Raw genomic sequence first — 71,019 nt, forward strand, 5'->3', positions numbered from 1 at the left:
AATTCTAACATAGTTTAGTTCGAAACATAAGATGCTCTTTTGGAAGAAGATGCATCCACTTTTCCATCATTTCCACCATCATCACCTTTCAAATCTTCATCACATTAGGACCGATAATATGGGTTGGCAGGGCGGAACGAACATACCCGCCATTAATCTGCTAAAATGCGGGGCGGGTTAAGCTAACCTTATAATATTGATATTTGGGTTGAAAGTCTCAACCCAACCCGCCGAAAAAGACTGGCCAAACGGGCTAACCCAACAGGTCAAACCTATTTTACCACCACTATTAGAGATCATGATGGGAAGTTAATTTTGAGTTTCTATATTAATTGAGGCCCATGCGCTATCTTGAAAGCATAACTAGAACTATGGGGGATCATTCATGGGCTAAGAATTGCTATCTCCAAGGATTCTCTAAAATATGTATTGAATTTGATTCTCAATTAACTATTGGTCTCTTAAACAAAGGTTATCCATATCCTATTTGATTAGGGAAATTAAGAGGCTAGTGAATCAATGCTTCCATGACCATGGAAGCATGTATACAAGGAGGTAAAGTCGCTTGCAGACTCTTTTGCAAAAAATGACTTGACTTTACCTTTGTTTATATGTATCTACGATGTGCTTCCTTTTAGTTTTAACAATTTATGTTTGATTATTGTAATACTTTCTATGTAAGGGACTATTTCTCTTCTCTTGGGTGTTTAGTCCAAAATTTAATAAAAAATAGTATTAACTAGTTTTTTTTTGGGGCTTAGCCCTTCAATGGAACATTTTTTTGAAATATTGTATATGTTAATACTGATATTTAATTATTTATGCACAATTTTTTTTTTCATTTTAAAAAATTAAAAATCACAAATATTGTATTGTATTGAAAAATAAAACAACTATTATTTTCTGCATTTGAGGAAGAAAAAAAAAAGACTTTTTCTGTTTAAAAAAAATTGTGGGTAATCTGTTATTGCATTTTTACTCTTCTCGTGTGCATGTTTACTGTGTGGAAACATTGCAGTCAAACTACAAAGCATTACATATTCTGAGACTGAGCATTATGCAGCAGATACACAAACCCTAATTAGCTACGATTGAAGAACAAGGTCCAGAAAATCCCCAAATCGAAACTCACTTGAATTGAAGGCTGAAACCCTAATTGGAGTGATTGTGAACTCTAAACTCTGAATTGTCACCGTCCAATGTCCATGGATGCGAAGGAAATCCTGGGATTGCCCAATAGTTCCTTCCTTCAAGCTCAGGAGGAGAAGAACTCTCAACCTCAGAGAAAACCAGATGGCATGTCGAGGGAGGTACTTTCTCTCACACACTTTCCCTCTCCTTCTGTTTTCCCTCCAATTTGCCCAATTGAACAGTTTTGGTTGCTGTTGAATTCATTGTAGGTTTATGCGCTTACTGGTGGTTTGACACCTCTTATGCCTACCATTGATCCCTCTCAATTGAAGAAAAGGCCACCCTCAGATGAAAAGGTTACTGAGTTTGATTGAACTTGTACACTGTTAATGATGCTAAGTTTAGTTCATTTCTTATACACTGTAAATTGCATTAGGTAACGAAGCATGCGAAGCTAATCGTAGTATTACGTGTATACTTTATTTGCTCTTTTTGCCCCCTAGGATAAGGAAAGATTCCATAGAAGAAGAAAAAGTGTAATAAGATGTCCTCTCATTTTTTGGCTACCCATTTAAATAATTTCTTTAGATTATTCATTTTTTTTTGCAAATTATACTTCCCGAACAGGTGGGGACATTCGGGTCGAAGACAATATATATATTATTTTTACTCTATTCACTTGGGTGAAAATTCCGGGTTAGTTTAAATTGATTGGTGCCTGTTGCAATGTAGGTTGAGGATAGCAATTGCTTAAATTCTTTTTCAAGGTTTTATTTTATGCATTTTTGACTGACAATGTTGTCTTATTTTGAGCTGGTCCCTCCTTTAGGTCAGTTGGCAATGGCTTCCGTTCACGAATTCTGCCCGTAAAGATGATCTTCACCTTTACCATTGGGTGAGTTAATATGTTTTTCGCTGCGAAACTAAATAGTATCTCTTCATGCATGGAAATGTGGTAGTCATAATTGCAATTCGATGTGAGTCCTCACTCGACTGATACATATTGGGTGAAGTTACATTTTGTTGCCGGTATCCAATGAATGTCGATTCTGCTTTTTTCCAAGGATACAGATTTTTCCGGGACTTGTGGGAGGTAAAAAGTCACTGGGATGATGATTTTGTGGCAAGAATTTATTGACAGAGAGGTATATGAAGAGGACTTGTGAAAAAATGCTTGGGTGCACTGTCACGGGCTGCTGAGATGGATGGACTCAGCAGAACAGTGAACAGGGTGTGGGGGCATGTCAATTCTTTTGCAATGATTAGCCACCAGTGTAGGGTGGTCTGGCACCAGTGGCGAGGGTGGGGTGGTAAATAGGGGGTGAAACACCTCAGATCTGACTCGGACACTGCTAAGGACAAAGAAACCAAAGGGGCATTTGAAAAAAAAAAATTGGGTTCTTTTTTTTTTATTTTAGTAATTAAGGTTGAGAGAGAAAATTATGAAATACATTAAAAAGGAAATGGAGAAATTACTGCATTTCTATGCTTAGTTTGACCTAATAATTTTTTTTAATTATTGTTCATAAATCTTAGGGTTCACACCAGGGTTGTCAATAGCGCGCTATAGCGTTGTAGTGGCCCTTGGCCGCTCCTAGTTATTGCGTGCGGTGAAGTACAGTGTAGTGGCTGTTGTGATCACTAAAGAAGAGGAAATAGCAGCCATAACGGCGCTATTTGGCAGAACTGATAAAACCCAAAAACAACCCACAAAAAGTTCATGTTAGAGCATTTTGGGGAGATATTTCAAGGTTGTTGCTTCGGAACCATACTGAATATGGTCTAGTTTGAGGAAGATGAGGAGGAAGTGATATAGAACTTTCATGTTTTTTAGGCAGTTTGGTTTAGGATTCAGAGACTTAAACTTCTTGTTACCTTGTCTTTTGTTGGTACTAGTATGTTTTACCTATGACTTTTAATGTTAATTATGAGTGCCATATATTGAGTATTTTTTATCATTTATATGTATATAGTTATACTATATAAACAATATAAAATTCAGCATAGCCGCCATCCCGCTCTGCGCTATGCTGGAATAGCATTTTTGTGGTCGGCCACTATGCCCCGCTATCCAAGATTGACAACACTTTGTTCACACTTCACATTACATTTCAATTCATGATTTAGAAAATAGGTTTCATATTTGCGATAGGACACACAATTTGATAATCGTGGTCCATTTCTATTGCAGGTTCGAGTTGCAAATGGTGCTCCACCAGCAGGGGAATATTCTTTTGCCAAGTATAACAAGGTAAATGCAGGTTCAATCTTCGATGCATCTGTCCATTTTTCTCATGTTTCTTTCTCGACTCAAGTCAATATGTTCTATTTACAAATGTCGGTTCACACGCTGTGATGCAGTCTGTTGACATTACAAGATACACTGATGAGGAGTATGAAAAGCATTTGGCAGATCCTGTAGGTATCATGTCTGGACTTACAATTTCATGGAACTTCTTTCACCCGAGTTTGCTTAAATGACACCTGATGGAATTTTCAATCTATACAGAGCTAAATTTCTTTTGATGTATTGTGTTGAGGTTGCAAATTCTTCAATGATTTGTATTTTGTATTGCTAGGATTTACATTGAAAGGTCTTTGTTTGTGTATGCAACTTTAAAATTGTTTAATTGCTGGTTAGTAAATCATTTATTTTTCCCTGAAGATCAAGGAAGCTGTAAATAAAGGAGAATTTATTATCAATTTGGACGGATTTGTACATATACTCACATTTAAGCGTAACTGTGCAAACCTGTGTTATTTTAAGAGTTCGTTAGGATCCAAATACAAGGTATGGGACTTGAGTCCCACATTAGAAGTATGGAATTTTGATACGGGGTTTATAAAGCCTTGGACTCTCCAAGTACAACGGCTAGCCTTCCACCTTGTCTCTCAGCTGTAAATGAGCAATGCATGTGGTGACGCTGACATTGCAGTATTCGCCCCAGACTAGTCAAAGGGCTAGTGCATAGCCAGCCCGCTTGAGTGTGGGGGCTGTGTAGCGTGACGAGATGTTAGGGTTAATAAGGCCTTTGGCTATCCAACTACAACAGTTAGCTTTTGTGGTTGGTTCTCCCCAATGGTTCTTATTAGAGTTGAAACTTGAAAAATTGACATTCTACCAGCATATTTACGTCTATTTCTGTTATGAAGTGTTAAATGTATTTCTCTTACGTTATGTTCATTTTATTTAGAAATGGACCAAGGAGGAGACAGATCAGCTATTTGAGTTGTGTGAGAGATTCAATCTCCGATTTATTGTAATAGCTGATAGGTTCCCGTCATCTAGAACTGTAGAAGAATTAAAGGAGCGATATTATAGTGGTATGTAATTTTCTTCTGCATTCTATAATTCGTTTTATATTATTACATACTTTGAGTTTGATTGTTTATAGACTGTAAGAGAAAATGACATATTTAAACGCATTATTTATTGATTATATTGTCCTTGCTATATAGTATCTCGAGCTATATTAATTGCTAGGAATCCATCTTCTGGGGACGTTGCAGTGGATCCTCTCGTTAAGGTGTGATAAACTTTTTGAACAAAAATAACTTTAAATGTGTTGTTAACTATCCACTCTCTTTCATTTTTTATTATACTGTTTTTAGTAAAAATAAACTTGTACCTGCATTAGTGCGTTACCATGTAGATTGTAGATTTAGTTATGTGCTATTCCTCATCAATATAGGAACCATATAATGTTTCACAAGAGTTGGAGCGGAAACAAGCTTTGTCTCTGGTCCTCTCTCAGACAAGGCGGCAAGAACAAAGAGATGACGAGGTTTTGACTTTTCCCCCTTTTAATTAGTAAGGTTTATACATCTAGTATCAATTCATTCAGAGCAAATAAAGTTAATATAAGTATTGGCTACTGTATTTTATGCAGGTGCTTGCTGAAGCAAAAAGAATATCCGAGTTGCGGATGGCAGATAAGGTAATTTGCTAAGATCACATTTCTATGACCCTAATATATGGGTGGAGAGGAGGGCTTGTTATCAAGTTAAAAATTATTTTTCAGATTATCTGTTTCGGATTTCTTGATAAATTTCTCCTAAATTCCTGTTTATAAACCTGAATTGCTGGGGCATGTTTAATATTACTATGCTTTATAGATAATACCGAATTTTGCTTGGTAAACTTACTTTTATTTTTTTGAGAGTGGAGTTTGAACTTTTTACTCCTGTTTCTGCCAACAGTAAATTATATGATAGTGTCAATGAATCAATTTGGACAGCAAAATTCGTGGAATAGATGATTTTTTTTATATAAGCTGTGCATGCATCTGTACCTATGATTAGTGATATAAGGTGTTTGATTTTCTGTTTTTTAGGTCGCCAAAGAATCTGAGTTGGTTACTGCTTCAAATGCTGGTGCAGACACTACAGAGAGGGGTACTACCGGTGAAACTGCATCTCCACCAAATATCCAACCTCCACCAACTGGTGTGCCTTCCACAGTAACAATAGATAATGCATCTACACTAGCTTCTCTTCGCATTGTAAGTTAAACATAAGGTTACTAATTATGCTTGCTATATCTTGTTTCTCATCTGTTGACACTTTTATTGCCTTCCCCTGCTCATTGTCTCCCAACACGAAAATGGGAAAAAAAATGCAAGAAATATAGAATAACATGGATTCTCATCTCTACCTTACATTGATCCAAATCTGTGAAATAGCTTATTTTTCCCCTGACAATGGTGTTTTTAAATTATTTGTTTATGTCTATATTTTAGAGCATAAACTGATAGTGGGATATATTTCAGCTTCGCGTGTATCTGAGAACCTATGCACTTGAGCAAATGGTGCAATCTGCTAGCTCATCAGCTGGACTTCGGACTATCAAACGAGTTGAGCAAACTTTGCAGGAACTTGGGGTTCGTCTATTCTCCTTGAGCTTTAATGCACTTCAGATATTTCTTTTTGTCTCCTTGATGTTTGTCCTGTAATAGTCACTGATAATATTTGTGACACTATATGAAACCCATGCATTATTCATTTTAGGAAGGCTGAAGAATTTTCAATGACCTTTTAACTAGTAAATTGGTGCTTGTTTGAGAGTACGGTGTAGAGATTTAGAGGAACTTCAAAAAGCATTCCAGGTTCAGCTCACTTAGAACTTGACTTGGCTTGACTGGCGTCCCTAACACTTCAATTAAGAATAAAATTATTAATGTGCTTTGTCCTGACAACATAAGCTTTTGGGATAGCTTGTAGATAACATTATCAAAGCCTCTATTTGACCAAGTGGTCATCTAATCCTTGTTTTACCCATAATAATTTAAACATAAGATAAGTGGGCTTATGCATTGCTTACACCTTAGGCCCAAAGGACTCTTGTATGAAGGCTGGTTTGTTAGATATAATAAAATCATGCATGTGCTTTAACCCTGTTAGACATGAAGATATCTCATTACATCTAAATTGCTTTAACCCTTTAGGATTTGTTTCCATATTGACTTGCATATTGTGATTTGTTTCCTTATTTTCTTAGGATTGGGTGTATAGTATTAATATTAAATAAGGATTTGTACTTTGTGATATATAATTAGACGAAAACATATGATTCACAACACTTCAATATCAATATATTGTGTATTCTTTCTCCTCCCTCTACCGTATAGACTATATCCTAAAATTTCCACACCGAACATTTTTTTTTGTATTTTACGTAGTTAATATGTAATAGAGTAAGTAAATATGTAATTTATACTAACATGAAATTAAATCAAACTTATTTAAGCTTGAACTTGGGTCACTTAGGCTTCTCAAAGCTGGAATTTATAAACACAATGTACATGTTCAAATTGAGCTGGTATGTTTATTAAGCAAGTTGAGCTTAAGCTACCTTATCATCATGATTATTATTAGTATTATTATTATTATGATTATTATTACTGTTATTGAGCGAAGCTCAATCACACTTGAAAGACACTCTTCCTGATTAAGCCTTTAATTTGTTTTGACTCTGATTGCAGGTCAATTTGAAACCAAGGGTTCCCACGAAAGGTGTTTGTGCAGAGCATCTTGAACTAAGAAAAGAAATACTAACACTGCTGAATCTTCAGAAACAGGTATATAGTATATGTGAAATAAATTTGCTTGTTTCTGTATTATGAGTTGTTTTACTAGTTGGGTTAGCTTGAAATATATACCACTATAATGCCATATTTGCGTATAGGATTGACAGAGTCTACATTGGCTTGCTAACTCACTTCCAATTTCTGTCTTAATTTGTGTCAGCTGCAATATAAGGAGGCTGAGGGTTCGTCTTTTCGTGATGGGTCATACAATGAAACACCAGGAACACCAAAGGTTAGAAATTAAGTTTTTATTTTGGTACTTTCTCCTCTTGTTTTTATGTTTTAGACTTGTGATTGTTTAAGCATGCTATTATTTTTCTCAAACCATTAGTTTGTGATTCTGAAACTTATGACAGCGTTTGCCTCGTGCTGGGGATCAGGATCGGACATTTGTTCCTGACAGTACAAGTTTTGGAGGTAGTGAATTTTGTTTGCACTTCCTGTCTAATTTTCTGTGACAGGATTTTAATCTACATTTTATTAAAAACTAAACATTTATATTACTGGTTTCAGGGGAAAGGATTGGCAAAAGGGATCAAAAGCGCAAGGTATGGTATACACATTATTTTCTGGTTCAATTATTTTGTTGTTTCTTCCGACATGCATTTGGACCATTGCCATAGTGCATTGTGTTAAACTTGGAAATTTTATTTGTAAAGGCGCCTGGACGGCTTTCAGAAGCTCCATCACCAGTCCAATCTAAAAGACCTAGAAAACAGAAGGCCTCAGATCTTTAGTTCCTCTAGTAAGTGCTTAAAATTACTGTTGATATTTTGTTTAGGTTTGTACAATCTAATGTGCTTCAACGTTCTTCTACTGCCTTTTTTTCAGTCCTATGTAATTACTAAATGACTTTTCTGTTTTGCATATTTATCCATTAGGTGGCGAAAGTGGATGTTTTAATTCGAAGGTTCCTTTAATAGGAATTATTGTTAATATTGTTGTAAGCAGCAGTGAACTCTAAGCACCTGCAAATTCTGATTGTTGTTAGTTTCAACTAATTGCTAAACGGAGCGATGAGGTTGGCATCTTCATGATGTATGGCCCCATTGAGAAGCTGAACTTTATTTTTTGTGATGGTAAAGCTTTGTAACAGTATTAGGCATATGTAAATTTTAGGATTTGTGAATATTCCAGATGTCTGCAGGAGCTTAAATTTTCTGTCAGAACAGATTTAGCTCAAAACAATTATTTCGGGATGTAGAAATTGGTTTGTCTTGGGAAGCTGATGGGAAAACCCCATGCCTTAGGGATGAGCAAATTGGAGAGTGAATATAGAACCAAAACATGCAAATAATCTTTCATTTTCTCCCTCATACCATGATCAACAGTTTTTTTTTTTTTTTTTCAATATCCATTGCAACATTGAAAATTTTCTTAACTATCCAAGATAATTGAAGGGTTTTATCTAAATTGTCACGGAAGTTATGTTAAATTATGGGAGCAGAGAACAAACGAAGTTTGGAATAACTAATTGATGGTCTTATTTGATCAGAGCATATCTCTCCCCATCATTTATTTTGAGCAATGCTCATGGTATAGCATTACGCATTTGCCTGTAGAGACATGCTAACGATGCTGTTGTTTTTTATGGTTTCCAATCCAAGAGTATCCTCTCATGTGATTGGTGCGAGATTAATCTTTTAAGGTACCGTCAAGCACTAAAGTGAGAACCTCTACCAACTGTATTTTTTTCATGCACATTGATTCGGGGTCGAATAGATAGCTACATGCTTAAAAGACCTGAGCCTCTTTCACTCGGACCACACATTATTGGTCTAACAAAGCCGTTGAAATGTAGAGAATACAGGATGGTAAAAGAAATAGACATCACCGAATCATTGGTTTCGAGAATAACAATTTTTCGCACAATTGTACCTATGTATTGTAAAATTCTACATTCATATTACAGGATTGTTGGTCAGTACTCCACCTCAAGATGGTGGTATAATGAAAGAAACAAGGAAAGTAAGAAAGATTTTGACCTTTGGTATCTCAAGGACTTCACACTTTGTGGTCACTATTAAATAGGCATTTGATATGTGGAAAATAACTAGCAAAAAGGCAGAGCAGCAGCAGTAGTAGAAGACAACATTCTTCTCTTTTCCTATCCCAAAGACCATTCAATTGCTTTCTTTCTCTGAATGCTCACATAACAGCAATAATATGCAATACCTTCTTACACCTTGTTCCTCTTCTTTTCTTCAGCCTTATGCTCTCCATCATCACCCTCATCTTCTCCATAAAGTTCGCAGACCGGGTCTACTTAAGCCTCACTGTTCTCAGGGACAGCAGAGCCTCAGAACTACTTCATGGAGTCAGGTGTCACTTTCACTATTTGGCACAGGCTTCTTGTTTGGTCCCCTTATTGATGGACTCCATTCCAGAGTCAATCTGGTGGTGTACAAGTCAGGATCAATTGACATAGGTCCACTCCACACAAACATCTGGGTAGGTTTCAACTTGAACTCCCTGCACAATTTCATGTGCCCTTCTGTCTGCAGTTTTCATATTTACCATATTATTGATTTATCTGTGTTTGATATTGATAGGTTCCTTTCTTGCTGGGGTTGTTTTACTGTTCGGTTGGTTTGCTTCAACTCTACCTAGATGAGAGGGTCTTAAACAAGGTTCAAGAGGGAAGTTTTGCAAAAACAATTGTCTCGCTGATGTAAGTACCTCTTCTGCAATATTATAAGATAAAAATCCTTGTACAATTAATTCTAAAGTCATAATTAATTATAGGGAGAAACTTATGTGAGTAGCTTCTGAGTGTTAGAATTGATTTTAAGAAAAATTGAACTGATCCAAAGGTGCTATATATAAATATGGTTTTATCTTCTTAGATTGCTGGTGCTGTTCATAGCATTGAGTGCTGAACTCTACAAAGCCGGAATTGCAAAGAACACTGAGGCCTACATATTATTTGCTGCAGCTGAGTTCATGTGGTTTTTATTGGATAGGACATGGCCAGGCTTCACCCTGGCATGTCTCGTTGGGCTTGCATGCCCGCTCGCTGAGATACCCATTATGAAGTAAGTGCATGTTCGAAAATCCTTCTACAAATTATCCTACAGTCAGAATCAATTATGAGCGAGAAGCTTCTGAGAGTAATTTCTGAGTTACAAAATTGATTTTGTGCAAAGAGATGCTAATTGAAAAAATGCTATAAAGCTTCAATGTTTCCTGCCATGGTACATGATGTGACCAAGTGACAATATGCTTGGCTGTTGATCTCTTTTGCTTATTTCAGGTTCTTCCACCTTTGGTACTATCCTCAAGCGAATATTGAACTCTTTGGTCAGGTAGTTCATGTTTCAACCAGTATCCGCTAAAAGTGATTTGTGAATTTGTTGATAATTTCTGGTACCATCTCTCAGTGCCATCTTTTATGATCAAGAGTCCTATCCTAATACACAATTATAATAAACTCTGCATGCAGGGGCTAGTTACTTGGACTCTCACTTGCTACTTCGTATATACGCCTTTCTTGATCAATTTGTCCCGGTGGTTGAGAACAGTTTTTACTGCTAAAATAGAGGACTCTGCCTAAAAAGAAGAAAAAAATAGATAAGCTTAAATACATTTGATTTTCATCCAAACGGGTTCTAAATTGCAACCAAATCACAGCCTTTAGCAAACGCATACAGCGTAGAGAGTTAAAGGTATTCTAGTCTAATCAAAGGCAATAAATTCATATGATGCTAAAGCATATGCAAATTTTCCTAGCTTAGGTTAAGAATTGCAGTTTAGAAAATAAAATATAAGATTATGTCATTTGGTTTGATTTAAACATTAACAAATTTGTCATTTCTTATGCATATTGATGCTCTTGATCACAATTTTAGTAACCAATATTCAAATCAAAATTTATTTGTAACCATGAGGTGTGGCGTAGTGGTTGCTCACATCATCCCTTAATCATGAGGATGGTGCTTCATCCTCGCTCATGGAAATAAAGCACACGTTGTGGTCAATGATTTACCACTTAATATAAACATCCATGACAAATAAATTATTCACTGCTTAGTAATAGTTGGGCAACAACAACTGATTAATCATCAAATACATTGTGATATGGAAGGAGAAACTAAGATGAGGTCCTTTGTGAAGAACTTATTGAGTCATCATTCAAGACACTTTTGGCATTTATGGTTACATTTTTGGGCTGTTGCGAAAAAGCAATAATTGTTGTAGTGACACTGCATCCATTTAATTTTAGCTTGTATTGATAGTCTTGTATTTGCTTCATTACTTGTATTTTCTTTTATTTCCTTTTCTTTTGCTATTTTTTTTTTGCTTGTATAATAGTCTACTTAGAATTTAGAATTGAGCTATGGGACTTGATGGTATTTTTAGGGCTTTGTGTTTCTAGACCATGTAAGATAGGTCATTGGGCTTTACTTGGGCCTAATTAAGTTTGGTTGGACTTACACTAATTGCATTAAAGAGCAAGACATCTTGCTGAGCCTTAGGTTTAGGCCCAATAAGCAGTTCCTCTTTTTTTTTTTTTCATTTAATGATTACTTATTTAGAAGTCACAATAGGATCAAGCACTTGTCATTGTGACTTTTCAATCCTATGATTTTACCAAACTCCCAAGTTTGTTGCGATCACTCACATGACTTATCATTCTCTCCAAGGAGTTTGAGGCGCCTAACCATACTTTTTCCCTCCATATTTTTGAATTCTTCTTCCTTTTGGTGACTTTTTGATGCAACCAAGTTGGATCCACACTAGTAGAAGTTGTTCCATGGCATGAATCTTCAATCTTACATCACATTGCCACACACTATTAGTTAAAATAAATCTTTTACTGAAATTGAAATTATTGCCATTAAATTTTTATAATCGAAATAATTTTTAAATTAAAAAAACACATGACATAAACTTTATTACATTTTCATGTATATTTTCTTATGTCTTTTAGTAAGTTTTTTTTTTTCCAAAAATGATTTTATTTCCTATTCTATTAATCAAATAACATTTATTTGATTAAACTTACTTCACTTGTTCCTCTCAAGTACAAAATATATTTTAAACTTAATTTAGCAAATTTAATGTTTTAAACTTGATTTTATTAAAATTTAAAACCAACGGGAAGCAGATTTAACCAACTCCAACACACTCATCTACACCCACAAACAAGCTAAAAGGATTTTACCGATTGTTAGTTTACTAGTGTTTTTTACCCGCGCGTTGCACGGGGAATACATCTATTATATTTGATAGGTCAATTAATACCTTGATCATTAAAAATATAATAAACAACGGATGAAATAGAAGAGTATGAAATGATAAGCAAAGTGGACAAAAAGTCTTAAATTAAAACCCTTGTTACATAGATTGAACTTCGTACAATTGAATAACTAATAAAAAAATTGGTTAACCAAATCTCAAATTATGCAAAACATATTAGGGGATGTGGTTTAATGATGGCTAATAAACAATAGCTGATTTAATCTACAATGAAAAAAAGAGAAAAGATTCTTTATGTACGTGATTATGCGAGTTCATTTTTTACACAATAAAATAAACTAAGTTTGACCCATATCAACATGAAGTCGTTTCACATTCTTCATGAGCCTAAAGACAATAACACAAATTATAGATATGAAGAATCACCAATAAAGCATTCAGAACACATTTTAATCTTAGAAAAAAAAGAATGTACCGCGAAATTTGTTATTGTATTTGATACATTAATTAATACTTAATGAAGGTACTTTCTTGTTAAAATATATTTCTTCCCGTAGGAGAATTTAACTCCTATAATAATTTGTACAAAAAAATTAAAGTGGACTATATTATTATGTAGTAAAAAATTAACATTAAACTATATTATATTATGTTTTTCTTGTAACAAAAAAAATTCCGATGAAATCTTATTAACATTTATTTTTATGTAGAAGTATTTTCATGTAAAATATTCTTCCTATATATAAAAGCTTTGATGCTCTTTCTTATACATTTAGATCCAGCTTCTCCTTACTCTCAGGATGCCTGAAAGTCTTTTCTCAAGTCTATCTGGTGGGTAATATCGATGAAGATGATGACATCCACCATACCTTGCTTGCTTCAAGGTCGATCTCTTGTATCCTCCTCCTGCCGAAGTCTTTAAGAGTAAACCTTGCCATTCCAACTTTCATCGATCGAGTTTCAGTGGTTTTTTTGTTGATCCAGGTGAGAAAGCTTACTAAGGCAACCTCTGCTTTTGTCTATCTCCCAATATAAGAAGCATGTTGCTTTGCTCTTATAGTAGTACTAATGGGCGTACTTTAGAACAAATTTCTAGCGAAGGTCTTGATAGTTTGGAACTGAAAGGTTTGGTTCATTAATAATATCTAGTAGTTTTATCATGCTATTCTGCTTTTGAGCTTGTTGTACTTACCGGAGCATTTCTGCGAAAAAAAAATTCAGAATAGTAAAGCAGTTGTAGTATGCTCCCTTTACTTGCTCTAGTGCTAAAGTGATAGCTGAGTGCATACTGTTTGCATCTGAATTATATATAAAAGACTTTTAAAAACAACTACTTAATTCTCCATTACAAAGAATATACATTACATCAGAACCTAATTATTATTTGTCAATGACATAAGTGTCGAAAATAATAGTATTAATAATGGAAATTTCGAATGGTGTGGATAAGGATTAAAAGTCCAATCTCATAAGAAAGAAAAATCCTCATTTACATCAAAATCTCTCTCAAATTTCTCTACCTCACTATCACCACCGCTTTTCTTATAAATTATCCACAAACACACTCACAAGTTCCACACAGTACCTAACATCATATGCAAATTTTGTTTTCACTGCAACCAGAGTCTGTTCTTTGGCATAAAAAAACACTTCATAAAGTAAGAAGGTATCACATTTTGAATTTAAATCATTAAAATATTTATTTCTAATTAAAAAATCAAATGAAACTTGCTTCCAAATCAGCAGCAATCCTAGGTGCTATTCATGATTGTTGTCCAACTTTAACATGAATTAATATGAACTCATGCTAATTCAAATGAAACTTGCTTCCAAATCAGCAGCTTCCAGCCGTATCTGCATTCTAAGTAACAGAAAATCAAGAGCTCATGAAGTGAGATTGATAGACATGTTAGAGTAGGATAGACTAAAGACCACCAAACATAATAGCAATATGTGCAACATCAATCTAGCTATGATAGTGCAAAGATAGCAATCAAATTTGCAGACAGATATGAAAGCCAAAGAATGAATTGAAGCCACTTTTTGGCTATGGCCTTCTAGTGGTTTCCATAACCAATCAGATCTATTTGTAAGAGGAAAGTAATCACATGCTACTAAAGAAGATGAATGGAAGAAAATCCCTCTAGAAATTTTAGACCCATTATATTTGTTGAACGGCTAAAACAACTCTTTGCTTTATGTAGCACTGTTGTTGAAAGTACAATAACCAAATCAAAAACATATGCTGATACTAAATCGTAATGTGATAATTACACACTCATGCAAGCAAGACTTCTAATCACACTAAAGTTTGATTAATTGAACCATAGTAGAACAATGATTAATTATAAAATCTAATATTGCCTTCGAAAAGTGACTTTTAATATATGTAATGATGATAGATAAATGTAGAATTGATGAACTAAGTCAGTAAAACTATATATGCATCACATTAGTGCAACACCAAACACACATCTCTATCTCTTATCTGGTGAATATATACATATGCATCACAGTAGTGCAACACCAAACACACATCTCTATCTCTTATCTGGTGAATATATACATATAATGGACTGAGAAAAACCTCCATGAGTACTGGTGGTCTCACATGTTTCGTGGCTTACTTGAAATGAGAGCAAGATAAGATCTTGAAAAATCCGGAATTAATTAAAAATCCGAAAATTCAATAAAAATACCATAAAAATTAATTAATACTCTAAAAATAAATAATAATATAAATTAAGATAAAATCCAGAAATAAACAACATAAATCCTAATCAAATCTAAAATTTAAAAATGTACTAAATAAATATAGATAAAAACTATCAAAATCTAGCAAATCACAATAAAAACTCATAAAATCCGGAATTAATTAAAAATCTGAAAATTCAATAAAAATACCATAAAAATTAATTAATACTCTAAAAATAAATCAAAAATAAATTAAGATAAAATCAAGAAATAAAAAACCTAAATCCTAATCAAATCTAAAATTTAAAAATGTATTTTTTTTATTAAGGAGAAATAAGGTAAGGAAAAATCAGGGCACATGTGGCAAGTGGGGCCAAGGAGAAAGAGCTTACACGTAAAATATTATGTGAGAATTAATCTGGGAGCGACACGTCACTAACTTGGCCTGTGAGAGCGACACGTCATGCTAGAAGTTGTTTTTTTCTAATATATATTGATGATATTGATTTACCTACATACTCTTCAAAAAAAATTACCTACATTTTGTCACTGAGTTTCTAGAATAGTCAGTCATAGCTCATGATATAAGATGTGCGCATGTTTGGCCCACCTTCAATTTTGGGTTGCTCCCGTTAGACTTAGTATAAATTGTATATTTCTTTTGAGAATGAAAGTAATCAGGAAACTGCTCGTAGGCCGTAGCCATATTTTGTTTTGTTTTCTTAATTTCTCTTTTGTATCTCTTACCCTTTGTTTGGTTGAACCAATTAAGAAGAGAGAGATCCAGGAGAGAGGGACCCCAACCGCTCTTGTTTGGTTGCTTTTTGTAAATTCACTTTTTTTTAGTCTTCGCAGATCGCAAAAAACTTTGCAGTGTCTTTTTTTCCTGTTTAGCATAGTGGCGGTGCTAAACCGCAACAATTTTACCTCCAAACCGCCACAATTATGTAAGTTGTATTTAAAAATAATTTTTATTACAAAAATTAATTATTTTTTCTCTATCTTCTATCTCACTCTTTCTTCTCTATCGCTCTTCTTTTTCTATCGTATCAAACCACATATAAATCTACTTTATTTCTCATAATTTTTTTTTTACTCATCTTATCTCTTATCTTTTCTCTAACAAACAAATGTTTTTTTTTTTTGATAAACATGTTAGACCCTGCTTGTTTAAAGAGAGTTTGAAAAGAGAGAGTTAGAAGGGACATGACATGAGGTTGGTAACTTTGGATAATGAGAGAGAGAGAGAGAGAGAGAGAGAGAGAGAGAGAGAGAGAGAGAGAGAGAGAGAGAGAGAGAGAGAGAGAGAGAGATGGAGAAGACAGATATCAACTTTTTAGAATCTCTTCAAATTTGTCAAATAATCAAATTATCTCAAAAAGTTTAAACTGTTGATTAAGAATTACATGTCATATTATTATTTCTAAAAAAATTGAAGAGAGAGAGGTGAGAAGTTGTACATCAACTCTCATTTTACTATTTTATCCATATATTATACTACTAATTTATATATATATATAAATAATTTATGTAAAAATATAATTTCCTATATAAGTAATTACAAAATCAACCGAGAGGAGAGAGTGATAATGTCGTTCTTTCTCTCTTATCTTTCTATCATAACAAAAGATTCAAAATTTACTTTATTTTTTACATATTTCTCTCTTCTCTCCATCATTAACTTATTTCTTTCTTAGTTACCCAAGGTATCCTTAAAACCGTCACTTGTGAGACTAGTTCTCCTGAGATTCAAATATCATATTAATTAAGTGAGTATGTTTTTCTTAATAAATTATTCAATATACAATGTAAGTCACACATTGCTAATGAAGGAGAAAAAAGATCAAGTTATGCATCTTAGAGAAGTCCCACATCGCTTAGATTAGTGAGGGGTGGGAGGGTTCAAGACTATATATAGGGATCTCAGACTCCTTGTTTCAACACACCAAAACACCAAAGGTGTAGCACCTGAAAACACTTTAAGTTTATATTTGTGTTTTCTTTTTCTCTTATGCTCTTGTTTTAGAGTATTGTGAGATGTAGTTCAAATATTTACTTTGGAGAGTGTGGGTGTACTGGGGTCATGGGGTGGTTGAGAGTGAAGTCTATGTGTTGTAACAATTTTCACATAGTGTTTATTCTCTGGTTGTCGGTTTTGACAACGGCCGTGGTTTTTTCTCCGGTTTTGGAGTTTCCACGTTATATTCTTGTGTTGTTGACTGCGCTCCTGGTTTATTTTACTTCTTCAGCTGTGTTATTTCCTAACAGTGGTATCAGAGCTTCCGGTTCGATGGATATCACTTTATGTGGTATTGCGAAGGTGCTGAAGAAGTGTGACATTGTGAAGTGCTGTTTTGGGAGGTTCTGGAAAGACACCTCTCTTTTCTGGGAACCAACCTGGTGCACGGTTTATAGTCGGTTTGTAGCTGCGATGAAGCTATGATGGAGGAGTTGATGCAATCATGGTTACACAAGGCGTTCTGGGCATGAAATTGTCCAGGTGGCACACGGGCATTGGTTGATATAGATGCAAGGTGTGTGGTGATAGCGTTCGGGCATTGCTTGGCATTGATGCAAGGTACGTGGTTATGTCGATGGCTGATGAACTTCCGGAGAAAGCCAACATGGAAGTTGCACCATAAATTTTTTCAGCAAGGTTTCGGCATGTTGAAATTCTTGGAATGGTTTAGTTCCAAGTGAAGGAAATTCTTGGAATGGTTTAATTCCAAGTGAAGAAAATTCTTGAGATGGTTTAGTTCCAAGTGTAGTGTACTCTTTATGGTGGAGTATGATAATTTAATTTGTCGGTATATAGACAATGCGAATTATGTTTGTCGGTGAAGACAATGAAGATTGAAGACCATTACAATCAAGGAGGAGATTGTTGGGGTTGATTGCAATGTAAGTCCCACATTGCTAATGAAGGAGAAAAAAGATCAAGTTATGCATCTTGGAGAAGTCCCACATCGTTTAGATTAGTGAGGGGTGGGAGGGTTCAAGACTATATATAGGGATCTCAGGCTCCTTGTTTCAACACACCAAAACACCAAAGGTGTAACACCTGAAAACACTTTAAGTTTATATTTGTGTTTTGTTTTTCTCTTATGCTCTTGTTTTAGAGTATTGTGAGATGTAGTTCAAATATTTACTTTGGAGAGTGTGGGTGTACTGGGGTCATGAGGTGGTTGAGAGTGAAGTCTATGTGTTGTAACAATTTTCACATAGTGTTTATTCTCTGGTTGTCGGTTTTGACAACGGCTGTGGTTTTTTCTCCGGTTTTGGAGTTTCCACGTTATATTCTTGTGTTGTTGACTACGCTCCTGGTTTATTTTACTTCTTCAGCTGTGTTATTTCCTAACAAAATATATATATATATATATATATATATATATATATATCACTCGGAGAGCAAACCATGCACTAAACATTTAAGAACTATTGATCTATCAATTGAGCTAAAACTTGTTGGTTAAATCTAACTTAGTGTGAGTTTGGTTCAGCTTCTGAAATGTCGGACCTATGTCTCAAAAATGAATCCAAGTCCCGAACGTGGATCTTTCATGCTTTGAAGATGTTTGAATCTTCAATTTGAGAATTGATTCAAAAGTAAAATGTGGATCCAACTGAAGCAAGCAAGAGTAGCTTCTCCATCAAATACAATCGATTTTCCATTATCACGTGAAGGTGGGCAGGGAAGAATTCCAGTTTTTCCTATTTGCCCCTTACGAAGTCTGGTTGTTCATGGATATTTTGGAAAACACAGAGAAAAAACAAACAGGGAGAGAAAAAGTGGTTGTCACCGTTCAACCCAGCAAAGAAGAGATGAGGTGGCACTAAAATTGTGGACCCTAATTATGTTTTCATTTTTCACATAATAAACTTGAATTAATTTATTTCAACAAAATGAAATTTCACTTAAAAAAAAGACTAATAGCCGGTGATCAGAAACTTAAAATTATATTACTTATTTATGTGAACTTTTTTTCTGAAAGTATTTCGTGAACTTTTTAATAAGTTCAAATATCTCTTTCATTAAAATCACATAAATATTACTTTAAAAAAATCACTTTTTTTTGGGTAAAATCACATAAATATTAATTGTCTTTAAACTTTAATTATTCGATTAAAATTAATTTACATTTTTTAATTTCTTCTACTAAAGGTTCAAATACTATTATTAATTTAATTAAATTCATTTATTTTAATATATACTTAAATAAAAATTGGTACGCTGGTTGGGTTGTTGCTGGCCGGTTTTGTTGCTTTTTTGATCCCTATTGAGGAGGGTTGTACATCTCTATCATTTCCTCTTTAATCAATTTATTTTTACTTTCGAAAAAAAAATTGATACTAAGCATGTGTGTATTTATTATATGTACCAATTTTGGTCATTACATATACAAAAACAATTCTAATCAAAGTTACCCAAACAAAATTCTAGTACAAAATCACATCTTTACTAAACGTATTCATACATAAATCACATCACTCAAACTCATATTTACCGGATTCAATTCTGTGAGGTCCAATTCTCTCAGACTCAATTCTACAAGCGTTGATCCAAACACACTTATCTTATACAGGATCCACGTTTGGCCCTGATCCACGTTTTCAGAAGCAAGAAATAGTTGCTTTTGAATTTATGGATCCACGTTTGGCCTCTCCAGATTTGAAACCAAACACACACTTATGTCTTCCTTGTGGAATAGATGCCATTGGCATTAATATTGCCCAACTGGCAGAGATGCAATCCGAGAGGGTTGGGCTGCAGCGTTGTAAAGTACTTCCTCCGTTCCTGATCTTTTGTTGTTTTAACATTTGGTCAAAATTCTAAAACTTTTGTTGTTTTACAAATCCAATGCATTTTTTCTCAATTTATTCCATGAATACCCTCATTTAATATTATATCTCTCACCTACCACCTTTTATTTTCACCAATCAAAATCATAACAAGTTTCTTAACCAATAACTATCATTTTTTTTCTTCACTTTAACGCAACATTAAATAAAGGTGTTTATGTTAAAAAATATATCAATAATTACACTCTTAAATAATGAGCATAACTTTAAATAACAAAATATGAGGAATGGAGGGAGTAACACCCAACTTCAGCCACAAGTAATTGCAGCAACAAGATTCAGATGACATTTAATGATTATTGATGTGACTGTGACTGTACGTGAATGAAATGAATATGATATAAGTAACTATGAATAACAAGGTTACTCTGACACACCATACATGATTCACGTGCTAAACTCAGTGAAAAATACGTCCAGACGGTCTAGTCGATTGCACCATCACGTGCAATATAGCATGTTTAAGTTGGACAAACTTTTATTTTTTTACATCAAAATCAATTCAAAAATAAAAATTAATACAATTGGCCCCAGCTCGATACGTGTTGGTTCGTATTGATTAATACTTAATACTGAATACTGATCAATAAAGTTTGAACGCTCAAAATTAATTGCGATATTATATCAACAAAAAAAAAAGAATTGCGATAATTTATTATTTTTTGGTTTTTTTTTTTAATTTACGGTTATAGGATGGTACTTTAGTCAAATGCAGGAAAATCAGCTAGACTCAAATAATATTAGTTGTAGAAAATTCACATTTACCTCAGTTCAAGTGAATTAGCGGAGTTTGAACTTGTGACTTATCAAGGATAAGACCATGTCATACTTTACTAAATTAACTCGAGATTATTATAATTATTCTTGAAACTATGAATTTGGGGAAAATGAATTCTCACTTGTATTCCTTAATCAATTGGTTGAACCTTAAAAAAAAAGTACTAATTAAAATTGTCATAAAATAAAAACTTTAAAAATTATTTTGCAGCAGTTTAAAATTGCAACAAATGCATAGTGTGGTCCACAGATTTTATTGTTAAACAAAATTAACAATCCAACTAACTAATTACTCACAAAACTAACTATACTAAACAAAGAAGTTGCCACTGGATTTGCACAATTTCTATGTATTAACTTCTATCTATTTATAATCATATTTTAGATAAGTGCTTATAAAAAAAAGTTTAGATAAGTAAAGATTGTTCTTAATTTTAATAGAAATTAAATTAGTTTATCACAAACTCAATAAGTAAATTATTGAAATAAATCTAATATTTATATATTCTACTTGAGTAAATAAACAAAGTAACATATACAAATCAGATTAATAATTTTTAAACTCAATTGTACTTGAACTATACTTATACTATTCAGCATTAGTTTGAAACAAAACGAGAAAGAATAAAATAAAATAAAAAATGTCATCCACACTTCGTCCTCACAAGACAAAGAGTTTTTGCTAAATAATGAGCGATATAATTGATCTCCCTATGAATATGAAAATTGTATAGATTATTTGATGGGAAAAGAAGGTCGTGGAAGCTATTGCAAGAACTCAACTTTATAGATTACTTAATTATTAATAACTATTGTAAATTGTATTGGGTTGGTACATGTGTTGAGAGGGTAATATTCTTGAACATTATTTAGCAAATCAAAATTATGATAGGGAAGACCTTATTTGGGTTTTATGTGAGTCCATGTAAATACTAAATGAGAAATTGTTCTCATTTTATTTTCAATTATTCACTAAAGTTATGCTTTAAAAAAATGAACATGACAAAAATAAATTGAAATGAAATTATTTGCTAAATTAGTAATTCTATACTATATAATATTTCTTATACCAAAAAGTGACAATTTCGACAAGTGTTACCCCATGATTCTATGTTTTTCTTTATAAGTTTTTTCTCTCATACTATAATTAGTAGGTAGATGATGTCATATTTATATTTTATGATTTTAGTAATTTAAATATTAAATAAATTCATATTTTTCAAAATAATTAATGTATTAATATTGTATTTTGATATTTATTAATGACATTAGAATAAGATTTTTTTTTTGAAAATAACTACTGTATTAATTTGACATTTGATAGTTTTTAATGACATTATAATAAATAATAAAAGTCAATTGTAATTTTTCTACTATAAAGATGTATGCTGACAAAATTATTTTTTTAATGATTATCGTTATTTTTTACATAACAAAGTAAAAAAATTGAATGTAATATCTTACGCTCAAAATGATATCAAATATGACATAAAAAAATTGATATCAAATAGTTTTAAAGGATTAATTTGGAAATTAACTCAAATTTTTTGTAGCTATCCTAGATTTTATGTTGTTAACAAGCACTACCATAGATTTTATGCTTTCGTATATACATCAAGAAGATTAAAATGATTTGGTATATTGATCCAAAGCATAATAAATTAGAAAAAAGGGAAGTAGAATTTAACTATGATTAAAAAAACTTAAATATGTAATATACATATTTAAAAAAGAAAAATGAGAAAAAATTTGAAAATGTCTGATGCATGCCGACAAAGTACTCTTATTCCATCCGTGCATGGTGTGTGAACAATACTAGTACTACCTAAAACAAGACCCAAATAAAAGTTGTGCAACTCCTTGGCAATAGCCCTCACCACAATCTCACAATCCGACTTCACCTTTACATTTATTTATCCAGTTCTTAATTAAATTTGTTATTATTATATTTTTTTGTCTTTTGATCCTTATTTTTTAATTTTTAATAAATTAGAAATTGGGATGCCTATACTCAATCTAAAAGCTAGCTCAAAAGTTGAGGTTTGCACTACCCTTTTAAAGGTTATCTATCATCTATCTCTAGCTCATGTAGGACTTCTAACATAATCCATGGTTTATTTTCTATAATCGTTATTATCACATCTATGGTAACATTCAATTTTTAGTTCTGATCTTAGCGTCTCTCAATAATGCTAAATCAGATTGTAAGATTAAATTTTAATTCATTTATAATATTTATATTTATATATTAAATTAAAAAAATTATCCATTTAAAAATTATAATTTAATAAATTAAATTATCTATCTCATTTTAAATATATAATATAAATGATAATTAAATTATTATTAATATAAAATTATATTTAAATTATTTCATAGAACAGTTTTATGTGCATTGCATAATTATGAAACAGCGGTTTTCTTTAAGCGCCACAAATAAACGTACCATCATAATTTATATATTTTTGGGTTAATCGTCTACTTGGGTCCTGTTTTTGTCTCGTCGTCTGAAATTAGTCCCCTCCGAAAAATTTACAAATCTGAGTCCTCTCGTTTGCAATAAGTCTGGAGCAGGTCCTCGTCGGAGTCCGGAGCTCCGACGAGGAATGAATAAGCATGCTGACTGGATAAATGAGGCTGATGTGTCAAGGAAAAAAAATTAAAAATTAAAATAAATACAAATCAGTTTTAATTAAAATTTCCTAATTAACCCTAACATCTAACTAATCCTAATCAAAGTCCAAAATCTAATCTAATTAACAAAATCATTTCCCCCAAATTAAATTAAGAAAATAAAATTGAATTAAAAACCCAAATTAACCCCCCAATTCTAAATCCCTAAACAAAAATCCAATATTTTGAACTATCTTCTTCATCTTCATTCTTTTTTCAATCATCTTCATCTTCATGAAGATCTTCAAATTCATCATCAAACCCAAAAAAAAATAAAAACCCAAAAGCTCACTCCCACAACACCCTTTCAAACTCATCATCAATTTCACTTTCCACTCTCTTATTCTCATAAAAATCTAGAAAAGATAAAGAACCCAGATTTAAGTTGAAAAGAACAACTTCATCATATAGTTCAAAAAAATCCAGAAAATCACACAGCACAAGGCAGATACAGGCACAACACAGAAAATCCAAACTGCAGAACCTCCTCTGCCTCTCTTCCCGACCATCAAACCAACAACCTTCAAGCCACCTTCCCTCCTTCAAATCCAGCCACCACCACCCAAACCCGATCGCCTAGGGCACCTTCACCTGCAACCCAACCCCACTCGTAACCCACCCCCACCTTCACCCTTACTCGTAACCCACCCTGTAACGCCCCGACTTTCGGGGGTCACCATAGTAACCTACTAAAATAAATATGCAATGTTTTCCAAAAGAATTTATAAAACGAGTATTATTTTTTTCCTCTCAAAGTATTTCCGAAACATGTCATGCCTACTCCCAAATGAAATCAAATTACATCTAGCATTGGACAAGGCGAGTACCCGAAAACCCAAATATAAATTTCTAAAATCATAATGCACGCTTAAACCAATAAAGGTAAGCTTTCTAACCCAAGGCTCTAGCCCTACACCCGACTCTATTCTTTGAGTCTTCCACAGTTCTTCAAGTCCTCATCTCCACTCGCACAAAGGTTAATCTCCTTCGAAGATTCTCTATCGCCTAATAGCGCTAAGCGCCCAAACAACAAGTAGCAAGCAGAAAGGGTTAACTCCATACAATTACCACATATAAAAGAGAAAAGCATGCTATTCACATTTAATTACCTAGCATGGTAAATAAACTAGCAACTTGAATTAACTCAGATATCAACAAAAACAATATAAATCAACTCAGATATCAACAAAACCAACAATATAAATCAAACAATAACGTCTCGCAAGACGGAACGATCACGTGGGACAAACCCACCTCATCGCTACTTTAGCGTCTCAAAGGAAGGGACAATCACGTGGGATAAACCCACCTCATCGCCACTTAGGATAATACACAACATACCAATAAACAAGCTAACAATACAATCCAAGATAGATATCAACGAAATCAGCAATATGAAATTAAATCAGATATGGACAGAATCAACAACATATAATTAAATCAGATATAAACATGATCAACAACATATAATTAAGTCATATATAAACAGGATCAATAGTGTATAATTAAATCATATATAAACATGATCAACAACATATAATTGAATCAGATATAAACAATATCAACAACATATCATCAAATCAGATATAAACAATATCAACAACATATCATCAAATTAACCTTAACAATATAATATCAAATCAGATATCCACAACCTCAACAATATAACATCAAATAAGCTATCAACCAAAACAACAGAAGCAATTATTATTGTCCTATAATGCAACTATATGCTGCCACCAAAATGGATCGATCAGTAGTGTCTCGCAAGACGGGATAGAGCGAGGAACAGACTCCCCTGAACTATCACCAAATAGCGCCCATGAAAGACGGGACAGACGGAGAACAGACTCCCCTGAATGCCACTTAATAACGCCCATGAAAGACAGGACAGTCATGTGAAAATATCCACTCCACTGCCACTTAATAACGCCCATGAAAGACGGGACAATTTCGTGGGACAAACTCACCTCATCGCCACTTCAAGCAAACCAAAACATCTCATCCAACTTAGTGGTCACTCAAACAACAATCTCAAATTCAATAATCAAATCAAGATAATCACATGTTATTCATTTTATCAACAAACATATGTCTCATCAAAATGCATACTAACTCAGCTCACTATTTCAACATAACAACAATCAAGGTATCAACAATAACCATGTCTTATCCACTAGAAAGCAGTAATGACAGAAACCAGTAAACGACCGAAGCCTCTCAAAAACCGGAGACACACATCTCATATAAGTTCACTCGGCCGAAGCCTCCAGAAAACATTTTCCCAGTTCAGCACAATAATCATAATCCAATGCCAATCAATATAAACATCTCCATCTCAAACGCAGGCAGTGCGATAAAAGCAGGCAAGACTCAAAGACACTCTAAAACTGAGTTACCCTTACCTTAGCCAATTTCTCCATCAAAGCTCAACATCCTAGTCCAATCCAAAATAAAGCTCCCGAACACAGCAAGTTCCCCGGGCGTCCTCCTCAGTTGGGAAACCTCACCAATTGCTCCAAAGTCTCTTTCATCAGCTCAACTCATTCTAAACCTTAAGCAAAGTATCATTGCTTAGTCGCTAAGAAACAATACAACTAATAACACTATCAAAACCCGAAAAGAAGCTTTCGAAGCTCTAGAGTTCGACATTTAGGCACGAATGGACAATAAAACACGTTTTCGCTAAAATGCGCATAACTCAAGCTACAGAACTCGGAATGACATGAAACCAAAGCCAAAATTTTGATAACAGAGAGGGCTACGCTATGGCTGAGGCCATACAAACCCAAAAATTATTTTTGGACACGGTACAGCTCCAAAAAGTTTCGGCCACTACCAAAAATCGGGTTTCCTGAACTTTTCTTCGATCTAATTTAATTCCTAGGTATTCGTAGGTGATATCTAGGCCAGAGAAACTCTCAGAAATATTTAACGACTGAAAATACGACTTAGGAGTATTTTGGTCAAGAATTAATGACCAAAAACTCAAACTTGAAATTCAGAAAAACAAAATTGATGGGGTTGTTCACAACGACGTTTATAGCACTTAATCTCAAGGGCACTAAGCTTGGTTGCGACTTTTTGATAAGAAAGTAAGCACATGTGAAGAAAATGAGTTTTTAGTCCGTTTTTCAGATCTACGGCGACTCGGTGAAAATCCGAACGATCCGACAGTGATTATAGCATGTTGGGTTAGTGGGGAAGATAGTTGAAAATAAAAATCAAAGCTATCGGACATTTTGACATTTGCCCCAAACTTTGAGCACATAAAGACATAGAGAAAAGCATCAGAAAGAAAGAAAGGATGCAAGGGTTATGAAGGTTACCTCGCTAACAATCTGATGCAACTGAAATCTCGACGATCGGGCAAGATACGAGAAAACGGCGCCGAAATCTCCTCCTCCCCCTTGCTCGCGGCCATGGCTGGTTGGTGGTGGAAAATGGTGAGATTTTTCATTTTCTCTCCTTTTATAGCGGAGGGAAAATGTGGAAAAAGAAAGATTTTGCGCATCCGGTCGTCCCGGTACTTTCATCTGTTGATAAAAAGTGAATATTTGGCGACAGAATGCCAAAACTCAAAACGAGGTTCTTTAAATTGAAGAAAACGATCCAAACGCAGTATGGATCAATTTACGCCGGAAAACTACTTTTTGCAGTTGACATCGGATGAAGAAACTTCCTTATGAAGAAGGATCGCAAACGTTGAAGGAAATGAGGCATCGTGGATGGAAACTTCGTTAGAAGCTCTGAATAGAAAAACTCTCCATTTAAGGTCTTAGTTAAAGTTCCCGATAAGTTAAAATCTAGCTTCGGCGGACTTCCGGGAAGCAAAACCTAACAAGCGTACAGTCCAGGGTTTCGTATTGAAACACTGGTCATGGGAAAAATACCTAGAGGTTCTTATTCTCCCTTCAATTCTAAAATTCTCTTAAACAGTGCTCTAGGAGCGGATATAGCCTTTTTCGGACACTCTCGACCATAGTCGGGTGCGAATATGGCTCGTGCTATTACTTAAGCTGACTACAGTGTCAACCTTAAACATAATCTGAACTTAATTATTATATAAATAATTTTCGTGACTCGTAATTGAAGGTATGAAAAACGGTAGAAAGGGGGGTTTGAATAACGTTTTCAGTACAAAAACTACCACCTTAAAGATTTTAACAAATCTTTTCGAGAACTAAGTGCAAAAGATAGAGATAGAAAAGCACACAAGGATTTTATCCTGGTTCACTTGATAAATCACTCAAGCTACTCCAGTCCACCCGTTAAGGTGATTTCTTCCTTCTTAGAATGAAGGCAATCCACTAATCAGGTAAGAGTTACAACTGCACTTGAAACCTACAAGTGACTAACAATTACACTGACTTAGCTCACACTAAGATTCACTCTCTTAGTCTTCTCTAGGATCCGATCAACCTTGATCTCCTAAAGGAAAATCAAACAACTGTTTGAGGTTGGTGTTTACAAGGGTTTGCTTCTGAATAAGCTGAGTGTAAACTAAAATAAATTACAAGATGAAAGAAAGCTTAGAATATGTCTTGCGCGTGTGTATTGCTTCTTGTATATTTTTTTTTTCTTCTTCTTATATTCTAGCCGCTTCTTTCAATCTTCAGCCTCTATATATACTCCAAGGATTAGGGTTGAGCGTTGCATGGAAATGCTACCGTTGGAGGGCAGTTCTGGAAAATCCAGCTTCTGCTGTGGCTGAGAACGTTAGGTAGGTCGTCAGGAAGGTACACTTGCTTTTGTACTTGGATAGCGACTTGACCTTTTAACCTAGGAGACTTCTGATCAGAGGAATGCTTCGTATTGGAACTTGTGAAGCAGGTTGATCAGAGTCAGAGGGAAAGCACAGATCCTCTGACCATTGTATCTTCTGATTCTGAACTCAGAGGGAAGAACATGGCCTTCAGAGTTTCTTGCTTCTGGACTTCAGAGTTTCCACTATTCAGCTTCTGGATCTTCAGAGTCTTCTACACCATCGGAACATCTGAACCTTCAGTGTTTCTTGGTTGTCAGAACTTCTGGATCATCAGAGCTTCTAGCGACTGAGTCCTCATCAGAGTTTGTATAGCTTCAGATCTTCTGAAGCTTTTCCACTGTTCATACTGAACATGGTGAATGCGAAAGCGTTGCTTGGGTTACCCTTTATACACAGTGCTTCTGATTTGTGTGAAATTGAGTCAGGGTCAGAGCCTGTAAATAGCACACTCAGAAAAACACGTTAGAGTACCACAATTGTTCATATCAAAAGGTTAACTTGTAATCATCAAAACATAGAGTTGTACTACTAGATCAAAACTTGATCTTACAATCTCCCCCTTTTTGATGATGACAAAACTAAGATTTTTGATGAACAATTCTTAAACATTAAACTGAATTCACTCAGAGTTTAGAGATATAGAATAAGACTTATCCTGATGTGAATAGTTTATCTTGCTCATTCTGAATTCAAGTCACTGCTTGATTCTGAGCTTAGCTCCCCCTGAATCTAATACTTGATGAAAACGTTAGTAAAGTCTAGATTCTGAGCTAAATCATATAAGAGTTCAGAGTGAAAAGCTTATGACATAGATGAAAAACGAATAATCAGAGCGCATAAGTGATCAGAGTCATGGACAAGGTATCAGAGTCTTGGGTATCAGAGTCAACTTAGAATCACTTCAGAAGAAGTGAAATGTATTCCTTGTATTTGCCCAGTGACACATCTATGGTCATGAAGGTGGAACTCTTAAAATCTCCAAAAGAAAAATAAGTCACACTAACACATCTTACACATCAAAAACTGGGTTTACTCCCCCTTTTTGTCATAAGCAAAAAGCTTGGGGTGTGAAAAACTTAGCTTGAAGTACAAGGTACTTCCCCCTTAGAGAAGGTCTAAGTTGAAAGAAAATGAAGACGATGTAAGAATCAGAGTGAGGCGATAATAAATAGAAGAGTTAATGCAAGGGATGAACGTTTACCACCGGTCAAGTGAGGAAATAGAAGGGTCAGTTACCAAGTACTTAACCTCGAGAAACTGTAAGAGCATTAACTTTCAGAGAGAAAGTGAAGCCTATAAAAACGTTGGAGAGAAAGGTAAGCTTCACACCTCGAATAATATTCAGAAAAAAAAAATGGCATCATACAGAATGGCATTAGAAGAGCTCAGAAGGAAGGCGATTGAGGAAGATATGTTCCTCAATATTAGGCATCCCGATGGTACAAAGACCATACAAGAGCTGACGAAGACACTGCTTGAAGAAGATCTTGGTCCAGAGATGGAGAAAGATCTGAAGGAGTTCCTCTGCTTCGTGGAAGAGATTCAGGAGCTTTGCCAGCGGGAGCTGAATCTGCTGGAAGAGAAGGAGACTGTGGAAAAGAGACTCAAGACGACAGAAGATAGTCTAGAAAAAGATGATCTGAGCATCAAACTTGGCAACATAGAGTATGCATTGGATCGTCTGGAGAAGGAAAGAGTGGAGCAGCGCCAAGAATGCAGAAGAATGAGGAAGGATCCTCCATTCTAGATATAGGGAATAATGTATGATGGAAAGAATTATGATGTAAACATAGAACAATTATGAATAAAACAGGTTTTGCAAACATATGTGCCACAAATATATATAGATATATGCATATAGAATCACAAATGAACAAATTAAAGTAAGTAAATAAGCAGAGTTTAAATAAAACAACGTTAAATAAAAAGGAAAAGGAAGAAAAAGAAGAGATCCTAAAAAACTAAGATTTGTCAGTACGGCGCAGAAGTTCCATCATCATGTGCTTCATCTCAATCAGCATGGATTCATGAGTGTCAAGACGTTGTTCCATGATGTCGAGTCTGGATGAGCTTGTCGGAGTAGAGCTGGAAGGAACGTTCTGAGCAGCTTGAGGTTCTGGAATGGAAGCAGAAGCAGCAGGAGTAAACAGAACTGGTGCAAGTCGCTCTGCCTCAGCCTCAGCTTCAAGACGTTCTGCCTCAAGTCTGGCTTGTTCAGCCTGAGCTGCTGCTTGACGGGCAGCTTCTTCTTCTTGTTCTTTCTGTCTCTTGGCTTCTTCAATGGCTTCAAGAAGCTTGGTTCTCTGTTCGAGTTCATGAAGAGCCACCCTCCTAGCAAACCTTTGCTTTGCAGCCTCAATGCTCTGACTTCCCTCTGCATGCAGGAGCTGCAGCATAACGGGAAACTGAGCCACCAGCCAAGTGCTCAAATTGTTCCACTCATCAGCCACATTTTCAGCATTCTCACTGAGGTCAGTCTGACCGTGCACATTGCGGAGCCTCAGGGAGGCTTCATGATTGAAAATATTGATGCACTCAGAGAGAGATGTGGGTTGAAGGTGAGTATAGGGAATGATGGAGAGGTTGGGTGCAGGAGAGGCTGGGTGATTGCTGCTATGAGCTTCAGAGGCACCTTGTGGAGAACCAATGTTAATTATGGGAGCATTGGGTTCAGAGGTTCCACGGTGAGGGTCTGAAGTTTCAACCAGAGGGTGAGGTGATCTAACCGAGGATTGGTTAGATACTGATTGTTCAGGTTCAGGGTCTGGTTGAATTGGCTCTTGTTGGTCAGGGACAGGGTGAGCCTGTTGGACTAAGGGGTCTGCCTCTTGGATAGGATTGGCCAAGATAGGTTCATCTGGGTCAACTAGACGTTCAGGTCTAGGGCCAGGATATTGCCTAGGGCTTGGACAGGTAAGGTAATATTCTTCCAAGGCAGATACCTTCTCTTTCTTAACCTCCATGAATTTTCTAAGTGATTCAGAGGTATTGGAGGGAGGAGAGTCAATGACATTGATGGGGAAGGATACAGGTGTGAAGGCTGATGAAGAGTCTGTATCCGTGGTTCTGACAGCAGGACGTGCTGATGCTCTGGGAGCAGAGTGATCAGACGTTCTGGGTTGTGGTTCTGTTGGTTTGGGTTCTGGTTGGTTGGGGATGATGGGTTCAGAAGTTAATGGGTCGTATGGAATGGTAAGGAGAGAGGTTGGATCTTCTGACCTAGAGGGTTGGTTCTGAAGCAAATTCCAGAGTGGTGCTTCAGTAGGAGAAGGTTGAAAGAATGAAGATCTTGGGGAATGTGGTGGAGAGGTGGTTTGTGCGGCTGGCTGGGATTCATGAATAGGAGTGAGGGGATTTGAAGAGTGTTGGAGTAAGGCAGAAATTGGGAGTGCATCAAATAAATTCAAATCATCATCAGAGGTAAGTGCAGGCTTACTTGTATGTGCTGATGATCGAGTCACTCTGGCAGGAGGTTCAGTCCTTCTGACCTCTGCAGCAGCTGGTTCCACCCGAGTAGGCTTCACCACAATTCTGACTTTCTTCTGCTTCTTCTTTGGAGGACCATCCTCACTATCATCACCATCATCATCATCAGGCTTGCTCTTCGCCGTCTTGACCAGAGGGACATCAGATTCCTCTGAGGATTCGTCCAGAACCATCTTCCTCTTGGTTTTCTTCTTGGGAGGAGAAGGAAACTCTGGAGCTGGTGGAAGTCTGCTGACGAAATCATCAAGGTCAATCTCGAATCCTTGAGCCCTGAGGTCTTCAACATAGCATCTGATGGCTTCAGGATGGTCTGCTTGAGTCCACAGAGGGTAGTCATTCAGAGGCATTCTTCTTCCTCTGATCTCAGAAGATGTGTCCTCATGAGCAGGAGCAATCTTCTTCTGGACCAAACCCATCTTCTTCAGAGAGTTGGCAGTGAAGACATCGCTAACAATTGTGCTCAAATCCTCTGTGCAACCAGCATTGATCAAATCTTGCACCAAGTTGCTTTTAATGAGAAAGTCTGAGATCAGCCTCCCAAAAGGGATATATTTGATGGCTGACTTGATGGAGGAGGTGGTGCGAGACTTCCGGATGCATTCCTTCAAATAGGAGAACAGGAAGTAGGGAAGGCAGATCTTCTCCTTGTCTTGAATGAAGAACAGCATCGCCTTCTGATTGAAGTTGATGTAGTCTGGAGAACTGCCCTTTGGTCGTTGATTGATGCAGTTGAGCAGGATCTTGTGCCAGACCCTGAGTTTGGGTTGAAGGTCCATCACTTTGTAGCTCGTCTTGCCCGGTTTGAAGGTGGTGTACAGGGCCTTGTTGACGATGTCCTTGGTTCTGGGTTTCAGCTTCGATTCCGTCAGTGAGAACCGATACCCATGAGCAGTTTCTGCACCTAGCAGATTCACGAATGACTTCTCCGTGATGATGATCTTCCTACCCAGTATGTAAGAGACCACCTGAGTGTCATCACAATCAGCGTGCTTCCAGAATTCCTTTACCAGCTTCTCATACACCGGTCCTCGAAGTCGATTGAAGTAGTTTCCCCAACCTTGAGCTTGGACTTCAGGACGGAGATCAAACCCATTTGCAGCCAAGTTGTCGAGGTTGAATCTCCATTCTGCAAGGACTTGGAGTTCCTCAGGAGGAAATACACAGTGAACGGCACAGCCCCGTTCTGCAATAGGAACAATCTCCTCTTGAGCTTGTTCTTGTGCTGGGTTCTCAGAGCCCCGTTGACCCGTTGCCAACCCGACTACCATGTGAGGGAACTGAGGTGCATCTGCAGTAGATCTTCTGGTTTGTCTCACCATTTTGAAGAGGTTGAAGGTTTGAGGTAGAAGATGAAGTTTGAAGGATGAAGAGAGATCGAGAGAGAAATCACGAAGGAGGCGGTTTTGAAAAGCAGGGAGTGCGAGAGTGAAAACCGGAAGTGAGAGAGAACGTGTGTGTATAGTGGGTTTTATCAAATAACCGTTGTTGATTCAAAAAGCACTTTAAGATCAACGGTTGAAAATTAAAGATAGACAGTAACAGTAAAATACACAATCACACACAGAAGATAAGCATATCTCCCCGCAATCACAACAGACTGTCACACGGGCACAAGGAACTATGCATCAGAAATTCTGACGCACGTGTTGTTGTCTCAGCTTCAGAGTCAGTACCAGTGGGCACACACACTCTGATTGAGTTACCTTCTGGACTAGACATCTTCTGATCAAGAAGTATCATAGTCAGAGGTTCTGATCTATCTTCACTCTGGACAAAAGTCCATGTTTAGATTTTTCAGAATAAAATTAAATCTATCTTCAGCTAAGGGCTTTGTAAAGATATCTGCCCATTGATGGTCAGTATCAACAAACTTCAGAAGAAGTACGCCCTTCTGCACATAATCTCTAATGAAGTGATACTTTACCTCAATGTGCTTTGCCCTTGAATGCAAGATAGGATTCTTGCTCAACGAAATTGCAGCAGTGTTATCACAATAGATTGGGATATTGCTCTCAAGGATCTGATAATCCTCCAGCTGATGTTTCATCCAGAGCATCTGAGTGCTGCATATTGCTGCTGAGATATATTCTGCCTCTGCAGTTGATAGAGCAATGGTTGATTGCCTCTTGCTTGCCCATGAGACTAGATTGCTTCCCAGAAATTGACAATTTCCAGAAGTACTTTTTCTCTCTGTTCTATCTCCAGCATAATCAGCATCACAATAACCTGAAAGCTTATACTCTGATGTTTTCTTATACATCAAGCCAAGGTTAGTGGTGCCTTTCAGATACCTTAGGATCCTCTTAACAGCAGTTAAGTGGGTTTCCCTTGGATCTGATTGGAAACGAGCACATAAATGAACACTAAATAATATGTCTGGCCTAGATGCAGTTAAGTACATAAGTGAACCTATCATGCCACGATAGAGCTTCTGACATACTTTACCACTTATATCTTCTTTTTCCAGAATGCATGTTGGATGCATTGGAGTCTTGGCCACTGTAGATTCCAGCATATTGAACTTCTTCAGAAGTTCTTTAGTGTACTTGCTCTGATGGATATATGTTCCTTCTGGTGTTTGATCAACTTGTATTCCCAGAAAGTACTTTAATTCTCCCATCATACTCATCTCAAATTCAGCCTGCATCATCTCAGAAAATTCTTTGCATAGAGATTGATTAGCAGAACCAAATATAATATCATCAACATAAATTTGCACAATTAAGATATCATCTTTATAAGTCTTGCAAAAGAGAGTTGTATCTACTTTACCCCTTACAAACTCATTCTCCAGAAGGAATGAGCTAAGTCTCTCATACCATGCTCTGGGAGCTTGCTTCAGACCGTAGAGTGATTTCTGCAATTTGAACACATGGTCTGGTTTCTTTTCATCTTCAAAACCTGGGGGTTGATGAACATAGACTTCCTCTGAGATATAACCATTTAGGAAGGCACTCTTTACGTCCATCTGATGTAGAACTATGTTGTGATTTACTGAGAAAGAAATCAATAGTCTGATTGCTTCCAGTCTTGCTACTGGAGCAAATGTTTCAGTGTAGTCTATTCCTTCCTGCTGGCTGTAGCCTTGAGCAACTAGCCTTGCCTTGTTTCTGACTACATCTCCTTTCTCATTTAGCTTGTTTCTGAATACCCATTTCGTTCCAATAACATGGACATTCTCAGGCTTCTTCACTAAGCTCCAAACATCGTTCTTGGAGAATTGATTCAATTCTTCTTCCATGGCCAGAATCCAATCCTTGTCCTGAAGAGCTTCATCTATGGACTTGGGTTCAATTAAGGACACCAATCCTTTCAGACTCAGCAAGGTCTCTTCAGAGGGTCTGAAGGCAGATCTGGTTCTGACTGGTTCATCTTTGTTGCCCAGAATCAATTCCTTAGGATGAGCTGCAGTGATTCTGCTCTTCTTCAGAGTTTGTGAGTTAGAGGGACCAGCTTCTTCCTCTGGTTCATCTTCCTCTGGCTCAACTTCCTCTGGAGCTTTGCCTTTGTCAGAAACATTAATGCTTAAATCTGCAAACTTTTCAACTAGCTTTGACTGGTCAGAGTCAAGCTTATCATCAAATCTAACATGAATAGATTCTTCAATAGTCTTAGCATCAGTATTATAAAATCTAAAACCTTTAGATCTATCAGAATAACCAAGTAATAGACACTTAGAAGATTTAGCATCAAATTTATGCAATCTATCCTTAGTATTGAGAACATAACAAACACAGCCAAAAGGATGAAAATAAGAAATGTTGGGTTTTATGTTCTTCCACAATTCATAAGGAGTCTTTTTCAGAATTGGTCTCACAGAGATTCTGTTCTGAATGTAACATGCTGTATTTACTGCCTCTGCCCAAAAGTGCTTAGCCATGCCAGTTTCTTGGAGCATGGTTCTAGCCATCTCCTGAAGAGTTCTATTCTTCCTCTCAACAACACCATTTTGTTGAGGAGTTCTGGGACAAGAGAAATCATGTGTAATTCCATAGGAATCAAACAGACTCTCAAACTTGTCATTCTCAAACTCTCCACCATGGTCACTTCTGACACGCACAATTCTACAAGCCTTCTCGTTTTGCACTTGAGCAATGAAGGTAGAGAACACAGCATGAGACTCATCCTTGCGGGTTAGAAACTTTACCCATGTCCAGCGGCTATAGTCATCAACGATAACCATCCCATATCTCTTGCCACCTATAGACTCAGTTTTCACTGGTCCAAACAGGTCGATATGCAGAAGTTCTAACGGCCTTGAGGTTGAGACAACATTCTTTGCCTTGAAAGGGACTTTTGTGAATTTGCCTTTCTGACATGCTTCACAAAGAGCGTCTGAAGCGAACTTCAGATTGGGTAAGCCCCTGACAAGGTTTAGCTTGCTCAGCTGAGAAATCTTTCTCATACTGGCATGCCCTAACCGTCTATGCCATACCCACTGCTCTTCATTAACAGACAGAAGGCACTTCACATTCTGAGCCTCCAACTCAGATAATCTGATCTTATAAATGTTGTTCTTCCTCTTGCTGTTAAACAGAACAGAGCCATCGATCTGACTTACAGCCCGGCAGGACTTTTGATTGAATATAACATCATAACCCTTGTCAGCTAATTGACTTATAGACAATAAGTTATGTGTTAAGCCGTCTACCAATAAAACATTATCAATGCATGGACTACTATCTACACAAATAGTACCAGTACCAATAATTTTACCCTTTTCATTTCCTCCAAAGCCAACTTCGCCTCCAGGCTTAAGTTTCAGCTCTCGGAACATACGCTTTTCTCCCGTCATGTGACGCGAGCATCCACTGTCCAGATACCATGATTGGTGTTTCAGTGGAGCTATCAAGGATATCTGCAACATAGATAATCTTGTCCTTAGGTACCCACTTTCTGGGTCCTCTTTTGTTAGTTACCCCAAGGGTTCTGATCACCTTGGGTGTCTCAACATGATATTTTAAAGGAATATTTGCATGATATTTAGTCATAGAGAAAGATCCCTTTTTAAGAGGGTTTTTAGCAACTTCAGCAGGTACAGAATCAGGCAATATGGTACCAGAGGGAACAAAGCATTCATACAAGGATTTAGCTTTAGACACAGAAGGCTCATTTCTAATTGGTTTAGAATAGCCAATGCCATGCATTCCATTTCTGCTTACACCATAGATCATTGAAGCCATTAAGCTTCTATCTACGCTTTTAGCCAGGAATCTTTGAAAAGATTTTTCATACTTAGATTCATGCTTACTATCAGAGGCATCGTAGGCAATAACTTCTTCTAACTTTGCAATTTGATTCTTAAGCACAGAGTTAGAATTAACTAAAGCATGGTTATCATTTTTCAAATCAGATATGATTTTCTCATGTTCAGAAGGAGTTTTAGAAACAGCAGATAAGTTCTTTTTCAGCTTCTTATGCTTAGACAACAAGGAGTTATACTTATCCATGATATCAGACAAAGCATGTTTCAGTTCAGAGGTAGAGAAGGAAGCAAATACCTCATTTTCATCGTCAGAGTCTGGATCTCCTTCTGATTCTGAGTCAGAGTCAACAGCTTCCTTTGACTCTGTTCCTTTGTCTTTGACAATAGCCATGAGTCCTTGGACTTCACCATCAGAGTCAACATCCTCTGACTCTGATTCATCGAATGTCACCATCAGACTCTTCTTGGTCTTGAAGTGCTTCTTTGGCTTCTTGTCCTTCTTCAATTTTGGACAGTCACTTTTGTAGTGCCCTGATTCTTTGCACTCAAAGCAAGTGACTTCCTTGATTGATGACTTTTTCTGACCTGAGGATTCAGACTTTCCTCTTGCCTTTCCAGAGCCTTTGAACTTGCTCTGCCTGTGCTTCCAGATGCGGTTGAGTCTCTTGGAGATCAGAGTCAGCTCATCTTCATCAGAATCTTCTGATGCTTCTTCAGATTCTTCTTCTTCAGCTTGAAGAGCCTTTGACTTCTCAACCTTAGCCTTTTCAGATTTGGATTTCAAGGCTATGGACTTTTTCCTCAGATCTTGCATCTCTGAGCGCTTCAGCTCATGGCATTTCAAAATGCTGATGAGTTCTTCTAAACTCATATTCTCAACATCTCTCGTGAGCTCTATTGAAGTCACCAAAGGCATCCAACTTTCAGGAAGACACCTGATGACCCTTATGACGTGATCTTTTGTTGTGTAGCTCTTGTTGAGAGGACGTATGCCAGCTACAAGCAGTTGAAATCTGGAGAACATTTCTTCAATGGACTCATTTGGCTCCATGATGAAGGATTCATACTTTTGGATCAAAGACAATGCCTTTGATTCTTTGACTTTCTTGTTTCCTTCATGAGACATCTTCAGAGAATCAAAAATGCCTTTAGCAAACTCACGATCTGTAATCTTCTGGTACTCCTCATAGGAGATAGCACTTAGAAGAATTGCTCTTGCTTTATGATGTTGTGAGTACAGCTTCTTTTGATCTGCAGACATCTCTGACCTTGGGATCTTTTTGCCATCTGCATCAACTGGACGCTCATAGCCATCCACAATAATATCCCAGAGATCTGCATCGAAACCCAGAAAGAAACTTTCCAGTCTATCTTTCCAATATTCGAACCTTTGACCATCGAACATAGGAGGCTTTGCGTTGTAACCATCTCTTTGAGTTTCACTGGTGGTGGCAGCCATTGTTTTTCACACCGGCCCGGATCACTGAACACTGTTAGGTGTGGTAATCAGAACTTGCGCTCTGATACCAATTGAAGGTATGAAAAACGGTAGAAAGGGGGGTTTGAATAACGTTTTCAGTACAAAAACTACCACCTTAAAGATTTTAACAAATCTTTTCGAGAACTAAGTGCAAAAGATAGAGATAGAAAAGCACACAAGGATTTTATCCTGGTTCACTTGATAAATCACTCAAGCTACTCCAGTCCACCCGTTAAGGTGATTTCTTCCTTCTTAGAATGAAGGCAATCCACTAATCAGGTAAGAGTTACAACTGCACTTGAAACCTACAAGTGACTAACAATTACACTGACTTAGCTCACACTAAGATTCACTCTCTTAGTCTTCTCTAGGATCCGATCAACCTTGATCTCCTAAAGGAAAATCAAACAACTGTTTGAGGTTGGTGTTTACAAGGGTTTGCTTCTGAATAAGCTGAGTGTAAACTAAAATAAATTACAAGATGAAAGAAAGCTTAGAATATGTCTTGCGCGTGTGTATTGCTTCTTGTATATTTTTTTTTTCTTCTTCTTATATTCTAGCCGCTTCTTTCAATCTTCAGCCTCTATATATACTCCAAGGATTAGGGTTGAGCGTTGCATGGAAATGCTACCGTTGGAGGGCAGTTCTGGAAAATCCAGCTTCTGCTGTGGCTGAGAACGTTAGGTAGGTCGTCAGGAAGGTACACTTGCTTTTGTACTTGGATAGCGACTTGACCTTTTAACCTAGGAGACTTCTGATCAGAGGAATGCTTCGTATTGGAACTTGTGAAGCAGGTTGATCAGAGTCAGAGGGAAAGCACAGATCCTCTGACCATTGTATCTTCTGATTCTGAACTCAGAGGGAAGAACATGGCCTTCAGAGTTTCTTGCTTCTGGACTTCAGAGTTTCCACTATTCAGCTTCTGGATCTTCAGAGTCTTCTACACCATCGGAACATCTGAACCTTCAGTGTTTCTTGGTTGTCAGAACTTCTGGATCATCAGAGCTTCTAGCGACTGAGTCCTCATCAGAGTTTGTATAGCTTCAGATCTTCTGAAGCTTTTCCACTGTTCATACTGAACATGGTGAATGCGAAAGCGTTGCTTGGGTTACCCTTTATACACAGTGCTTCTGATTTGTGTGAAATTGAGTCAGGGTCAGAGCCTGTAAATAGCACACTCAGAAAAACACGTTAGAGTACCACAATTGTTCATATCAAAAGGTTAACTTGTAATCATCAAAACATAGAGTTGTACTACTAGATCAAAACTTGATCTTACAGTAATAGGATTCGAGTCATGAAAATAACATAAAACAATAAAATATATTTACTTAATTAATCAACACGACGAAAGTAAATAAATAATCTAATTATTTAATTCGGGGCCTTACACACCCCACCCTCATTCGCAACCCACCCTTGAAACCCACCTCCACCAGAAGAAGGGGAAGATGGAGAACCCCTTCGCGATCGACTATGTCGCCAACAGCGGCGGCTCCAAGCTCGCCGTCCTCAGCGACGCCACCGGCAGCTAGATCGAGGAAAAGAACGGTCTCGTCCGCGAGCTCGGGAGAGGAGAGTTCGGGATGACGTATCTCTGCACGGATAAGGAGACCGGTGAGGAGTACGCGTGCAAGTTGATTTCGAAGAAGAAGCTTAGAACCGCCATCGACATTGAAGATATGAGGAGGGAGGTGGAGATCATGCGCCACCTGCCCAAGACATCCGAACATTGTGTGGCTTAAGGATACGTATGAGGACGACAATGTCGCTCACCTTGTCATGGAGCTCTGTGAGGGCAGAGCTGGGTTTGAGAGGATTAGAAGATGAGAAGAACTCAGAAGGTTCTGGGTTTGAGAGGAAGAAGCAATTGATTTAGGGTTTTTTCTATTTTTATTATTTGGGGGAAATTGATTTTTTAGTTAGATTAGGTTAGATTTGTTAATGGATTTAAAATTAGTTAATTTGATTAATAAATACGACTTGTTATTTATTTTTTAATTTTTTTAAAGCCACGTAAGCTTACTAACACAGTCACCATGTCATATCATCACTCGCCGGAGCTCTGGACTCCGGTGAGGACCTGCTCCTGACTTATTGCAAACGAGAGGACTCAGATTTGTAAATTTTCCGGGGATGGACTAATTTCAGACGGCGAGACAAAGACAGGGGTCAAGTAGACGACTAACCCTTATTTTTTAGTGTAACAAATATGAGCATGTAATGAAGAAGTTGAATTAACTTCTCTTTATTCAAAATAATTCTTGCTTAAAAACTAATCACATATGCTCTTTTTCGTAAAATTATTAAATTAAAATTAACAAATATATATATATATATATATATATATTATATTTGTTTATTGATAGTAAAAGAAGAAATTAACCGTAAATATTCTCCTCATGAATTACAACATGTAAAATTTTATTTTTAATGGCTTGAAAATCTAATTATAAGTTCAAGTTACAAGATAAGATTGAATTATGAGTTTCTAAATTAAATTATCAAATATAAAATAACAACTCGAATATTTTAGATGTAAAAGATGAGAAAATTTTGGTGAGAGAAACTTGGATATAGAGATGATGCATGCATCCTTGCGTAAGTTGTAACATCAATGACATTCACAGGGAAACTCTATTGCTTACCTAGGAAGTGGGAATTTCACTCAAAAACTTGGTTGGTTTAAGGAATTTGACGTTGTGCTAGTTAATTTCCTGGGCCACTGTACTCTACTCTACCACAAGCTATATGTCGCCATAATAAATTTCAGTCGTACCAAAGAAGCCAGACAAGCCACATATCACGATGTCGACCACATGAATGAATTTCTTTCTCTTTTGAAGCTCAATACTCTCCTTTTTGGTTTCTTCAAATTATTCTACAATCAGTAGTCATGAAACGAATTCTCTAAAACTCTAAAATCATGTTAAGTACGTGGGTAGATTTGAGAACCCCTTCACCCTTTGTATTTGTGGGCAGAGCGATACTCCCCACTATTGGGAGGAGAAACTCCATAATGAGGAGGTCCAAAAGCCACTAGTCTCTTTGCGGGCTACAACGTTGACGCTCACTAAAAGAAAATTGGATATTACCCACAACCGCAAATTTGTAGGTAATTTTTGTTGTTTCAAACGACCTAATTGTTGGTACTGCTTTATTACCCATGAAAAAAAACTAGTACTGACGGCTACGAACATTGATACGTGGCAGGAAGGCGCATGAGTGGCGGGGAAATTTGGCGGGAATGGTCTCTGACTTCCTTGACCAACAATTGAAGCCGTCAGTAATTTCATCGGCCATTTTTTTGACAATTTTGACCGTTTATGAAACGGTCAACTAAGCAATGGTGTAAATCATCAGCAAAATTTCATTTTAGAGGTTACCGATGTTTAAAGTCGTCGGTAACTTATCTATAGAGAGGTTGATATCACTTTCATCACCCCCATCTTCTCCTCTTCTCTTCTTTCTGTATTTTCTTTTTGCTATTTTTTGTTAGTTTTTTATTTACTTTTTAATTTTTTTTCTTTCATTTTGTAGCACTTGCTCTTTTGATGAAGCGTATTTACAAAGTCTTTAAAACATTGAAGTTAGTATAATTTTTTCTATATAACTACATGTAAGACTTAAATTCTATGTAAAAAGTTTAGTTAATTATATGTCTTGTTAGTTGTAAGCAAATATTTTTTTATCATTTTAGAATATTATATAAACGTGTGTTTTGTTTATATAATAATTTATGGTTTGACAATGAACACTCTCTTTGCTAAGAATGATAGTTTCTTCAGTTGGAAAAACCACATTTAACTTTTAATTATTATGTCCTCGGTCCTCCATCATAATATTTCAAAACCCATTGGTTAGAGTTTTATATTATTGTCTTTGTTCGCAGAACATTACAGGGAAGTAAAATAAAAGCTTGGAAGTCCTCTGTTATTAGTGGAATAATCAAATAGTTCTTGAGCTTTTTGGGAGATATTGTCATCTGTTAGTGGTAAAAATTATTTTTTGGTGCTTATAGGTATTTTCCATGAGAAACAATCATATTCGAGTCGAAAACATCCACATCATATTGAGACTAACTAGTTCTTTTCGCATCCACTCGAGTGAGACATTGCCTAAAAGAAATAAAGTATGTACCACTTGAACCAATCACTCATCAGTAATAGTAAAATTTATCAGTAGGTTACAATTTGTTGCAGTTTATAATCTTCCAAAATAATTTTCAGCATTTGATAATTACCTTCTTAATGTTATTTTGTGGGGAATGAGAACAAAAGTATGCATACAAATTTAGATGAATGGAGTTAGTTATGTTGTTACAAAGGCACAAAGAATTAAAAATTTATGATTTTTTATAACTTTCTTTCCATTTGTTGTAGTGTATTACGACAATTATGCCTTTAACAGTTAAAGTCGTCAGTAATATAGAAACAGACAAAACCGTCAATAACATAACGATTATTAATGGTTTTTCAAAGAATGTCTACGACCTCTTATCCATCAGTAAGTTAACCGATTTTATCGACAACTTTGGCCATTGCTAATTACTAATATTTTTCTTGTATTGACCATTGTTTTCTTTTGGTAATTAACCAATGTTTATTAGATTTAAAAAAATTAAATTCCTCTTATCAAACATCTATTTAGTAAACTGCATTAAATATTTAATAAAAAGAGTTAGTTTCACTCTATCCGTACACAACTCGAACATTGCATGATGATCATGGTTAAAGAAAAAGTCTGCTTAGTAGCATTTTCCTTTTGAAATATGGAGAGCGACAGGAGCAGTTGTATTCCATGGTGTTTAGAAGTTGTACTCATTGTCCATACCTTTCAACTACCTCATTTACCACCGCAACTTGTTCTAGTCTTTTAATTTAGCTATAAATCTCAACTATGTTGTTCTTCTTCGCCAAGAATAATCGATCTTATTCTGTGTATATTGTCCCACACACTCACCATCTTTGTTAGAGCAAGTTACGACCCTCCTTAAATACACACAGGAATTCAATTTAATTTACTACGTTCCCAAGTACAGTTTACAACCCACGCCACCACCTCTGCCTTTGTCTGTAAGCGTATGTATATATGTCGTTTTGTTTGTATTTTGTGTGGCATTCAGTTCACCCTTGTGGTCCTTCAAGTTTGATTTGTTTTCTACTTCATTTTTTGAGTTTAACATAAAGTGATTCTTGTGTTACTTCAACCTCCACCTCAATGTGACAAGTTCAAATTTGATTTTAGATTTTTAACTTTGAGCAAATGAAAAAGATTTTTTTTTAAAGTCATGGTTTTGGACTTTGTATTGATGACCTTTTTATTGCCGTCACTGACCAAGTACTTGGGTGGTTTGATTCTTCTATACAGACATTAATTGAGTTACGGAAAAAGGAAAGAGTTGGTGTGTATTTTTTTTTCACTAGTACTTAATTGGTTGCTGATGCTTTGTGTTGTGTGTGTCATTCAAATTTTGGTAACAGAGGAAAATGATGAAGACCTTCGCAGCTAAGGTTGAGGAAGGAATAGAAGGTAAAAATGGCATACTATCTCTTGGTCCAGTGTACAGGAACCTTCTCTCCAAAAATGACTTTCCTCCAATGGATCCTGATTTCAGCACCGCTTGGGATATTTTCAGGTAATTTCAGCTCCTATAATTCCGACACCGGAGCTACTTACAGAAGTTTCTCCGTAAAATTAACTTTAGCTTTAGAATAAATAGAAGGATTTTCAAAATGCACTTACTTATAATAATAATTAAAAAGTTGGGGTGTCTTAAATTTCAATGTAGATAGTTGAAACTTGAAATTTTGGTGGTTTATCTACTAATGATAATTTCTGAATGACTTATTGTTTGATGATTGCAGTGTATCCGTGAAAAATCATCCACAAAATCGGATGCTTGGATGGCGTGAAATTGTTGATGGAAATGTATTTTATGGAAATTCAATTTCATTTTTAATGTAACTTGGTACGTGTCAAGAAGATAAGGTAAATTGTTTTTGGTTTATGTTTCCAGATAGGACCATATGTTTGGAAGACATACAAGGATGTTTATGATGAGGTTCTGCATATTGGCTCTGCTTTAAGAGCATCTGGTGCTGAAGCTGTAAGTTCTGGAACAAGGGTTCATCATCATTACGTCGATTAGCATGTTTGGATCAACTTCTTTTTTGATAAGATTAATTTGAACACTTAAAAACTACTTTATAGAAGTTTCCATCCATAATTGAGTTTAACTTAAGATCAATTGTAGAAGGATTTTCAAAGATGCACTTTATACTTTATATGGTTGAATATTAATTTTTCTAATATTTGTTGTGGTGATCCTATGACAGGGCTCAAGAATTGGAGTTTATGGATCAAATTGCCCCCAATGGATTGTAGCAATGGAGGTTAGGCACTTCCATGATCATTGCCTTCTCTATTTTTTTCTATTATTATTAATCCATCTCTAATGCTATCATAATCATGTTTACGTTGGTATAGGCTTGTGCTTCTCAAAGCTTTATTTGTGTGCCTCTCTATGACACCCTTGGTAAGTACTTGTAGAATCAAAGAAATTTATGGTATTCTCACTTGTCTTTTTCTCTATTAGTGGTGCCCATTTTTCTGATGTAGTGTTAATTTATCTAATTAAATTTCTGGTCCAATTGAAAGCAACATTTAAATTTCAAGATATCTTTTTGTTTTTTTTAATACAGGGCCTGGTGCTGTAAATTTTATCATAGATCATTCAGATGTAGATTTTGTTTTCATCCAAGATAAGAAGGTTAAAGAGGTAAGGATCAAGGACCACTTTCTTGAGATAAATAATAATGTTCAATTCTAGAGTGCATGTTTGAAAATATACTTCTCCAAATGATTTTAAAGTAAAAATCAATTTTGGTTCTGACTGAATCCTTCAACTGTTTGCAGCTTTTGAATCCTGATTGTAAATCAGCTCAGCGGCTGAAAGGTAAATTTACTAGCTTGTTTCAATTTCAGCATTATGTGCTACATCAGGAAAATGCATTAAATTAAGTTTGGTTATGGTTACAGCCATGGTGTGCTTCAGTTCATTAACAGAGGAAGAGAAAAAGAGGGCCTCCTCGATTGGAATTAAGTCATTTTCATGGGACGAGTTCTTGCAAATGGTTGGTCTATCTGGAATTTGTCTTTTTTGTCTTCTTTTTATTATTTTAGATTGGAACTTTCAATTTGTTGAATGATCCCTTCAACCTATTTTTTGGAATTTATTTTGGAAGTTCTTTCAAAGAAAAAAATAATCATAAATAGCACTATTTTTTAAAGAGTTTAAATTTGATACATTATCAATCATTTACACAGGCAACCAATAATTAAACGCCAAAACAGTTATATGTTTTGTTTTATTTTAATAAAATTAAAATCATACGTTTTAATGTGATGACTAATCCTTAAATGTTTGTGTAAGAAATTTTACACAAAGAGTATACTCATTAAATCTCTTTAAAATAAAGGATCCATATGTTTTAAATCTCTGTAAAATATAGCTAAATTGAATTTAGTCCTTCTAAAAATATTTCATATTTTTTAGTCCATATCATTAATGAAGTAGATGAAGTTAGTTTCTATAGTGCATTTTGTGACGATTTAAATTGTCACTAAACATTTTGTGGCGATTAAAATTTGTAATTAATGCACAAAAATCATCACAAAATGAACATTATAAATCAATTCACATATTTTATTAATGTTATAGAATAAAAACTATGAAAAAAAATTTAGGTTGGTTTTACCTACTTGTATTTTTGTTTAAATTTTTGTGGCAATATATATATATATATATATATATATATATATTAGAGGATGTATCTTATGAGAAATGTGATCTTACGTAAGAAAATGAAAATAAATTACGACCGTTAGATCTAATCATGAATGATCTAGATTAAAACATGAAATCACGTGACTTTTTAACCTTTTTAAAAAAGTCACGTGACTTTTTTAAATGATCACATTACCATTAATTTGATTTAATCTGAACCATTCATTATTAGATCTAACGGTCGTGATTTATTCTCATTTTCTCACATAAGATCACTTTTCTCATAAGATACATCTCATATATATACATATATATATATATATATATATATATATATACACACACACACACTTCACTTTCTAAAATTATCTAGACGTGGGTAACTTGTGCTCTTCGCCTCATCCTCTTTTGGAAACGGCGTTGCCCATATGGAGCCCCTCTTAATGTTTTATATATATATATATATATATATATATATATATATATACACACTTCACTTTCTAAAATTATCTAGACGTGGGTAATTTGTGCTCTTCGCCTCTTCCTCTTTTGGAAACGGCGTTGCCCATATGGGGCCCCTCTTAATGTTTTTGCCCTTTTATGTGATAAATCATAAATGTAATCCCACAAAGGTTTTCATAAACTTACCAAAGAATGAAATATCTAATCAAGAGGGTTGGGACCAGAGTCATGGTCACTCAGTAGAGAAATAAATGATGTGGAAATAGTGAAATGAATTCCTCCTTTTTTTTTCCTTCTAATTTGGGTAATATGAATAACTTATATTATCTTATAGGGGAAAGAAAACCCGTCAAGTATAGTTCCACCTCAGGCTCATAATACATGCACAATCATGTACACAAGTGGGACAAGTGGAGAACCAAAAGGTGTTGTTTTATCGCATGAAAATGTAGTGGCTTTAGTAAGAGGAATGGATCTTTTCATGGAACAATTTGAAGACAAGGTAAATCCAATTTTGGATACATATATAGTTCATCCACTACATTCTTCTTAATTTCCTATGAATACTATATAATTTATCTAAGACTAAACAATGTGTATTTTACATTGCATAGATGACAGTGAACGATGTGTATTTATCGTTCCTCCCATTAGCTCATATCCTTGATCGCACAATTGAGGAGTATTTTTTCAGAAAGGGTGCATCTGTTGGCTACTATCATGGGGTACGTTTGTCCACACACATAATTTTTTAAAACTTGCATTTACACATAATTTCAAATACAAATTTTTCTTTTAAGTTTATCAAACTTAATTTTATCCACATTTAAAAGAAATGGACCCTAGTGTCGATGAGCTAATGAGGGTAGAGCAAACGCAACACTATTATGCTAAAAGATATCTAAAATGAACATATCTTATTATGCCCTAGGAGCTCGGCGAGTTCCCAATTAATGTTACAATCAGAGGGAGAATTAAGAAACTTGCCTAAAGAGTAGCGAGTTACATTAGTTAACAAAACTTGATGGGGATACTAACAAGGTGTAGCACAACTGGTAGATAGTTGGACTCCTTAAGCAGTTAATTCAAGGTTCGATTCCTGGGTGGTGCGTATGGAGAAGCATTTGTTGGGAGAGGCCTACCCACTTAACGTGATCTCAGAGCCTCGGGGGATTACTCTCATGACTGTCGGCTGTGGGGATACCTTGGGAAACCAAAAAAAAAAAAAAAACCTAGGGATTTACCTTATATGGGGAGTTAATTGGAGGGGTGGTCCTATCAAGTCTTTAAGATGGTGGGAAGAGGGGTTGATTCTTTATAAACAGCCTTATGGCTTAAAAGTGGGATAAATTGTGACGTCTTCTGGTGGAAAGACAGTCTTTCTCCTTGCCTGACTTTGTTTGGTTCCAGGATGTCTTGTTGGGCCGCTTTAGGGAAATCTGGTCCACTCCAAATCTATGAAGTTCCATAAACAGATTTACAAATTATAGGACAGACTGGAATCATTGTAAATACAACAAAAAATTATTAGTAAAAGTTCAAAAAATTGTAAAATATCCCAAGATAAAAAAAACCAAATTAAGTTTTGATAGGTTCCCATGTCAAATTTCATCTGTCTGAGTAAGTGCACGAGATACTAATTCTGTAAATAGGGACCATAATGAAGTATCAATTGGTGACTGATCAACTCACTTGTTCTACTAATAATAAATGTATACTCCATAATGAGTATTTTATTTACTTTTGTTATTTAAATCTTTTGCATGAAGGATCTGAATGCTTTGAGGGATGATTTAATGGAGTTAAAGCCAACACTGTTTGCTGGTGTCCCCCGGGTTTTTGAGAAAGTTTATGAAGGCAAGGTTACTTTCATTGTTTATCTGATTAATTTCATGAGAAGAATTTATTGTTTTGTGATTAGTTTCATGATAACTTAATCAAGAATACTTGTTTCAGGTATCAAGAAAGCAGTTTCAGAGCTCAATCCAGTGAGGAGAAAAGCCTTTGACATCCTCTACAACTAGTAAGTTGCTATTCCATAATCTATAGTAATGGGAAAAGGTACAACTATTTTTACTCACTGAGATAATGGAATTTGGTTAATTAATTCACATTTTTTATGATGCAGCAAACTTGGTTGGATGAAAAAAGGATATAAACAGAGAAATGCATCACCATTAGCAGATCTATTAGCCTTCAGAAAGGTTTATATCTCTTCTTTAATACTTTCACCTCAAAACTAACAGTCTGATCACAATCACTAGTTGTACTATGGACACCTTCAACTACTTAAAAATGGATTAGGATCTTTTGGTGTCTCATTCCTTGCCTCACCGATAAGATTGTGGCGTTCTTTTACCCCGCCATTATAGGTCAAAGCTAGGCTAGGAGGGCGTGTTCGATTAATAATATCTGGAGGAGCAGCCTTGAGCCCTGAGGTGGAGGAATTCTTGCGCGTCACTTCTTGTGCATTTGTATGCCAAGGTTATGGTAAGTAAAAGTCCTTTTGGTTTACTGTTATGAAGTATGGAAACGGAAAAATAGGACATCATGATGCACTTTTTATTGAAGAAGCAACTAGCAACTTACAATGTAATGATATGGTTAATCCAGGTTTGACAGAAACAAGTGGAGCCACAACTACTGCATTTCCTGATGAAATGTGCATGAGTGGAACTGTTGGTGTTGTATCTGTATACAATGAAATTCGGTTGGAGGAGGTTCCAGAGATGGATTACAATCCTCTTGGAACTCCTCCATGTGGTGAGATATGTGTGAGAGGGAAAACTGTTTTCACTGGCTACCACAAAAGTCCTGAGTTAACAAGAGAGGTCATTAGAGATGGATGGTTTCACACAGGGGACATAGGAGAAATTCTTCCTAATGGTGTCGTTAAGATCGTTGACAGGAAGAAGAATCTTGTTAAGCTTTCTCAAGGAGAATATATAGCACTTGAGCATCTGGAAAATGTTTATGGAATCACTCCAATAGTTGAAGATGTGAGTAATTTGAGTCTTTAAACTCTGGTGTTAGTCTAGCTAAGTTTGTGATTTATTTGATGCATGTTTTGCTGTAGATATGGGTTTATGGGAACAGCTTCAAGTCAATGCTGGTTGCAGTTGTAGTTCCAAATGAAGAATTTACCAATAAGTGGGCATATTTAAATGGTCACATAGCTCCTTTCTCCCAACTCTGCTCTCTTGACCAATTGAAGACATATGTGCTTTCTGAGCTCAAGTCCACTGCTCAGAGAAACAAGGTAACAGTAACATCTATATTCTATATCCAATTTTATGTGATAAATACTGTTAAGATGAAAAAAGAAGCTTAATTTATTAAAAAAACACTTCAAATTAAAACACTTAAAATTATGTTTTTTTGAATGTTTTACTAGCTGAGGGGCTTTGAAAATATCAAAGGGGTCATAATAGACCCGCGTCCATTTGACATGGAAAGAGACTTGGTGACTGCAACACTAAAGAAGAAGAGAAACAACATGCTCAAGTATTATCAGGTAACAGGATCATATCCCCTTAGTTTTTTTTCCTTACTCTTTATGCAATCTGTTTAAGAATTTACATGTAATAAACTTGCTAACAAAATTGTTGACATTGTAACAGATGGAGATAGATGAACTATACCAGAGTTTGACCGGACAGAAGCACAAAATTTGAGGTTGCTAGACATGGATATGCCTATTTAGTAGTCCTCTGTATCAGTTATTCCTGTTGCCAAAACTACCACCTGTATCCTCCTAGTATCCAGTGCTATCATTTGTTGTAAAAAAAATAGTGTGCGTGTTCTATCCATTTCCCATGGAGACTTTATGAGTGAGACATGAATAATAACAGATAATTTGTTTCAAAAATATTTAGAACCAACAGTAAAAACGATCTTGACCAAAAAAAAGTTATACTAATAAGGAAAATGGGAAATCTACGGACAAAATGCTAAATGAAAACTTCAAGAAGTTGAAAAATCTTCAACAACTTAACTTGGTTCTCTGTAAAACTGCAACCCATCTAATTCACATATTTTGCGTCTTGCAGTGAAAAACTCTTTCACAGCAATACTTACGCAGGAAAGTTTCAAGAGAGACAAGTGATGATGATGTGACAAAGTTATTTGTATTGTTCGACCAAAATTACGCGTAGTGAAGAATAACTGCTTGTGTTTCTTATCACAACAGCTAGCATAGTAAACTCATACTTTCAGGAATAGGAGGTAGTCATTTTCTTATGGTACCACAACAATGCTATGTTCATTAAACAAATCACATTGAATTTAAAACATAAGCTAAAGAGGAAAAGCATTAGAAGTTAGAACTTTTAGTATATAGAGATGACAACAATTCATTAAAAATATCAACTTGCTAGCAAATACCATCCAATTGGATGCACAAGGCAAGTAAAATTTGTATGGTTACTAGCAAACAGAACAAAATGGGCCAGATATGACAAGCCTCAATATTTGGCTAAAACATCAACATTTGATCTATTCCTTCATGCAAATTACTATATCCCGCTCTACTTCATTTTGAGTGTTAACTATCAGTAGGATAAAGCAATAGTAGGATCTAACCTTCAACGAAACTAACATCCAACAAACGAATTTGAGCAGGCAATAATCCTTAAGGTACAACAGAACGTTCAAGAATATAAAACAAGGTTCCCACTACTCTAGTAAATAGTACAGGGAACTGGCCAATTTTTCAAAGAAACTACTGACAACCAGCATGTCGTTCAAAGTAAGTATTGGGGATCTTTTCCATGAATAAATTATCATGTCAAATTGGAAGAGACGAGACATCCAATCCCAATCCAAGAGGGAAAAAAGGCTTGGATGGGTAGGACTTCATTTACGACCCCTAGATTCCTCTTTTTCCTTCTCTCGCTTCTTGTAAAGCTTCTCAAGAACACGCCTTGCTTCACATTGTGGAAAATTAGACAGATCATAGTAATGTGGTGCTATATCAACTATCCTGCAGGATAATAATACATCATAAAGTTAATACATCTAAATAACATCAGCCAAAATTAGTACAGAAAGGTCCACAACATTATACTTGAGAATCATTCTTGCAACTCTCTCCCAGCTAAAATCAAAGAGTGGAATTCAAAATAATAAGTTGTGTTTACCACTGTACATAAATCATCTATTCAAGTGTTATTAATTCATGATAGGAATATACAATATGTTTTAGTAAATTTGATGCAGCGGAAGTCGTACTAGGATTGCAAGCGCAAATCCTAAAAGAAAAGGTTTCTGGAATCCACCAGAAAGTAAGGGTTAGCAAGCACTGAACCCTAAAAAGATAACTCTGGAATCCACCAGTAAAGAGAGAAAAATCTCAAATTTGATTATCAATAATAAACTGAATAGGCTATTGCCTTACACGTGCTTAAATAGAGAAATAGGAAAACCCTAATGAAACTAAAAATAATGAAAATCCTAACTAAAAGATCCTAAACTCAATTAGAAAGTAATTAAAAATAACAAATCCTAACAAATTGATCCTAAACTTAATTAAAAACAGAATAGATTCGGAATGATCCTAAATATATTTAAAAATACTAAAAATAATAAATTCATAATTAATTTGCTCCTGCATCAGGCTCCTCTTCTTGTGAAGAACTCGACCCCGAGTTCTAACGTAACAAAAAAAAACAAAGGAGGCCTCTGTTCGGAACTCATGAACGACATTAAGAATGCCAGGGTCAAATACCCAAATTTGTGTAGAACTATCTGATGTCCGCATGAATGCGTCACAACCAAGTGCCTCTGATGTCTTTACATTCTCCTCTTCTTCCAAAGAACTTGACCACAAGTTCTCTTCTAAATAAAAGGCTTCAATATGCAAACCAACCAAACGAACAACACCATTACTACAACTTCGAACTATTTTTTCATCATCTCCTTCAACAAATATCTCATGAGCACCATCACTATCTTTAAGCAATTCTAACCTCTCCAGTTTCTCCAAAATAACATTGGGGGCTTTTGAATTATAGGGGATAATGCTTTGTACTCCTGTAGGAAGCGGAGTTGAAGATTTGAATGTAAGAAACTCTGAGGACTTCATGTGGCCAAAGTTTTCATCTTTTGTAACGTCTACTTCCCTTGGTTTCTGCGCAGATGGTACCAAATCATCCACCAACATTTTTGCCTCATCTTCCATGTCAACAATAGAGGATGGCGCAAATGAAATTTGAGAATCTGATTCCGAAGAAGTTGCGTACATAGGTCTTGCAGATGGACATGAATTTGAAATAGGTTTTGGTAAGGGTTGTGGCAAGGAAATTGGATTTGCAGTCGGTGATATGTTGGGGTAAGGATTGATAAGGTTGGATGTAGCAGGTTGGGGGTGTGGAGTTTCGGTGGTTTTAGAGGTTGGGTACTGAACTTGGTAATAAGAATGAGATACGGATGGTGAATGCAAAGATTGGGAAGGTAAAGATATAGCGGAACGATTGTTGTTGTTGTCGCGCGGAAACCTATGTGGTTTCCCTCTCCTGTCTCGTCGCCGGTTACCGTTGTTGGTATTGTTGATCTGCGCCGTTAAAGCCGCCGTGAACGTCGCCATATGTTGTATCATTTGTTGTGTCATATGTTGCGTAATAGCAGTTAGGGCCGCGGTAAGAGCCGCGGTAACATCCTTCAGATCTGCTTTGGTCATTGGTTGATCTTCCATGGTTGATCAAGCAAAGAAAAGAGACAGGAGAAAGCCTGCTCTGATGCCACTTGATGCAGCGGAAGTCGTACTAGGATTGCAAGCGCAAATCCTAAAAGAAAAGGTTTCTGGAATCCACCAGAAAGTAAGGGTTAGCAAGCACTGAACCCTAAAAAGATAACTCTGGAATCCACCAGTAAAGAGAGAAAAATCTCAAATTTGATTATCAATAATAAACTGAATAGGCTATTGCCTTACACGTGCTTAAATAGAGAAATAGGAAAACCCTAATGAAACTAAAAATAATGAAAATCCTAACTAAAAGATCCTAAACTCAATTAGAAAGTAATTAAAAATAACAAATCCTAACAAATTGATCCTAAACTTAATTAAAAACAGAATAGATTCGGAATGATCCTAAATATATTTAAAAATACTAAAAATAATAAATTCATAATTAATTTGCTCCTGCATCAAAATTTATGCCAGAAAACTATATATTTACTGATAGCACTTTTACTGAATACAAGTTTCCCATCAAATATCATGGATGAAAAATATTTACTTTTTACCAGCTCAAGTTGTCAAACTCAAACCTTGCTTGGAAAGCCATCAAAATACTAAATGAATAAAATCTTACCATTCACCGCGTATGTCTGTCACAGTACGAATGAAGTTCCGACTGGTAAGGACATATTCATTATAGATTACCCACTCGGGCTTGTGGTCCAGGCAATTTGAAGGATGCAAGTGCACCACCTACACCAGAATATAATAATTAATATAAATGCAATCCTTCAGCCTACACAATAGCTATTTTTGTAGTACAAAATGGAAAAGGAAGGAAGATAAGCACAAATTGCAGTGCATCTCAACAAACCTGGTTGTCTTTCACTGTCAAGTAGTGTCCTGTCCGCTCAAGATGGGCCACCTGCATGAAATATCCTGCTAGCATTGCCTTTCTTATGTTGACATAGTAGTCACGGCTATTGAAGTCACTGCTGCATAGCTTCAGGTTATACCGAGTCATGATACGCACTAGCTGTTGTCTGACATTATCAGCTGATTTCAGCGCCCTATTGTTAACAAAGTTATCATAGCACCAAGATGGATCCTCATCTGAAAAACCATTCACGTACAATTAACGAACTTGACATTAGACAAAAATAAATAGCAACAAATTGGGGAATAAACAAAGTAGCAGAAATGAGCACTCACTGTTTTGCTTGTAGGCATGGTAAACATTCAAGAGTGTGAGATGATCTCCATCAATGTGCCCAAACCTAGCTTTTGCTTCATCCGCAGCTTTTTGTGCCTCCCTAGGCCGAATAAAGCAATTGGGTACTAGAGAAAGAAATTATTTATCACAGAGGAGGTCCACGGAAGGTCAGCAGATGCATAGAGGCGAGACGACACCAATTTCTTCATGAGAGAATACTGAGAAACTGCAACTATCTGCATCAGCACTTACTTAGAATCCTATGGTACATGCCAACCGGGGGCATGAAACCCAGAGAAGACAGTTGCTGATGACTAACTAACAGGACATACTCAATGAACCGCATTCATGTGCAACTTAGCACACATGTAAGCAGTCAAACATCCCCTCGTATGCACAATATAGACTGTGCACATGTAAAAATGCTGGGCATCCATATCAAAGTGGAGCCCAACACAACAACATTCCCTTAACATTAGGGTGAGACTCAGGACAGACACAAAAAAAGCAATTAAAAATAGAATCATACCTGATAGCATGGCTGAAATTGAAAGAATCTCATTTGAACAGTTGAACTCAGGACTAACAACAAGCATCTTTGACATCTGAGGATCCAATGGAAATTCACTCATAATCTCACCCAGCTTTGTTAAGTTACCCTCATCATCAAGTGCACCCAAGTAATTCAATACTTCCAAAGCGCGCATTAAGGTCTCGGGGGCAGGAGGGTCCATGAAATCAAAATGCACTAAATCATCTATACCAAGTTTCTTTAAGGTAAGAACTGTGTTCGCAAGATTAGATCTCAAAATTTCAGGATAGGTTTGCGGCTGAAGATCATTATTGAAACTTCTTTCAGTGTAAAGTCTAAAACATTTCCCTGGCTGAGTTCTTCCAGCACGCCCAGATCTCTGGTGTGCACTAGCCTTTGATATTGGAGACACCAACAAAGACTCGACCCGAACTCGAGGGTTATAAACCTTCTGCTTAGCAAACCCAGGGTCAATAACATAGACTATACCATCAATTGTCAAGGAAGTTTCTGCAATGTTAGTTGATACCACAATCTTCCTTCCAGGAGGCCCTCCCTCTTTAACTGGAGGTGGAGCTGCTTCAAAAATCTTCTGCTGCATAGCTGGAGGAAGTGTAGAGTACAAGGGTACCACTTTCAAAGGTCCCACCTGGTCTCCCAAATTTGAAACTTCTTTATTTATTTTGCGGCATGCATCTTCTATCTCTTCCTCCCCAGTAAGGAAAACAAGTATATCTCCAGGAGGCTCACACAAGTGTATCTGTACAACTGTCCTAATAGCCGCCTCCAAGTAATCTCTTTCTGGCTCCTGAGTGTAGAAAATTTCCACCGGATGTAGCCTTCCAGGCACTTTCATAAGAGGCGCCCCGGAAAAATAGCCCTGAAACTTTTCAGCTTCAAGTGTTGCACTCATAACAACCAACTTCAGGTCACGTCTATTTTTAAGTACTTCCTTAAGAAGACCAAACAGCACATCCGTGGCCAAAGTCCTTTCATGCGCCTCGTCAAGAATAATTACTTTGTATCGGTCCAAAAGCGGATCCGCCATTGCTTCTCTCAAAAGCATACCATCTGTAAGATACCTGTGGCAGGGAGCAAAGAAAACGCATCCCAATTGAGACCCATAGGGGGGGAAAACATTATATAAAGGCCCCGTTTGGGAAAACAGCTTAATTAAGCACTTATGGTCATAAGTGCTTATTCATAAGCTATTTTAAAATTTTTATTGAAATAAATTGAAAATAAGCTATATATAAGCATAAGCTCTTTTTCATAAGCTATCTTGAGTAGCTTATGAAAATAAGCTCAAAACAGCTTATGGCGCCTGTTTGCATAAGCTCTGCCATACACTTACATAAGAGCTTAAGCTATCAGATAAGTTCAAATAAGCTCTTCCAAACGGGGCCAAAATACTGCACGAAACTCTAAATTCAATTAACTAAAGAAAGTAGTAATTTAACAGAAAAACAAAACATACTTCAAAACCGTCTTGGAACTACTGCAATCCTCAAATCTGATGCTATAACCAACCTCTTCTCCAATAGTGACATCCATCTCTTCAGCCACACGGCGGGAAACAGACATCGCAGCCACTCTACGCGGCTGAGTGCATGCAACCATCATCTTCCCGCGTCTATCAGGGCTCTCTAAATCAACCGCTTCCAGAACAAACTGAGGAATCTGTCACCAATAACAAAAACACAAAACCATAAAATTCAGTGACCTACACACAAAAACAAGTAGAATTCATCGAGTCCCTACAATTTCAATTTTGAGAGAGGGTTTTGGAGTAGAGAAACTGACCTGTGTGGTTTTACCACTACCAGTTTCACCAACGAGAATGAGAGTCTGGTTTTCGCGCAAAGCCTTGAAGAACTCTTCCTTCTGGAGCCAGACGGGGAGGGTTTTCCGTTTCTCGAGAATGTCGTAGTACCGCTGGGAGTAAGGTTTCCCGGTCCAGTGGTTTATGAGGCTGGTGGCGCCGTTGGTTTTGGCCATCTTGACGGCGGAGTCGTCCACCACATCAAACAAACTCACCTTCCGCTTCCTCTCTGTACCCATCAAAACCCTAATCTCAATCCTCTTCGAAGCCCCTAGAAACTCAGAGGTGAAGGCTAGGGTTAACTTGCGGTGCAATTTTATTGAAGGAGGGAGGGACGTGTTTTTCTTTTTGGGTCGAATCGACATGAATATCTGTTCAGTGCACGTTTCTGTTGTCGTTTTTTGTTTTTTGGGCCTTGTGTTTTGGCCCATTCTTGATGATGATATTGATGATGATGGGTTTTAGTTTTAGAAAAAGAAAAAAAGTTTTAGCACTTCAATTTGTTTTTCGAATAAATCTTTATTCACAGTTCAATTCAAATAACACCAAGAGAGATATAAGAATACAGAAATAAAAATGTGCGATATGATAGATAAAAGTTGTGATCGAGAAAGAAGAGAGAAAAATCCTTGAAAAGCCCTCTGCTAGGGTTTTACCTTTGCTAGCTGCTTCACCACCTCCTTGGAGGTTTTTCCCCACCATTATGAAGGCTCTCCTACTACTTGTTTAGGTGTTACCCCACATTAGATAGGTTCCTACCAAATTAATTAAGTGGTATATTGCCTGAATAAATGCGGTTGTTTTTTTTTTTGCTCTATCCTTTCTTTTGGCCACAATCATCCATCATTATGCCTATTTTCTTCCCCTGTTATCATACTTGTGATCCTCGAGCTTCTTAGATCAAATCTTTGACCCTCGACCTTCTTAGATCATAGATGTGATCGTTGGCCACTTCACCACCATTTGCGACCATCAGCCGCTAGCCTCCATCCAAAATCGTTGTTTGCGACCGTGGGCCACTTCCTCTCTCCCTTGGTCTTATGTTGTTGTTCACTCCATCGAACTCTAGTGGCTTGCGCCCTCTGCTCTTCTCAATTCTTGCTTTGGCGGTCCTTTCATAAGCCCCATTTGTTGAAGATGGCCTTCATGCAAATGAACAATTCTGCGATTCCGATAAAGCTTACTAGACTTGAATTTTAGAAACCTTAAAGAAATTAGTGTGCCAAAAGCTAAATTAAATAGGATAAAATGGGTCGTCATTGCACAGGTATTTAAGCAGCATTAAATTTGTTCTTATTTCATATAAATTTTCAAAATTATTTGCAATTCATTTTCTTATCTTTTATGAGGAAAAAAGACTATTGATATGCATTACAAACTGCAAGTGTGTTCTTATAAAAAAACTAAAATGTAACTCTAATTAGATTCTTATAATAATGAATAGAAAAATTATTTGCATATGTGATGAGCTGTTTTGCTATGCCCTCTTCCCTTTGTAATGAGGTGGACACGAGGAGAAAGATGGACTGGATGAGGTGGGAGAAGATAGTTCAAGCAAAGGAGAGTGGGGGTCTAGGTTTTCAATATTTTCAAGCTTTTTACACGGCTCTTCTTGCTAAACAATGGTGGAGGTTGACGACTCGAGAGCAGTCTTTGTTGGCGAGGACCCTGAAAGCTTGTTATTTCCGTCATTTTGGCTTAACGAACGCTACTTTGCGTTCGAGGCCAAGCTACTCATGGAGGAGTATTTTTGGTGCGCGGTGGGTTCTGGAGAGGGGTTGTGTTTGGAGGATTGGTTATGGTGTGATGGTGCGAGTGTGACAATATCCTTGGGTGCCTGGAGCGGCTGGGAATAGGGTGTACTCTGGGCAGGGTGTGGTGGCGGGTATTTCTATGGTTTCTCAGGTAGTTTTGCCTAATGGGAGATGATGGAATCGAGAGCTGATACGTCAGATTTTTGTTCACCATGAAGCTGAAGCCATTATGAGGCTACCTTGGGTGGGGGGAACGAGCGTGGATGGCCTATACTAGTCAGGGACAGAAAATGGTGAGTATACTGTGAGAACTGGGTATGCTTTTATCTTGGAGGAGGCTGGAGGTAGGAGGAGTGCGAGTTGTTTATCCTTGGATTTTCGCCATCCTCCGCCTGATTATTTAGTGTTGCACTGGCTGGGGCAGAATTTAAGGGTGGGTGATGGGTGGTTTACGGATGTTGTGCTTACTGTCATGTGGGCTCTTTGGGAGAGGAGAAACCGATGGTGTTTTGATGGTTGTTGGCCCTCTCATGCCCAGATTTTGCAGCGGGCAGCTTCACTGTCATCAGAGGCTTTGCGGGTGGAACAACATGCTGCGGGTATGGTGCGTCAAGGACGACGGATGGGGATGCGGAGTAGGGATCCTCCAGGGCCAGGGACTGTTAAGATAAACGTGGATGCAGTTGAGCCTTTGGCTAAAACCATGGGTTTCAGGATGATCGCACGGAACTCTCGGGGGGAAGTGCTGGCTACGGCGACATCAAGGTGACCGGGAGTGTGGTCGGTGGCAATGGGAGAAGCGTTGGTGCTGAAGTGGTGCATCAATCTCTCTTTGGAGCTTGGATTCCAGGACGTGGTTATAGACAGGGACGGATGCATGTTATAGGTTATGGGGCATTTGCCCCCACCAATTTAATTTTTTTATGTTTCCTTACTATTGTGTGTTGTTTGTATTATTTGCCTTATAAAAAAATTTATTTTCTTACTACTATATGTGTTATTTGCCCTCACTACTTATTTATATGTATGTGAATATGTATATTGCCCCCACGACTCAAACTTTCTGGATCCGTCACTGGTTATAGAGATGGACAACCTGCGGGTGGTGAATGCGTGGAAGAATAGAGACGGGCAATTTTCTTATTTGTCTTATGTTATTTCTGTTTGTTTTGATTTAGCGCATAACTTTCGTAGTTTTAGTTTGGTTCATGTTAATTGGGGTAGTAATATGGCAGCATACTTTTGGGCCCAATTTGCTATGTCGCGTTTTTGTTTTGTTGACATTGAGGATTATCCTCCTGAGATGGTAGGGGGTTATCTCTGCTGATCTCTTGCTTAATTATCAGTGACAATTCAGTCTTTACGTCAAAAAAAAAAAAAGAATAGAAAAAGTATTTAGAGATAAAGAGACACATGCATAACTAATATTGTTGGAAAACAACCTTTGAAACTGTTCAAATTTAACAAAGTTGTACGTCCATATGCTATTTATGATGCTGGGCCTAGTTTGAAAGGAAAGCAAGTGTACCGTTGAAAGAGACACATATGGTTATATTTCGTTTGTTAATAAATCTCAGGTCAATTTTGTAAACGAACGTACTATGGTAAGTATAACGTATTATCCTAACAAAAGAATACAGTTTGTATTTTTAGTTTTCACTTGACATCTGTTTCCAAGTTCCTAACTTAGCATTTGTGAGCTGTTTCCTAACTTCTGAAATCAGGACCCAATTTGGTTGTGGTTTATTTAATACCAACGGAGAATATGAGGGAAGACTATAATATAACTCAGCTGGTGGTTGACACATAAACAAGTTCCTATCCATTTCCCAAAACCAAATTTTCAACTGTGAAATCGTTATTTGTGGCTTCTTCTATGATCTTGTCACTGCTGAAAAGTTCCACCACCCAACCACACCTGGCCTAGCCGCCAAGTTTGTGCTCTGCCTGCGACAGCTGCACTCTATGTTGTTCCATTAAGGCTTAATCCTCAAATTAGTCCTTGTCTTTGTCTCGCCGTCTGAACTAGGTCCCTGACCGGAAAAATTTGTGGAATAAGTCCTCTATTTTGTAAAACGTCTGGAGCAAGTCCTCGCCGGAGTCTGGAGCTCCGGCGAGTGATGATATGGCATGATGACTGTATCAATAGTGCCTACGTGGAATTTATAAAAAAATAAAAATTACACATCAGGAAAATAAATTAATTAAAAATTTCAAAGTTAATTAAAAAAGCCCAATTTCCCATAAATTAATTAAAGTTAAAAAACAAAAATTTACTAAGCAAAAACAACCAAACTTGAACCCAGAGAAATAAATCATCTTCCCTCACATTCTTTATGTTCTTCAACAAACAACTAAACCCAGAAACATGAAAATCAAGAATAACCCCTCCCTCCAAACCCAGAAAATTTACCCACAATTTTTTTTAATAACCCAATAATATATTAAGGAAGTACCAAAACCAAGAACAAATCTCAGGATTACAGAAGCTAGAAACAATAGTAAAAAGAAAAAGAAAGAAAGAGATACAAGAATGGTGCTAAATGACCCATTTCAGGATTACAGACGCTAGAAACGGAACCAACACTAAATCAACCAAAGCTATACTAGCAATACTTAGAAGGTTTTTGGGTACAAAGGGGTGCCAATCCTTACAAAGGAACATAATAGAGAGGATACAAGGGGAAGAGATAAAGTAAAATAAAGTAGAAACAGTGAAACAGAAAACAACAAGGAGTCCTACAAAATGAGAGCCAACAACAATGCTTGTCCATCCTTCAAACGGTTACATAATCCACCAGAAGAAGACCAAAGCACGATGACATGACCAGGTCTGATTTGATCATCCAATTATTCCAATTATGCAGACAGTAACCTACTTGTTCCTTTAGCTATCAGAAAATCCACTTCACACTATCAACAATATGGATCCAACATCCCTGCCTAACACTCTTCAAACAACACAGAGCCAAGGCTAATTACCCCACACTTCTGATGCATAAAATAGGTTCTGATAGCCATTCATAGAAGGAGAAATGGAAATCCTTGACCTTCACCTTGAGCCACAACCATGCTCGAAGGAATGGAGTTGCTGGAGAATGCTCAGCAATCCTTAGAAGGTAAAAGTAGCAACCGAAAAACCAGCAAGGGGAAGAGTAATTCCAACACGCTGCCAAACCAGAAATAGGGGAACCACCAGATTGTTAAAATCACGCACGCCCTGTCCATAAACCCCAAAACCCCATCTGCTTCATCTCCTCCTCCTTCATCTTCTTCTTCTCTAACCAACCCCCAACTGCAATCGGAACCCCAACCCCAACCCCAACCCCACTCCCACCTGCAATCAAAGGTTCAGAGCGTCAAAAACCCCAACCCACCTGCAACCGAAGGTTCAAAGCGTCCCTAACTCAGAGCGTGCGATGGTGATGACGGCGGAGCAAGGGCGTGGGCTCGGAGAAGATCCCCAACTCAGATCTCCATCGATCTGCTCTCTCCAAGTTCGAGAGAAGACCCATCGTGCTTTCGGAAGTGGTGGTGGTGGCCAAGCCGTGAGTGGTAGTGGTGGCGGTGGCCATGGAAGAAGAAACCCAGGAGATTGAGACCCAGAAGTGGTGGTGGCCAAGAATCTCGTTCGAGAGCCCTAGATCCACGATTGAGAAGAGAAGAAGAACAACAGTATGAAGAAGAAGAACAGCAGTAGAATGAAGAAGGAGATCGGGAGAGGGAGAAGAAGAAAATATTATGAACCCTAATTTCTGAGTTGATGAAATGGAAATTGGGGTAATTTGGTGGGAATTAGGATTAGTGTGGGAGGGGGAATTAAGTTGGCTTAATTAGATTTGGGTTAGAATTAGAATTAGAGTTAATTATGTTAATTATCATATGTGTAAATTAATTTTATTTATTTATTTATTTTTAGTGCCATGTCAGCTTCATTTACACAGTCAGCACGCTACATCATCACTCGCCGGAGCTCCAAGTTCCGGTAGGGACCGGCTCCAAACGTTTTTTAAAGAGAGGGATTTAATCCACAAATTTTTCCGGTCAGGGACCTGGTTCAGACGGCGACACAAAGACAGGGACTAATTTGAGGATTAAGCCTTCCATTAATTGTGTATCATTTGACCAAAACAAAATTAATTGTGGATCAAAACATAACCGTAACACTACTTGCAACAGGTAATCGCCATTAATGTTAGGGATAACTATGTTTTTAGTCCTCTTAAAATAGTAAATTATTAAATTTAGTCCTCCTTTAATTTTCACATTGATTTTGATCCTCTTAAATAATAAATTATTGATTTTAGGCCATTGAGTTTAGTGTCATTTTGTGGTGTTTCAAACCGCATGGCGGTTTTTGTGCATTGGTATGAATTTCAAGGTCAGCCCAAGGTCAAAACCACCAAGCAAGGATTTTAGGCACAAAAAAAATTACTGAGTAAAAAAAGCACCAATTTTTTTTTACAAAGTAAAAAATGGCTCCAAAATTAAAATTAATAAAAACTTATTTTAGATCAATCATCTCTCAACAAAGATTAAATGAGCTTTATTATCAATTGAAAAAGACATGTTAAATCAAATTGATTATGATAATTTAATAAATGATTTTGCATCTAAAAAAGCTCGAAAAAGTAAATTTTAAATAAAAAATTATTTTCACATAAAAAGTTTTGATAAAGAATTTTTTTAGGTAAAAATGTCTCACTTTAAAGTTTGTTTTAGGCCTCATTTAGTGTTGGACCGACCCTGACAGATTTTGATCCACTACAAAATGTGTTAATGGTAAATTAAACTGCTGCAAAATGCGACTAAAATGGATAGAGTGGAATTTAAGCACATGGTCGGCGGGTCTGTGCATTTATCCACGCTTCAAACCCAAACCTTGCGTGAGGGGACGTGTTAGAATATAATATAAAATCCTTCATTTGGCCCTAATCTAACAGTTTAAGCTTTTGTGATAAGTAATTCTTTAAGTCTCAACCAGGCTAATAGCTCAAGAGGCGGCAAAATCCGCTCAATGAATGTATCATAATCAACTCATATATATATATATATATATATATATATATATATTGAATTACAAATTGAGAGGATCTTACCTATCCTATGTCACACAAACTTTTAACTATTTTACAGCTAATTTTCGGATAACTATTGTACCACTATTTTTTCAAGTCATAAACTTTCTCATGGTTACAAATTATATACATATATATATATATATATATAATAGGGAAATGTTAGTTGTTAGTAATGTTAGTAAATTAGTCATTTCTCAGAGTTCGAACCCTTCACCCTCCCAAATACTTATGTCTCCTAGCTCTTACCCCTTGAACTAACATTCGGGGACGGTTACAAATTATATGTTTACAAGTTACGAGTGTACACCATCCCAACATGTGGGGATGAATGTTAGACAAATTAAAGCTATATAAAAGAGATGCATCGTATATTTGCACTGCATCTACATGCATGCATTGTGAATTTTCTTTCAAAGTCATATCATACAACAAGTGGTGAATTAATGCCTGAAGTTATGGATCTTTGTTACGTTCTAATTCATAAATTCCAACTACATGCAGCTTGCTAGCTAGTAGCCACATTCAAAACATTCGCCAGGGTATTTTTTAAGAGTGGCACAAACTCTTTTACTAGATCAATGGTGTTACAAGAGTCACGGTGCAAGTGGGTCTCATGCCCAGATTATACTATATCACGTTTCGCATCATATAGTTCTAGTGATGAGGTTATATAAGATTTGCAACAAAAGGAACATGCATTTCCTAGCAAGCTCAAGACTCAATAATCTTGTGAGAGATAATATAAAGAACTTGAGATGCACGCATGATTCATGTGATGTGAGAAGAAAGTCAGAAACTGCGGAACTAATCCATAACTTCACTGTAATGTGATATCCTTTTCACCTCAAAAAAAGCTGTAGTATATTTTATATTTTATAAAGTCAAACCCTGCCATTGGAGCACCCTAACGGCCTAAAGTTTTAGACATAGTGTTTGATTATTCCCTTCAAACGGTTCCAGGCCTCTATCTACTTATGTGCCCGTGGGGAGTAGCGCATCTTAAGGTGCAGCATTTATTAGACTATATGTTTATAGGGTTCGGTTACGGTTAGTTGCTACTCCTACGTGGCAGAAAAAATATTGTGAAAGAAGGATCTAGAACCATAACCATGGTCTAATCGTTTGTGTACGTAGTTAAGATTTTTCAACAAAATATATTAAGCTCTAATAATTAGTTACGTGACCGTTTGGATAAGCTTTAAAATGATAGTGCCCTTTAGCGGTACATTGCTATAACAAGCATTAACACATACGCTAGCAGTTCAATTTGATTTGATGACATAGTTACAGGTCGCGCTACATGGACCCTAACGTAACATTCGCGGGACACGACCAACGTTCCATTTTTTCCAGATTTAATTATGATTTTCGGGGATTAAGGCCCAGTTTGGAAGAGCTTATTTGAGCTTATCTGACAGCATAAGCTCTTATGCCAGTGTTTGGGAGAGCTTATGCAAACAGCTTATGGTCTGCCATAAGCTATTTTCAGCTTATTTTCATAAGCTACTCAGGATAGCTTATGAAAAACAGCTTATGCTTATACACAGCTTATTTTTAATTTATTTCAATAAATTTTTAAAAATAGCTTATGAATAAGCGCTTAATTAAGCTGTTTATCCAAACGGGGCCTAAAAAGTGGTAGAAAATTAGCTTTCCTTTCCATTTATAATAATCAGTTGAGAAAATCCGCTAGAATACACATTTTTCAGATTACGACTGTTTAGACCGTCACAATTTAAATATTGCAATTCATGATGTTAATTCACCGCCAAAAATTTCAATTTGGCGTCAAAATTTAGCGTCTGTTGCGCCAGAACTCGTAATTTTGTGTATTATTGTTGGCTAAATTTACGCAAAATGTTGATTTTAAAATTTCTATTCCACTTAAAGATATAACATCGGTTTGGTCGATGCTATTGCCTCGGTTCACGTTGGGTTTTTCCAAACATAAATTGGTCATGACTAAAATTAATGTGAAGTATCTCTTTCATCTCTTAGGCCCAGTCAGCCTCCATTTAAGCTCGCTTTCCTCTCAAACCTTCACACACTCTCAAACCCTAATTCTTTTACAAACTATCGTCGCCTCCCACGTCCCTTCCTCCCGCACGTGTCCAGTCCTATAGTCGCCTACGCCCCCACAACTCTAGAAGCACATCTCTTACACCACTCACTACGCCACCACACCTCCATTGTTCCAATTAATCATACTTGTCGTATTGTCGCGTCTCCGACCTCACATCCATTGTCTCAACTCTACATCGTCGCCTCACCCATGTGGCGCTTAGCACAATGCCGCTCGCCCACCCATTGCATCGTTGCGCCTCCATCGTTCCAGCTGAACGCTATCGCATGCCCATGCTGGCCTAGTGCCTCGACAACCCCTGCCCTTTCCCGCCCCCGCAACTCAAGCCTTCACCCTTGTCTCCACCCATCCGAGCACGGCTAAAAGTTGGTTGACTTCCTCTTGTCTTATTTACTTTTGTGTACCATAACCCAGCAACATTATTAGTACTTTATTTTCCTTTACAATTCCTTCTTGTTACACTCAACCTAGTTGATTAAATGCTTGCATGACTAAGTCCTTCAGATTATGTACCTGTTAGTTTTGGTTTTCTCTTACTGACTGTTTGGTGGTGGGGACTAGTTGTGTTTGCAAGGCTCAATAAGAACACTTGGTCGGTTTTGTAAAATTACCATCTTGGTATTTGTTAAGTTTTGCATTGTTGTTATCTTTTTTTAGAGTATATTTCCACATAATAGGAGAATAGTCAAGTAAGTGGGGGGTTGTCCAGATTCATGAATTTTTTTTTAACATCAAGTAAGTGGAGAAGGAGGAGGGTTGTCCACATAATAGGAGAATAGTCAATGTATAAAAAGATATTTCGTCACATTACTCTGTTATAAATGTGTTTAGCGGTAGCCAGCTACATTGATTGCAAAATGACAACAATAGATAAGAATCGGCATCACTTTGTATTACAAAAAAGGAATTAATACAAATTTATAAATTACAAAAAACAAAAAAATCAATCAGAATTCACAAGGGAGGAAAAGAACCATTTATCCTTGAGGTCCACGAGCTTAGTTAGCAAACGTAAAGCTAGCTAATAAAACTGAATGGACTAGACACCGATCCATTCTTTCCTTTTCACAACTTCACTTTCCTTACAGGTAACAGTTCGTTGGTGAGTGATGACTTCACAAAATGTAGCTCTCTCATTCACAACTCCTTTTGGTGGAACAACTAACTACACCTTCATTACCAGCCAAAATCAAATACTTATCTTTCCTTGTAAGTTTAGTGCACTCAAATCCCAATGCGTCTCCAATTTGCGTTTGCACATCATTAGCCACGTCAAATCTTGAGTGTACACCTTCGTGTTCACTTTCACGTTCACATTCGTGTTCACGCTTTTCGTGTGGACACGAAGGTGAACATGAACGTTCTACCTGGTTTAGAAGTTGAACCGTGTAGACTGGGGACGGGTTCATGAGGAAAAATACTGGGTCTAAGCACTTGAGCCCACCAGCGGTTGTGCCGTGGAACATGCTAACGTGGCTATCGACAGCTACGGGTGTTATGTCATCGCACATTTCCGAAAACAGAGGGCTGAACCGCAATAAATAGGGCTCCCTACAAGTGGTCCCTTCAGGGCACACAACAAGGTCACCTTGACCCAGCAAGTTTTGCATCATATTTGCATCCTTGTCCCTGTTCCGTGTCAAACGCACCGTCTTGATTGGTGCCAGAATTTCAGACATTCTGCTTAAGCTATAAGTCACCGCGATTAAGTTCTTCTGTAATGAGAATGAGATGTAGAGAGGGTCTAGCAAAGTTCTGTGGTTACACACGTAGAGATGACCGTGGTTTTTACCGTTTTCTCTGTTTTTGTTGTTGGGAATTGAAGATGTGAGATGCAACCCGCTGAATACCAACAAGGGCGTTGAGATTTTGAATGGAAGTGAGAGAGCCAGTGAGATTCTCATAATAGAAAGGATCAACCCCCATGGGAGCCACATCAACATTGCTACTGAGTCCATTGGAGTGGGCCTTAGAGCCAATCTTCCATCGTGAAAGATAAGTGGTTTTGGGTAATTGTCCTTTGCTAGCTTTTGCCAGCTTCTCTTGTCAGCTTCTGACACAACATAAACATCCTGGTTTGGAAAAGGACAAACAAAATGTCAGTGGAATGGTCAAGATGATCCAATCTATTATTTAACTAAATAAAGTTTCATAAGCACTTTAATTTCATTTCCACCTTAAGAAAATATATAAAGACAAATGAGACAAATAAAACATATATATAATATGTATGCGATAGAAAATGTAGAGAAAGCTAAAAAAGAAAATAAGTGCAAATAAAATGAAAGAAAAAGTGAAGTGTGAACGAATCATAATCTCTACTGATCTAGTCGGTTCTTAGCCTTTAATTGGGACGGATTTAGAAATTTTATGTTGTGAAACCAAATGTTTAAAAAATTGAATAAAAAGAGAAATTAAGAACACAAACCTTGCAATGAGAGAAAATTTCATGGTCATCAATCTGATTGAACATTGCAATTCCAATCATATCTGAACACCCTTTCCCTTCCTGAACATGCTCCAGAGCATGCTCAATAGTTTTTCTGCTCTCATCCATCAATCCAGTGTAGTACCCGCCAAACATTTTCATCTCCCTGCCGACAACAAAATCAATCTCCAAGTACTCTCTCAAGAAGCTTTCCACCATTACTCTTGGCAGGTTGCTTACACCGACTTTCTTCCCACCTTTTTTCAGCAGTTCAAAGATTTCTGAACCAACATCTTCCAAGAAGAATTTTGGCAGAACAGACCTTCCAACTCTGAAGCTCTCTGCTTTGATCCCGAAGAAGGATACCATGACCATGATCTTCAACCCCATTTTCTCCCCTGCTAAACAGACAAGAGGGTATAGCAGAACAAGCACCACGGCTCTCAGGGGACCTCCAGCTTCAAAGGCTACAAGCATGAAGTATGGAAACAGAGATGGGGTTTTCAGCAGAGTGTTTTCTACATCAAAGATCAAAGTGTGGTCATTGAGGTCAGAACGATGAAACAGAGAGGGAAATTTCTGGTATTTGAAGTTGAACTGTGTTGTTGAGTTTGTGAAGGAGTTGATGATAGTTCTGTGGAATCCTATGAGATTCTTGAGTTGCTTAAAGAGGATACGGTACCAAAAGAAGAAAAGAGATTTGAAGAAAAGCTCTCCAAAAAGTTTCGCCATAATCTGAATGTAGTAAATATTCAACACGGTTATTGGGTAATGTTGGATGATGCTGCTGCATTCTGAAGTGGAACACATTCTATTTATAGAAGTGCAAAATTTATGAATGCCCCTGTTTACCCATAATTATTACAGCAGTGGCGTGTACAGCTCCACAGTTGACATGGTTTGCCAACTAGTCTCTTCATTTATTGTTTTTTATATGCTGACCAATTTGCCATGTTCATTTATGATCTATAACTTCCTAACAAAAATTGTTTTCGTTAACTTAAACCGTGCTTCACTTTCCAAATTGTCTTTGTTGACTTAAATCACGATTTCAAATGCATAATAAAGATCTGGTCATACATTTACATTAACGATAACGATAACGCGCGATTAATATTTGCGTCAGTACTGTCGAGTTCCTTCTTCATTAAGTGAAAGAGAAGGTGCTTGCTACGATACCACAGCACTTGTGTGGGTATGATACACGAAAAGGTTGTGGACCAATCACATCCTCCGTATTTAAAAAGAAAAAAATGAAAATATAAATTATTTTTGTTGTGGACCAATCACATCCTTCATGTATGATACATTGTGGGTATCATAGAAACCACCGAAAGAGAATGAGAGATAAATGAATTCAATAGATTGCAAAGTAATTAGTAACAACAGGTTTTATACTCCAATTTTTTAAAAGTTATATATTGTTGTTTTAAGCTCTTCTTTATAGTGGTTTATGGTCTTATATTTTAAAAGTGTTAAAAATCAAAGTTAGTTTTCATTTTTATAAATTTAGTTTTCAGTTTTAAAAAAATTATAGTGAAATTTGTAAATCTATAATAATCATACGACAATTATTATCAACTTTGTAAATTCACAATAATAGATGGTAGAGCGACGACGGGATATTGGAAGGACTAGGTAGAGTGATGGTAGAGGTTGATGTTACTTAGTGGCAACAATTGTTGCGGTGGAGGGTGGTATAGTGGCAGCGGTGGTAGTTGTTTTGGCTATGAGACAAAATTCATTTATTTCTCATTGTTAATATTATATCATATTTTATGGATGTCCATCGGACGGTTATGGACAGTTTTAGGGTGACAACGTCAATTTCGTCGGGTGAAAATCAACATAAACCAAGACTCTGCCACAATTCGTGTACATTCTTTGGTTTGGTTGGATCTTGGGTTTTGCAAGTGCGATGAATTCGGTCGGTTAAACAAAAACTAACCTGACATAAAAAAAAAATGGACGAGGAGGATCCAAAAATTTGCCATGTTTTCGCTAACTTAAATAAATTTTCTGTGATGGATCCAAAAAAACAGAGAAGAGTAATTCTTTGCCATACATGTCATATTGCCATGATTCGAGAAAAATATCACAAAAAAGAAAAGATCACAAAAAGTGAAAATATCACATAAAGAAAAAGATATGAGAAAATGATAAGTATGACTTTGTTGCGCTTCACCCCGTCATGTGGTTCGTGTCGGGTGGCGGTTCAAGAAGGAAACGTGAATGGTGCTCGATGATGATAAAAAGGTTGCACCTTGTTATGTTGTGGCTTGTGGGGAGCTGAAGAACATAAGACACGAGATCCAGAGATAACAGAAGCATGGAACATACTGAATGGATCATATATCGTCTTCTTCAATGGAGTTATTGCCAAATCCAGAGATGAGAAGTGCGAAGATCCAAAGATGGAACTTGTGAAAAAATATGAAAGAAAAGCGAGCTCAACAAATTCAGAGCTCCTCTCGCGACGGAGGCTTGTGATTGTTGTTCGCTACGACTAGAGGAGTGTGATGCGTTGAAGCGGCTAACACATGGGTGGTTGGTTTGCGGCGTAGAGGAGAGGGTTTGAGTCTGAGAGACTAAGAGAATAGACTGGGATTTGTTTACTGTTGAGAGATGGGAAAATGAGAAGAGAGGTTGCGTGGCGACGCTGGTGGCGCAACGAGAGGAGAAGGCCAGAAGCGGCTACAAGCTAGGTTACCTTAATTAAATGAGAGAAAATGAGTAGTTATAGTGGTTAGGTTTAATCTGATAGGCCTTTTTTTAACTCTCTTAGTAAGAATAGGATTGGGTTGTGGTAGTTTTTTTTT

At 36.7% G+C, this 71,019-nt stretch overlaps 5 protein-coding genes across 7 annotated transcripts; 3 read left to right on the forward strand and 2 right to left on the reverse strand.

Annotated features, from left to right (window-relative positions):
- Window positions 1-1,030: 1,030 nt before the first annotated feature.
- Window positions 1,031-8,533, forward strand: LOC130717736 (SWR1-complex protein 4-like). The gene is made up of 17 exons (XM_057568083.1): window positions 1,031-1,310; window positions 1,401-1,487; window positions 1,961-2,026; window positions 3,323-3,382; window positions 3,493-3,549; window positions 4,326-4,455; window positions 4,591-4,658; window positions 4,824-4,916; window positions 5,022-5,069; window positions 5,466-5,633; window positions 5,901-6,011; window positions 7,113-7,208; window positions 7,378-7,449; window positions 7,574-7,634; window positions 7,731-7,765; window positions 7,877-7,962; window positions 8,099-8,533. Exons 1-16 carry the CDS (start codon window positions 1,200-1,202, stop codon window positions 7,952-7,954), a joined length of 1,341 nt encoding a protein of 446 aa, XP_057424066.1. The 5' UTR covers window positions 1,031-1,199; the 3' UTR covers window positions 7,955-7,962; window positions 8,099-8,533.
- A 658-nt stretch (window positions 8,534-9,191) lies between these two features.
- On the forward strand, window positions 9,192-11,468 carry LOC130717737 (uncharacterized). Its single transcript, XM_057568084.1, has 5 exons — window positions 9,192-9,668; window positions 9,770-9,888; window positions 10,064-10,252; window positions 10,471-10,522; window positions 10,660-11,468. Exons 1-5 carry the CDS (start codon window positions 9,384-9,386, stop codon window positions 10,768-10,770), a joined length of 756 nt encoding a protein of 251 aa, XP_057424067.1. The 5' UTR covers window positions 9,192-9,383; the 3' UTR covers window positions 10,771-11,468.
- A 31,818-nt stretch (window positions 11,469-43,286) lies between these two features.
- LOC130721328 (long chain acyl-CoA synthetase 1-like) lies at window positions 43,287-50,479 on the forward strand. Its single transcript, XM_057572104.1, has 19 exons — window positions 43,287-43,441; window positions 43,844-43,998; window positions 44,228-44,291; window positions 44,380-44,469; window positions 44,699-44,755; window positions 44,850-44,898; window positions 45,065-45,141; window positions 45,279-45,318; window positions 45,402-45,496; window positions 46,946-47,113; window positions 47,226-47,336; window positions 48,381-48,468; window positions 48,568-48,634; window positions 48,740-48,815; window positions 48,984-49,101; window positions 49,225-49,610; window positions 49,688-49,870; window positions 50,006-50,125; window positions 50,232-50,479. Exons 2-19 carry the CDS (start codon window positions 43,850-43,852, stop codon window positions 50,283-50,285), a joined length of 1,992 nt encoding a protein of 663 aa, XP_057428087.1. The 5' UTR covers window positions 43,287-43,441; window positions 43,844-43,849; the 3' UTR covers window positions 50,286-50,479.
- Window positions 50,480-51,080: 601 nt separating this feature from the next.
- On the reverse strand, window positions 51,081-57,187 carry LOC130716948 (probable pre-mRNA-splicing factor ATP-dependent RNA helicase DEAH2). Of its 3 annotated transcripts, XM_057567009.1 has the most exons (7): window positions 56,836-57,181; window positions 56,510-56,712; window positions 55,030-56,114; window positions 54,500-54,625; window positions 54,162-54,400; window positions 53,922-54,040; window positions 51,081-51,592 (listed from the first exon to the last, which is right to left on the reverse strand). In XM_057567009.1, the coding sequence occupies exons 1-7, from the start codon at window positions 57,091-57,093 to the stop codon at window positions 51,466-51,468; spliced, it is 2,157 nt and encodes a 718-aa protein (XP_057422992.1). In that variant the 5' UTR covers window positions 57,094-57,181; the 3' UTR covers window positions 51,081-51,465. The 3 variants fall into 3 exon arrangements, 2 of the variants coding, with proteins under 2 accessions (XP_057422992.1, XP_057422993.1); XR_009012224.1 differs by lacking the exons at window positions 51,081-51,592; window positions 53,922-54,040 and having other exon boundaries at window positions 54,377-54,400; window positions 54,500-54,726; window positions 56,836-57,187; XM_057567010.1 differs by lacking the exons at window positions 51,081-51,592; window positions 53,922-54,040; window positions 54,162-54,400 and having other exon boundaries at window positions 54,530-54,736; window positions 56,836-57,187.
- A 9,454-nt stretch (window positions 57,188-66,641) lies between these two features.
- On the reverse strand, window positions 66,642-68,997 carry LOC130720927 (probable glycerol-3-phosphate acyltransferase 2). The gene is made up of 2 exons (XM_057571634.1): window positions 68,201-68,997; window positions 66,642-67,844 (listed from the first exon to the last, which is right to left on the reverse strand). The coding sequence occupies exons 1-2, from the start codon at window positions 68,930-68,932 to the stop codon at window positions 66,906-66,908; spliced, it is 1,671 nt and encodes a 556-aa protein (XP_057427617.1). The 5' UTR covers window positions 68,933-68,997; the 3' UTR covers window positions 66,642-66,905.
- Window positions 68,998-71,019: the final 2,022 nt, after the last annotated feature.

The sequence above is a fragment of the Lotus japonicus genome, chromosome 5 (genome assembly GCF_012489685.1).
Source record: "Lotus japonicus ecotype B-129 chromosome 5, LjGifu_v1.2".
Classification (NCBI taxonomy): Eukaryota; Viridiplantae; Streptophyta; class Magnoliopsida; order Fabales; family Fabaceae; genus Lotus; species Lotus japonicus.

What these genes read in the sequence shown, in the direction of transcription:
- LOC130716948 (XM_057567009.1), bottom strand. Translation starts at nt 57,093, where the DNA reads ATGGGTACAGAGAGGAAGCGGAAGGTGAGTTTGTTTGATGTGGTGGAC. An exon ending in AGTTCCAAGACGGTTTTGAA is followed by an intron (nt 56,115 to 56,509) that starts GTATGTTTTGTT and finishes TCCCTGCCACAG; the next exon opens with GTATCTTACAGATGGTATGC. An exon ending in AATTTCAGCCATGCTATCAG is followed by an intron (nt 54,626 to 55,029) that starts GTATGATTCTAT and finishes TTCTTTCTCTAG; the next exon opens with TACCCAATTGCTTTATTCGG.
- LOC130717736 (XM_057568083.1), top strand. Translation starts at nt 1,200, where the DNA reads ATGTCCATGGATGCGAAGGAAATCCTGGGATTGCCCAATAGTTCCTTC. An exon ending in AAAGGAGCGATATTATAGTG is followed by an intron (nt 4,456 to 4,590) that starts GTATGTAATTTT and finishes CTTGCTATATAG; the next exon opens with TATCTCGAGCTATATTAATT. An exon ending in AAACACCAGGAACACCAAAG is followed by an intron (nt 7,450 to 7,573) that starts GTTAGAAATTAA and finishes AACTTATGACAG; the next exon opens with CGTTTGCCTCGTGCTGGGGA.
- LOC130720927 (XM_057571634.1), bottom strand. Translation starts at nt 68,932, where the DNA reads ATGGCGAAACTTTTTGGAGAGCTTTTCTTCAAATCTCTTTTCTTCTTT. An exon ending in AAATTTTCTCTCATTGCAAG is followed by an intron (nt 67,845 to 68,200) that starts GTTTGTGTTCTT and finishes TTTCCAAACCAG; the next exon opens with GATGTTTATGTTGTGTCAGA.
- LOC130717737 (XM_057568084.1), top strand. Translation starts at nt 9,384, where the DNA reads ATGCAATACCTTCTTACACCTTGTTCCTCTTCTTTTCTTCAGCCTTAT. An exon ending in AAAACAATTGTCTCGCTGAT is followed by an intron (nt 9,889 to 10,063) that starts GTAAGTACCTCT and finishes TTATCTTCTTAG; the next exon opens with ATTGCTGGTGCTGTTCATAG. An exon ending in GCTGAGATACCCATTATGAA is followed by an intron (nt 10,253 to 10,470) that starts GTAAGTGCATGT and finishes TGCTTATTTCAG; the next exon opens with GTTCTTCCACCTTTGGTACT.
- LOC130721328 (XM_057572104.1), top strand. Translation starts at nt 43,850, where the DNA reads ATGATGAAGACCTTCGCAGCTAAGGTTGAGGAAGGAATAGAAGGTAAA. An exon ending in AAGATAAGAAGGTTAAAGAG is followed by an intron (nt 45,142 to 45,278) that starts GTAAGGATCAAG and finishes AACTGTTTGCAG; the next exon opens with CTTTTGAATCCTGATTGTAA. An exon ending in CCACTGCTCAGAGAAACAAG is followed by an intron (nt 49,871 to 50,005) that starts GTAACAGTAACA and finishes ATGTTTTACTAG; the next exon opens with CTGAGGGGCTTTGAAAATAT.